The sequence below is a fragment of the Lytechinus variegatus genome, chromosome 11 (genome assembly GCF_018143015.1).
Source record: "Lytechinus variegatus isolate NC3 chromosome 11, Lvar_3.0, whole genome shotgun sequence".
Lineage (NCBI taxonomy): Eukaryota > Metazoa > Echinodermata > Echinoidea > Temnopleuroida > Toxopneustidae > Lytechinus > Lytechinus variegatus.
Genome location: NC_054750.1, coordinates 5987185 through 6048132, shown reverse-complemented (window position 1 = coordinate 6048132; position 60948 = coordinate 5987185). Strand labels below are relative to the sequence as shown.

The window sequence follows — 60948 nt, the reverse complement described above, 5'->3', positions numbered from 1 at the left end:
GTCATCTTGATATTTAAACATTTTTTTTATTCATCTTACATTTTTATTCATGATTGTAAAATAAAAGAAACATCTGGTGTGTGCCCCATAAAGCTGTTCGGAAGTTACGAGCAACTTTACGAACGACTGGTGATCCTTTCTTAGTAACTAAATCAATGCACATTGGAAATCCGGTGTGTACATGTAAATTCTCTGAAAACCATGATTATCTGTTCTTACATATTTCACAAAGCAACGAACAAGCACTTGATTTTCAAGTTGTTATGATAAAACTATAATTAGGCATTGAAGCCTATTTCTGGAGCACATCTTCAAGGAACCACTACACATTCATTTCACATACTGTAATTATTCTATTTCAGAACAAGACTGCCATTTTCATGCTTCTCTTTTGTAATTTACAAAATCTGAAGTGCAATCCTCCATTTAAACTTAATTTCAAGATTGTATCCTATCAAATTTTACATGTTTGTTTTCTTGATTGATACTTTGAATCTTGATTTGATATATTCTTCATTTTTTAATTGGCAGATTATCACTTTGGTCCACTTCATTTTAACTTCATAATAGAATATTATTACTCTTTCATTCTAAAAAAATTATCAAATTCTGCCTTTGTTACAAGATAGTATCCAATCTATATTCTAAGTCTTGATTGATACTTTGAATCTTGCTTTACTTGTTTCTCTTTTCCTATTTTTCGAAGACAGAACTTTAATCGTGCTCAAATTCAAGTTACTATACAATATAGTATCCAATCTGTATTTCATTTTGTTGATTGATACTTTAAATCTAGCTTTACTTCTTTCTTTTTCCTTTTTTCCAAGACAATCTAAAACTTGCTCAAATTTAAGTTAATACAAGTTAGTATCCAATCCATATTTCAATTTCTGGATTGATACTTTAAATCTTGTTTTTATATATTCCGCCTTTTTCTTTTCAGACAGTATTTGAATCTTGCTCCATTTACTTTACAAGATAGTATCCAATTACAAGATAGTATCCAATCTATATTTCAATTTCTTGATTGATACTTTGAATCTTGCTTCTATACTTCTGTCTTTTTTCTCCTTTTTTTTTCAAGACAGTTTTTTAATTTTGCACCATTTAATTAAATTACAAGATAGTATCCAATCTATATTTTAATTTCTTGACTGATACTTTAAATCTTGCTTTACTTCTTTCTTTTTCCTTTTTTCAAAGACAATTTAAAACTTGTTCAAATTAAAGTTAATACAAGATAGTATCCAATCTATATTTCAATTTCTTGATTGATACTTTGAATCTTGCTTTTATACTTCTGCCTTTTCTTCTTTTTTTTAAAAGACAGTATTTGAATCTTGCTCCATTTACTTTAATTACAAGATAGTATCCAATCTATGTTTCAATTTCTTGATTGATACTTTGAATCTTGCTTTTATACTTCTGCCTTTTCTTCTTTTTTTAAAGACAGTATTTGAATCTTGCTCCATTTATTTTAATTACAAGATAGTATCCAATCTATGTTTCAATTTCTTGATTGATACTTTGAATCTTGCTTTTATACTTCTGTCTTTTTTCTTCTTTTTTTTCAAGACAGTATTGAATTTTGCTCCATTTACTTTAATTACAAGATAGTATCCAATCTATGTTTCAATTTCTTGATTGATACTTTGAATCTTGCTTTTATACTTCTGCCTTTTCTTCTTTTTTTTCAAGACAGTATTTGACTTTTGCTCCATTTACTTTAATTACAAGATATGATCCAATCTATATTTCAATTTCTTGATTGATACTTTAAATCTTGTTCTGATTTCATTTTCCCCCTTCAAGATCATTGCAGTATCCAATAAATTCTTGTTTTTTTTACTGATATGCCTTCTTTTAATCTTGCTTCAGCATCTTCAACTCATTTTAATGGGGAAAAATCAATTTTATTTATCATCTACATGTACTTTCTTCACAAATTCTTGAAATCTTGAATTATTTTTTGTTGAAAAATTATTTTGTTTAAATACATCTTGCATAGCAATTTTTCATGGAAATTCTTTGTTCAAGAGAGTTATAGCACCTTAGTTTTGAAGATTCTTTACCATAGTATCATCTTTTTAAAATAGTCATTATTATAAAGAGAGATAGCACCAGAGGTTTTCATGTATTAGAATGCTGCTCTAATGTTCTGGACAAGCAGTTCAAGAATACTCATTTTATTAGAAGAGTATTGCAGTTGACATTACAAATAATGCTTTAAAACAGACTTATGTACAGTATCCAAACCATTTCCAAACCCCTATTTGTTGTAGTATTATCATCATTATCAATTCTCCATGTTGCACGAAAGTCAATAATCATTAATTTTCGTTCTCAGACAGTTGAATATTTACTGGCCGGTTTGATGCCTTTCTTCTGTAATGGAGTTTGTCTTGGGCTACTTCTTGCACTGCTAGAACCTGTGCTGTTGGCTTTACCTTGTGCACCATACGTCTTCTTGGTGGGAGACGTCCTGCGCTGGGCAGCCGGACTCTCCCCACCATTGGCAGGCGAGCCACAGTTGCGGTGAGCGGAGTGTGCGGACGACGACCGCTGGGCTGCAAGGATTGCAGCGACACGCTTCGGCGATCCACTTGGTGGGGTAGGAATGCGACTCGAGTGGCCCGTGTTAGGTCCCTTCGGGAGTTGGAGTGCTTTGAACGATGGGGTGCGGGACGATGGGCTCAGCGATCGACTTCGGAAGAGCTGCGCGGGTGGAAGGTCTTCGGTAGTAGGTGAGGTGGTCTGCGATCGGCTCGTCGTAGCGGCACTCGACCCATTCGCGCCCCCGCTTGCCGGACTTGAGGAGCTGGCGACCGTGTTGAGGTTTAACATGGAGCGCCCTCTCTTGGTCATGGTGGAGGAGGTTTCTTGATGACTGGTGGTAGTTTGTGCTGGTAGACTTGAAATACTGGAGGAAGATGTGCTTCTTGAAGGACCTTGTGATAAGCTGATGGAATGACTGCGAGGGTGATTCATAGCACTTGATGACATGTGGCGCTGAGGGCTGCACGGGGAATACAACAAAATTGAGATCGTAAACCTCCAACTGCAAAGTGAGATGCAATTACATGCATCGTTCAAAATAATCTGAAGTCATATCCATCTTAGTACTTGAATACAGTTGTAAATTTCAAATTCATATTCTCTTGGTTTGTTGTCAACAGATGAATTTTACATTGATTCTTTTTGCTCCATCCATGTTTGGATTTGCAAACATAATAACCTTGTTAAAGAGAAATGCCAGTAATTGTAGGAAACACTGATTTCATGAGAAAGTCTGTAAAACCAGGCTTAATTGTCAGTATATCATCAAGGATCTAGATCTGGTACAGTTACATAAACTGAACTTTGTGAAATCTTGACATCTACGCTGAAAAACGTTCACACTAAAGATCCCCAACAAAGATAGGCACACATGGGACAGTGTATTATTAATGCTGGAATAAAGACCCGACGGAAGTGACCGAATCCGCGCTTATTTTGCTTATTTCTCAGCAATTACACAATTTCTCGCAGAATCCTTTGGCACATATTTTTTATTCATACAAACAGACACTTGGGTGGTCACTATATTAGATTCTGTAAAAAGTCATTTTGAGATCATTACCAAAACTGGAATTTATCTTTAAACGTCTGTGACACACCTTTTAACAGGAATCGTTTTCATAGCATCTTTTCTAGATACCCCATAGTTTTGTCTATGATAAATATGTGAGAATTGGTGATGAAACATTGCTTGCTAGTTTGCTGCAGGAAAAGTGCAGCACTGATTCTTAACAAGATGCTTTAATAACGGAGCATCCTCTGACCCACATAAACTGGTTCTTTGAAATAATTTCAAAAACGTATTTCAGAATATTCATTATACCATCTCCCAAACTGCTAATATCATCATATAATAAAAAGAAAAATATTAGATACACACCTTGAAGGTCCAGGCGATTTCTTTTTCTGTAAAAGACAAATGAGAGAGAAGAAAAAAGTTGTTAAATGCATTTTTCATTCAAAGAACTGCATCATTTCATCTAATAATGTATAAAGATTGTTTACTACTACCACCTCTAGGTAAAATCCAAACAGGAGTACTTTTGAATATTTTGGAGGAATAACTTCTAAGTACAAGTATGATAACTGTAAAATGCCAAATAAAAGTGGATTATTATAAAAAAAAAATCATCATCACCATCATCATTCTACTAAAGTGAATCTATTAAGAAATTTGTTAATATTATACAGTTTTATTCAAGTGCATACAGTTTACTAATAGTCTCTCATGCTGTTTATCATTCAATATTGTTTTTATTCATATTTATTTTAAACACTTTTAGGATGATAAAATTCTTACCGATGAGCTGGATTGCTTGCCGAAATTCATATGAGCATAAAGTAAGACACCAATATCTTTATGCCCAGCCTCCATAGCGATAGAAAAGGCATTGCTTCCATCCTGAAAAAGAGGGAAAAATCAACTTTAACCTCACAAATCATTTGTAAATCGCAAAATAATCATCCTTCTCTATGCATAAAACTCATTCTTCCTATACTGCAATAATTATTATTTTCATTGTCATGTCTTTATTAGAACTTCTACTTCAATTGTTCAGTAGCTCAAACTTAAAGGGATTGCATTATCTTGAAATATGTCATCAAGACGAGATAATAAGTGAGCTTTATACAGTTATACAACATCCAAACGCAAGAAACAATTATCGTATGGTAACAGCTCATACTTTCATGCTAAGCCATAAATATGTCTGTAGATATCATGAAATAGCACTTGAATGGTCCCAGGCATACGTTATGGGAGCATTGTGGCCCAGTGGATTAGTCTTCTGACTCTGAAACAGAGGGTCGTGGGTTCAAATCCCAGCCATGGCATAATTTCCTTCAGCAGGAAATTTATCCACATTGTGCTGCACTCAACCCAGGTGAGGTGAATGGGTACCTGGTAGGATTAATTCCTCGAATGCATGAGCGCTGAAAGGCAGCTCAAGCTAAAGCCGGGATAATAACATCGCGCGTCGGAATAGAATATTTCTAGATAGATGGCACTATATAAATGCCTATTATCATTATCATTATTATATAAAACCATGTTGTACGTACATTATCTTCTAGGTGTGTGTCACATTGTGGATGTGCGAGTAGAACTTTAACAATATCAAGATGACCATGTTCACTGGCACACATCAAAGCTGTAGAACCATCCTGACAAAATCAAACATCAATGAAAATAGAATTTAATAACTTCTGAGGGTTTTCACAGTTAGATAAATATCAATCAGTACATCATATATTCTTTTGTGGACCACTATAACTCTTTATTTTGACAATTATGTTTTTGTTGTTCTCATAAGAATGATGATGAGGAGAGGGTTGAGAGAACATAGAATTTGACAAGTATTAAGCAAGAGATCCCTATTATACATGCACATATGTATTAATTTTGTATAAATTAAGCTCTAATATAGATGCCATAAAATGCTCATGAACAGTCCTCTTTTAATTTAAAGCCTGTTATCATTTAAGTATCTGAAGTCCTGCAGACTGATTACGCAGTTATAAATTTGACATTAATTTCAATTCATTGTAATTCCATTAAAAAAATAACTTTAAAATTCCTATATGTGGGACATTCCTGAAATTATTATTATTTTTTGGGGGGGGTCTGTTTTCTACTCAATATGAAAGATCATTCATTCAAGAAAACATTGATTAATATAAAAATTTATTTTCCAATTATTCATCTTCATACATTTCTTACCTCATCTTGTGTATTGACATCACTACCGGAGGTCAATAGAAGCTTGACCATGTCCAGTCTACCTTTACTGACCGCTAACATCAGAGCAGTTTGCCCAGCCTAATGAAGGATGAAGGAAGAGAAAGATGATAAGTTTCAACTGGAGAATATAAGCATTGCAACCCTAAAGTTGGATTGCATATAATACTGACTAAATTCACCAAATGTGGTAATGTACATTAACTTGAATGGAAGGAAAAAACACCCACTACTAGTAATCAGAGTTTTACTCAAGTGGGATGACATTTTCTTTGGTTAGAATATGCAACTCAAAGATATATTTTAAAGGCACAAAGGAATATTTAATTATCAAAGCAATTTATTGCTGCTATAAAGTTTTTGTTTTTGTTTTGAAGGAAAATGTGATAACATCATTTGACCTTCGAAATAGTGTGGATAATGATTAATCATGACAAACTGATTTAAAATATATACTACCAAAATATATTTTTTCATAGATTAGTAGTCATTTCTCCAATTTACTGTAATTTATGTATTGTTTATATCATTCATTTTGCTATTTGCATGTATTTGTGCAAACACTGTAATATCATGATCTAGCCCATCCCACTCAATTAAAAACCTTTCTACTTTCCACTTTGAAAACTCTACAGTGTTATCATCATCATCATCATCATCATCATCATCTCCATTCATCATCATTGTCATCATCAACATCATCATCATCATCACCACCACCACCATCATTATCATTTCCCATTTTTCATCATTTTCAAAATGGTTGCCCATACCTGGCTAGCCCGCTGATTGACATCGCCTTCTCTGAAGAGCCTGGAGACCACATTGGCATGTTTCTCATTCTGGATAGGAACCAAGGAAGCCAGCATGATGGTGGTATACCCCGCCCTGTTGGGCTTGTCTGTCTGACACACCTCAGTGTCGAGGAGGAGGAGGACGATGTCGAAGTTGCCGTGGGAGACCGAGTAATGGAGAGCCGTGTTACCCTGCATGATGAGAGAAGACAAGAAAAAATGAACTTTTTATAGTTTCCAAATGATTCTGATGACTCCTAAATTTCTAATAAACATAATGTATCAGCTATTTCAGTTTAAATTCCGATAGAATTTGTACAAGCAATACCTGGTTCCAGAGGACAGCAAGCAAAATGACCTTTTTTTTTTTGTATTGTGCAGCTAAATACTTCATAGTGGCAATGTTTTGGGACAAATTTGGGGACTTAACATCTATTAGAATTGTAGGCCTATTTCATGGAATGTTCCTACAACATTTTCGGAAAAATGTCTGAATAAAATCACACAAAAATTAAATTTGAAGAATTTTAGACTTGAGGCAATTTTGTGAAGTATTGTGGACCAAAAATAAAGCAGACACAAAAATATAAAACATCAAACGATAGCAATCATTTAAATATACTGTGGGATGAAATGGTCAAGTGCACTTATCCTTCAAGCTCCATCAAAAACAATGAAAAAATCTTCTCATTTCTCTCAATCAATATTATACTTTTCATATACATAATGGGCTGCCTACTGCAGGTTAAATCCATCTCATTATTACAGTGGTCCTAAAAAGTTAGTGAACCCCACTAGAAAACTCACTTCTTCATGCAGAGTGTTGTATGAAGACACTACAATGTCCGGCAAGCCCAGAGAAACATACTTTAATGAATGTATACCTGACTTCACAATTCAGTATCTCAAAGATGGCCCAACTTGAATACTTTTAAGTATGTTTATTATCTGGTGGGTTTCAATAACTTTTTAGCACCACTGTATATCTCTTTACTTTTTTTTCTCTTTTTTGTCGTTTTTTATTTTAGTTCTCATCTCCTTTTTATTTTATTTTTTTTTCACTTTCCCATTTCTTTTTGTTTTTACTTGTTTTCTCTTTTTTTCTCTCTCTTCCTTGCTCTCTTCTTCTCTCATTTTCTTTCTGTCCCTGTCTCTCATTATCTCTCCCAATATCTAAATTTTATAATATAGTTGTTGACAGAGAATCCCAATCTTTATGTACGTCATGCCCTTGAAGTTTGTTTTACTACGAGTGAGTCAGCCAGATATCGAATTTCCTGAAGCAAACTCCATCGTCCCTGAAATCAGGGCTTGGTCCAAGTCCTATAGTTGGTCATCATAACCAGGCCCAATGAATGTTCATCATCACTTTAGTGTGAAAGAGTTGCCAATTTGTGAAAATTTCCTGAGTAAGTATAAGTATCACTGCATTGAACAAGCCCCGCCCTATGGTGTAATCATCACCCCATTCATTTATCGCACTTAATTTTAATTTTGAAAAATATACAGAGATTTGTTTTTAGCTGTACCTTAGAAGACATGCTTATCTTATCCTCTTCATGAATGTACAAAGCTCTGGGTAGAAATCATTATTCTGCTTTTTATATCAATTTTCAACAGTTTTTCTTCCATTGCATATCTTTCCTCTCTTTCAAACATCCTTCCATCCCATGTCTTCTTTCCTTCCACTCTCACTCCTCTGTTCTTTATCAAAAGAGTGTACTTTCTAACAAGGCTAACAACCTTAGAAGATTAGCTAACCTGATCAATGCTGTATAAACATTGCTTATCCCAAGAAGAATATGTTGTGTTACCAAAAAGTGAATTCTCATAATCACTTCAATCTATAGTTTACCTTCACTCAAGGCGAGTGTTTGCTATCCTAAAAAAAATATTGTGTTCTTTTGTCTTAATTTCCACAAATATCTTAACTAAACTGATTCGACACTTTTCAAGGCATTGAATGTTTTTGATTTCCAAGTCATACTTAGTTTATCGAACATTCCTACTTTTCGCTTCCTACTCACAAGTTTAAACTAAGGCATTCTGTGATTCAACTCACTCCTGAATATAAACATGTAAATTTGTATTTTTCTGTAAATACACATATGTCTGAATGTGCATGGTTTAGAATGTTTGTATTATTTATGTCAATAAAGGGGAGGTTGTAAATAAACATTCAATCACAATTTCCTTCTTTTCTAATCAAATATTTGCTAGGAAAAGAAAAGAAGAATAGAGTTGCTTCCAAACATGAGCAGCCAAACGGGAAGACCATGAACATATTTACTTTTCACCATCGAATCACCTAATTTCTATAATCTCTCTTCATATTTCATTATTCCTCGACATCACTGATTCTGACGAACTCTACTTCTTTTAGAGCTCCCTGACTCACAACTGTTCACACAAATCCAGATTCTATATTTAAACCTGATTTTCATTCTTTTCTGGTTCTTTTTGAGATTTTTTTCTAAAGGTGAATCCTAGCTCAACCCTGTCATTGAGTCACTCTCTAACCTTGGTTGAGGATCAAGTATCAATGATGGAGTGACGTAAAAAGGAGCTGGGATTTCAAGATACTTAGCTATGACTTCACCTGCACTTTGCAGGTCATAAATTGATGCATGATTGTATATCATCATCAGCTCCTGGTTCGAAAAAATCTAGGAAATATATGAAGGTGACAGACGATTTCAGCCTCATGGCAGCCCAAATTGTCACTAAACGTCCACCAAAATGCATGCTTTGGGGATACAATTCTTTCTAGATTACCCGCAAGATCAGTCACAAACAATATTTAAGATTCAATATTTTAACTATGGCAGAATAGTCATATGTTTTACTGCATAATTGCTAATTGCCCCTCTAAAGTAGCCCTTAAAATGAAAGAAATAGCCCACAAACATTTGCAATAGCCTAAATGTTGAAAAAAGATGGCCCCTAAAAAATAACGATTATTTCCTACCTGGTTCAACATCTTAGATATCCCCTGAAGAAAACATTTTTAAAATTTTCAACTTGTGGGGATATTTTCAACGTAACTCAAAGACATTTCCAATTCTCTAAAGCTTCGAGCAAACAACGGGGGTCTTTTATTTAGGTGCACTTAATAGACCAAATGTTTGCTATTAAAGAGTTGATCAGTTCTGTTTGTTTGTTGGAATTGGGGTAGGCTTTGTTAGTGTTCAAGATTAGAATATGAATTCATTCAATACATTATTGCATTTTCAACTTAATTGGAAGATTCTGAATCAACACTTATCTGAATCAACACTTATCTGTATCACACTGTGTTACAAATTCATAAATTTTTCAACAAAGGTTCTTCAACAAAGCTATTTCTCACTTAAAACAACTGTACAGGGTGCCCTAATAGTTGGTGTACAAATTTTCAATTTCAGTATTACAAACACATATCTACTATACATCTAACCATCAAAGTTTGGCTTTATTTTGTCTAGTACTTAATTGGTTTTGATGCCAGAGGCTTATACCCAGGTTTCCTAGCCAATGTGCTTTGTGTAAGGCAGTGTGGTCCAAACAGAAACTGACTGAATTTGCATAATGTGAACATACCTTATTCTGATTATATATAGTTTAATGGCGAACAAGGGGTCATTCATACCAGATCACTATGTTTGGGATTTTTTTTTCCTGATATGGCAAAAATCCCAAATCTGCTTACTATTCAAACCAAGGCACAGGGGTTCAATAACTCATGCATATTACACTGAACATCTGTATGAACTCTCCGTTTCCTTGTGACAACCCAAGCACATTTCTGATTCAAACATTACGGGGGCCTCAGCCATGACTATGAAACAAGCATGCACGGCAACAGCCTGACTAAAGATATATGATAGATCCGAGCATGACCACGGTTTGAGCTAACTGGGCAATGACTTGTAGATATTTTTAAAGACTTTGTTTGGTTTGGTAGTCATGGAGTTTCTAGTGACTAATGGCCATTGGAGATTATGACCGAAGTTCATGCCTCGTTGAGAGTTTAGAAACAGGGCAGCTTCATCTCTCACAGAAAACTGATGTTACACATACGATATCCGAGGTATATACCTTCTAGAACATTCTCTGATTGTATCTGAAATCACTGCATACTTCCACAAAACTTTTTATAATACAGCTCCAATGGTTCGAATAATTAAAAATGGGGACATAGAAACCTTATATGTGGAACCTACCGGAAATGATTTTTCTATATTTTTTCTTATGAAAATATGTAATGCTCTCTAATATTCATGATTAGGGCAGTTTTTTAAATGAGGAATGGAATGGAGACAAAGAGGGAGGCTAACAAAATAGTACCGGTAGACTATTCTATGGGACTGCCCAGAAGCAAAGTTCCAATTTTCAAACTTACATTGCTGTCAGCAATGTTGACAATTCTCTCCAGGACCGCCTTCCCAGCATCCTTTGCGATGACCTCTAGGAAACCCTTGACCTGCTGTGGGTCAGATGACTTCTGGCTTGTGATGCGGAACCAGTCCTTGGCGACCGTCGCCATGCAAGATGTCTATGCGCATATATGAAACAAACAGAATGTTCAAATAAGTGAATTTGTGTTTTCAATAGAAACATTACAGGGAAGACAAATATCAAATCTCAAATCATGAGGTATTATTAATTTATTCAAATTTCATCTTTAAGACCAAACTGTACAGATATTGTGTATGAAGACTGTTTACCTCAATAAAAAACATCTGAATCCTGATTCACATAGAGAAAGCTCACAATTTAGTGTAAATAATTTTCCTGGATGCTTCAAGTTTAACAACAATAACACACACTTATGCATAATTTTAAATATTAGCTTTTAGTACTTTAACTTGATGAATAAAATCTAATCCATCTTCTACTAGAGAAATTAATAAAATGACTTTGAGTCTCACCAGCTCCTTGGTGTGACCGTCTCCTGGTTTCAGCATCAGTTTCCCCAACGAGATGCAAGCAAGCCTCGTCTCCTCTCCAACCATCGTCTCCGTCGCCCCGTTCTTCTTCACTCCATCGCTCTCCTTCTGTCCCTCCACCTCCTTCTTTCCCTTCCTCTTCCCACTGCTCCTGCTGCTCCTGGTCGAGGAGCTCTTTGGAGGGGATCCAGGCAAGGAGCCGAGGTCCTCACTGGAGGTGGTGGAGCTGGTGGTGTTGGAGCTGTCGGAATCTGTCTCGGAGGAGTCGCTGCTGGAGCTACTGGAGCTCATTGCTGAGCTGTTTAAAACCCTGGAAATAAATGGATCAAATAAAAATTACAACTTAATCTGTCAAGAAACATGAATTTTTAAGGATTATTGTACGTATACCTCCTGTATCATGCAACCACTGTTGTAGCACAAAGGTAAAACCTCTTTCCCAAATGCAGTTCATACATTTCAATCTGTGGTAGCATCATACAAAAGTTCTTTTTAATAACATTAATTACCCAGGTGCACTGTAATAATGTGTAAGGAGGACTAGGCAAATTCTGTAAAGCTCAATTATTGATACGACGAAACTCAGCTATCATCCATATTAGGAGCAAGTTGTTCCCTTGTGAAAGTGGTGGCACAGGAAAACTGAAACACTTCAAACTTATTATGTAATGAAGTATAGAATGTTTCTGCTTCAAAGCATCATGAAAATGTTTTTAAATACATGGCCTATTGACCACATCTCCCATGCTTCTATTGATCATGACTGTGTAAAGACAAAACCATCTAAACATGGTATTAACTTTTTTTTCAAAAACAGGAAACCCCAACCCTAAAAAAAAAAACCTACTTCAATTCTGGGTGCTCTGTCTCACTCAGATGTCCCTCCGTTCCAGAGTCTTGACTCCCCCTCTTCATAATGGTAGCTGCCAGAGTAGTCTTGGGAGCAATAGCACCTGGACTCTCATCTAATAAAAAGAAACAAGTTTAAATGAATTTGGTGTGATATCAATGACCATATAGACCTAGGCATTGTGCATAATAGAATAATTGAACAGAGAATAAGAAAGAAGTTTAGTAATTTTTACTTTGATTTCTAATTTCCTTTTTTCACTGCCATATCAGTGGCAAGCATCATAACGATAAATGTAAATAATACTGATAATACTACTAATAATAAAATCAATTAATTTTTATCGAAACTATTTCTTTGCATGTTCGAAGGAACTTGTAATTAATTGCAACAATATCAATTATGAGACTTACAATCAATAATAAATTGTTTGCTGGTGTGTTTTGAGTAAAATAAAGTGTGAAATGATTGCAAATTTTATCATAGTTTTTTCCATTTTTTAATGGCTACTATGACTCTCATTTCTAGAGAATGATACGACAATTATGAGAAAGTGCAGCTTTTTTTGGTTGCTACAAATACAAGGGGCTACCATGGAAGTAGCAGCTTATCTTATTAACATGTTTTGCTCATTCATGATCCCAGAGTTGTAACTCATAGACAAACCTCCTCAAACCACAATCACCACAGGAAAATTATATTCAATCAAAAAAAATTTAGAGACCTGCACAAGGCTGTTTTTTATAGCAGACCTGGGCCCTGTTGCATAAAAGTAATTTTTTTTCAACAAGTAGCAATTATAATGCATGCTCAACAGCCAATTCCAATCCAGAATTTCAGGGAAGTTACCATTATAGATTGCAAAGTTACAATTAGTAGTTTTATGTAATTGACCCGATGTGTACATGTAAGTCCCCCCCCCCCCCAAAAAAAAAAAATATAAAAATACAACAACAAAAATGAAAAAAAAAACGAAAAGAAAAACAAGGATGGAAAGAACACATACAGAGGATACACTTGCTAAATATTTAACTTTTCTATACTATACTTTCCTATACATCAAACAATGGAGAACTTATTTTGCATTCCTAATTGCCATCAGCAAGATCAAGTGTTGTGGCAATACCACTGACGCTCTTAATTATGAGCAAGTGATCTCCGGGTCACATTTGTTTGATGCACATGTTCAGGTGTTCCTAGCATGAATAATTATTTCCTAAACATGCTTCCTGACTCACCCCGCACATGTGCTGCTTTTTCCCCCTCTTTTTTTCTCCTTTTCATTGGAAAGACCGTAACATGATCACGTTTCGTTCTCGGTAATCCAACCCTAATCTACACCAGAGGAGTCACCCTCTTTTTTCGGAGGGGGTCGTGGATTAGCCAGAGAGGGGGTAGATTAGGGATGGGGATTAGCGCTCAATGAAGTATTAAAGAAGAGACACAAAAGAATTTTGAGCTGTGTGTCTATCACATCAGGGGCCACCAGGCGGAGCATATATCCTTCGAGACCAAGGATAGATATATGATTGCATGTGATTGATTTTTTTTTTAATATGAGGGTGAAAAAATGTATGTACAAATCATATCTGAATATATGAATTAATTTCTGTGGTGTAGGGTACAATCATTTTTCCTGTATGTTTTCCCATTGATATAAGTGCACTATCAACAATTCAGTTTGTGCAGCTTAAAAAGCTTAGTTTGTTACGTAAACATTTTTTCAGACGTACATAAAAATGAAATGAACGTACACGTAGGTGTTGAAATTTATGATATTGTAGTATATAGTTCTCATTATAAATGTGTGTTCTTTAAGGTACCGGTACTTTGGAGATATGATAGAACAAGACATTAAAATTCTCATTTCTAAAGGGATTATAGGTTTACATCTATGATTATGTGCAATAATAATCTTTTGGAAATATATATGTATATAATGATAGTGTAGTGACTTCACTATATCTTTCAGGCGTATTTAGGGGAGGACACAATCTTTCCTTTTTTCCCAGCTATAATTATTAGATCGGCTTTGCCAATTTCAGTTCTATAGTATTTTGTATGTGAAAACATACTGAATCAATACCTTCCTCCCAAGAAATTAAAGCCTTATTCTTGATATCTCTATTCCTACAGATTTTTATCTTGAAATCAAGAATGGATGCATTTAGTAGATTGCATGTTTCTAAAATCCTAAACATATAGAACTGTGTATATCAAATTTCTAAAAGCCCACACCTTAAGAAGATTAAGGCTAGACTTTTATGAAAGTTTAAATCTCAATAAACGGACATTCTTATAAATTGTACATGATATATGGATGGGTAACAATCTATAATACTAAGAAAAATGTGACTCTGCTTTTATGTAACCTTGCTTTATTATAGCTTAATCAACATTGAAGCATGAGAACTTGTGATTGAATATTCATCACACTGTGATTGCATATTCACACTGTGATTGAATATTCATCACACTGTGATTGAATATTCATCACAATGTGATTGAATATTCATCACACTGTGATTGCATGTTCACACTGTGATTGAATATTCATCACATTACAAAGTGCAAGATGAAAAAAAAAATTGTGAATCAAAACGATGCAAGTTGAATATAATATAAACAGAAAAACATAAAAAAAAAACAGATTACTTCAATCACAATGGAATCCGAAACTGAGAATATATCCAATGAGTAAAAGACAGCATTGCTATGTATGCAGCTGCAGTATCAGCAAAGTTGAGCCCTCTTTTTTTTAATATGCACATGACATCATCGCCGATATCTAAGCTGCCCAAAAGCTCTTGTTTCCATAAGCCTACGCTTTTGGCACCAAGAATTTCACACGGAAAGGGAGGTCTAGACTCAAGCAATGATTTGAACTTGATCCCTTGTATGATATTGTATGAAGGCACAGCTAAAGCTCTAGCACTATAACAGGTCCATATAAAATGTAATATAAAATAATATCTCTTATCGGCAGGTTGGTATTATGTACCTCATTTAAACTGAGAACAAAATTAATTACTGAATCTGACCACTGGGAGATAATCTTCCAAAATTTAAGAGTATGTTATAAGAATTCTAAGCTAATCATAGCCATACTATTTATAGTTGAAATGAACAAAATTTTGTGCATACACTAGAGTATGGACAAAAATACCATAATCATGGAAGCTGACCAAAAACAGGTATCAATCATTGTCAAGGTTGTTGTCATAGAAATAAATCAACATCTAACTTTACTATAACTTTACCCAAGTATATCTATTTTAGAAAATCCCAACCACCACACCAAAGCTGCAGAATTGGTTCTCTTTAATTCAGACCCATATTTATTTATAGGTATTGACAGAGTGAACAGTTTGGTCTACTATGGTGACCTAGAAATAAACATGGAAATGCAATTTATAGTCACAACGTCAACAAGTTATCCCATTTACACATACTTCAACTTCTTCAAAACAGTTTAACAAAACTTTCTGATTATCTCAATACTTGACTTCCCGTTCCCTCAAGAAATAGAACTTCATGGCCATGTGTTACAAGGAAACTAGACTGAGCACTTCTGTTCAGCGAGCCTGCAGTCTAGCTTACGGCTTGATCTAAAATAGCACCTCTCACCAACTGGGGTTGGGCCTAATCTCACAAACCCGTAGGTGTCGGCCGACAGGCTAGATTATCTCTGCCAAATTTGCACTTTGCAAAATGGCTCTTGACTCTGATTCATGATTGAATATTTACGATCGCAGAAATCGTTGCCATGGTAATTATTATGTCATGTTTCTTGAAGATAAGGAATGCAAGAGCTAGTAATGATCGACTATAATTATGATTGGCATGAGTTTCTCTTATACCATGTTGTATATCTTAATGCATTCTTAAAGATATTTATGTGCCTGAACAAATTCTGAACCTTGGGTTACCTTAATATCTGTACCATAATGTATGTGGTTGAATTTAATTGATTCGACCTGCATGATTGTTCATAACAAGGGCACGCATGTTCCATGACATTTTCCTGTTTCCCATGAACAATGCTACATAAATATTTGAGAACCACAGAATGTTAAACATGCATGGATGTCAGATTTAAAAATCAATAATTGCAAATAAATTAAAGATATCCAGTAAATATTTTTTTCTTGAGGACGACTAATTAATAAAGACATCCGATGATGATTATTGCTGTTCTGAAGAAACTTTGTACTTCTCCACTACCATTTAAAAACATCTGTGTTATTTTTTCCTAAATATGAAGTTTCTTGCATGATATCTGTACCTAACATTTATATTTCTTGCATTTATTTGTTTGTATTGATTATTAAGAACATACATCTTGGGTGTATATGTTTTATCACCTTTTATCTTTACCAAGAGGTGATTCATAAAAGCAAAAATAGATAGTTATAAAACCTTGATCTTCCTGGGGTAACTGCATAATGTGAACTTAATAGGCAAACAGGACACTCTAGCAATCTATCATTCAATTTAGCAGACTATGTTAAAATCATTGTGATCTGCATGATGCTAATGTTCAAAATATATTAAAATCAATGTCTGGTTTATTAAAGAAAGGAAAAATAAAAATGAAATCTAGGTATTTCAAAATCCAGTTAATTCTAAAAATGTATTCCACATATGGAGAGTATATGTTGCATGACTAAGCTGTATGTGCCAAGCCTGTATCCATGATTATGTGGTTTATATATATATCTCATGGTACGTAAAACCATATGGATTCAATTCAGGTCCTAAGCTTGGTGCGTATATGTGTCATTCCATACCAAATCTTGTGATAGTGTGTAATATGTATATTCAACACTTTTTTTAATTCTAAACAAAGGAAAACATACCTATGAGCATTGTAAGCAATGGTATATTATCTATGCCAAGGGGTAGATTTAAACCTGTCTGTAAAGACATCTAGCAAGCCATTTTCAAGAGCAGGTTCCTAAAATACATGGGAAACTGAACTTTACTTATTTATTCATCTGCTTGTTTATTGGAATATATTTATTCAGGAAAACATAAGAATCAACATTAAACAAAGTCTTACATCAAGGCCCCTGAAGAAAATTCGAAAACTTACAAATTATAATTGAAAATAAGAATATGAGTAAGCTTTGGATAATGGTATGATATTTATCCCTGTAAATTAATTCTTACCGGCTAGTATAGCGTGGGGATTACTGAATCCATTTCCCAGCATGCTTTGCTCATCCATGGTAACATGAATCTCATAGTCAAGTGATCCAGTGGAGACAGTGCCGTCGGGTTGGGAGGATCCATTCTCACGATGGGGTGCCATGTTTCTTGGAAGATCTTCAGATTCTGTACGACATCAAGATGGAAGAAATATTTGACACAACTTCATGAAAACAAAATCAGAAGAGGGAAATAAAAAATTGTTCAAAATTTTCACTACTTTGCCTGCTCTTAGAAAAAAAACGTATCAAAGTGCATTCACAAAGTATGATAGAATAAATAAACTGAGTGTATTCGTTGATGAACAAAGTTGGAAACATACCTCTGAAGTTTCTAAAAGCAGTATTCAGTTGTGAACAACTTCACACAACAAAAAATTATCTCAAGCAAAACAATATTGGATGGTAGAGTTGAAATGAGCCACAGTGGTAATTAGAAACAGATTAAATACCAAGCTAACATTATGCTCAAACATGTTATGTCTAATAACAAAACTAAACGAGGACAATCCAATCTTTTTGACAAAAACACAGTAATCTTCTTACCAACAGAAACCAGAGGCATAACAAAACGAACAATGTGGCGATAAAACTCCGACAGGACACTGGCTATCAGAACAAACACCATTCAATACTAAAACCACTCCTACAGAAACAAAAATCCAAACTGCCTTTTCCTCTCCTCCCAATTCGTTGTCCAATAATGGATTCCTGTTTGCCTCTCTTCACAACAAAGAACTAAATGCCTCTCTCTCTTTCTGTATCAGCCGATCATTCAACTTGAGCAAGCCCGCTAAGTGGACCCATCCCAAACTTATGACGAAGGTGGTGAAGGATATAGGCAAGAATTTTAATTAACACACTTGTGATTAATGCTCAGAAGGTAAAGAGCTGCGAGCGGCTTTCCATGCCTGGAAGCTGCCTCGAGCCTGGTCCAAATTGTCCACTTCCTCTATTGCTCTATACTGCCTATTGGAAGGGACGTGAATAGGATTGATGAAACAAAGACAACTTTAAGCCGCATTCTTAAACAGTAGCGGCTTCTATTTTAAGAGTGTGGTGTAAATATATGGTAGGACCTGCCAAGATTGTAAGCCATGCTCTTAACTTGTAATCTTAAGGATGGGTCCCTTCTTGATTAAACAAAGACATCGTTTTGTTATTATGACGAAAAATAAAGAAATTAAACAATCCTATTCTTGGACAGTTACAAGCATTATTAAAAGAAGAAATATTTGAAAAAAGGGGACAATTAGAACATACTTTTCACAAGTACATAACTTAATTTTCATAATTACATATATAACACTCCAACAACAATTTTTTTGAAGTATGAATTGTCCATCTCCATTAAGGTCTACTTGAAAGTGTATAATTTTGAAGGAAAACAGGGATGACATATACATTAGCCCTTAATTTGTCTCTACTACTTAAAACTCCAATATATATTCCACTCACCTTGCATTTGTGTAGGTTTAGAAAACACCGGTGTAAAAGCATGGTGAAGTTGTTGGAAGTCAGCTGGTTTTATCTCCTCATCCATCATCTCCGCAAAGGTTGTCGTTGGAGGAGCATCATCAACATCCTCAACACTAGATTCCACAGTCGCAACATCCGACGATGTTTCCGTCAAGAATACAGAGTCATTCTCATCGCTGTAGAGCCTCGCAAACGTGGTAAGCCCGAACTTGGTTGGGCTTGAGCACAGAGGAGCCACTATTGCAGAGTCTGGAGAAACCTCATCAACTTGGATGGAACGCGAATGTGTGTATCGGTTGACATCGGAACTACCGATACCAACAGAAACAGTTTTCAGGTTGTCACACCTGTCACAGATTCTATCCATGACAGTGCAGAGTCCAATACCAATGTTCCTTTGGTCAAGGACGGGTCCGTCTCCGATGGCAGCATCACGGGTGGGTATCCTTATCCCCAAGCCGATTGTCCTTTGCTGTTTTTTATCACAAAGATTACACATTGCATCATTCACATCACGGTCTCCCACTGCCACATTGACAGAACCAAGCAGTGATTTAGGATCACAAACGATGTCGGATCCAACGCCGATTGTCTTTGAGAGCACGCTGTGATTTGTCCCTATTGTACGTGTTCTTGTGGTACTCTCAGATACTCTCCCTCCCCCGATTCCTATTGTTCTTGTCTGGATATTATCACACTTCACGCAATAGCTATCAGCCACCGAGCACAATCCTACACCGACTGTCCGTGACCTCGACTCCAACATTTGGCTAGTATTAGTACCGATGGTGTGTGTATCTACTTTCCGGCAGCAGATAATGTCATTTAAGTCAATATCGTCCCCAACGCAACTATCCACATATTCAGCTTGCCTCTCTGTATTGCATGAGCTTGTCACAAGTTTAACATTTTCAGTGTTCGTATCACTATCCTTAGCCTCTGTGATTTCAGTACTGGTAAAGGAATCTTGGCATGGGCTTCTTTCAGGGAGAGCTTCCACACCTTTCTCAGCAGTACTGAACCCAGAGTCTATACCCACAACCGATTTAAAATACCGGACATTGTCAAAAGACAGTCCAGGACACGTCCCCCTCTCTTCGGTCAAGATGTTGACCGTATTGACTCCGCTTTCCTCACATTTGACCGACGTATTGGCTCCAAACTCCACCATCTCGATCACTTCCGTTTCAGTAGATTGCATATTGCTTGGTTGTATCCTTGCAGTAACTGACGCATCAGTCTTCGATGTTGAGCTGCCTTGCAGGTCGGTACCGATGTTCGCATCCGAACGCTTGGCTGAAACAGGTGGTTTGGTGTTAGTTCCCATAATCCTGGTTTGGATATTGTCCGTCACCGTGCCACGTTCACAAACATTCTTGGCAGTGGCTAGATGGTGCGAAGGGGGTGCTGTGTAGGTTTGTGTATTTAGAGTGGCGGGAGAAATAAGTCTTTCATTGCAGTCCTGCTGCAATGTGTTAGCTGTGGAGGGTGATTGAGGTAACAAGGTTGTGAAGCTGGTTAATGTTGAAGTTGGGTGTTCACTGGTTGAGTCAGCGTTAGAACCAGGTGAGGAGGAGGAGACATTATTAACCCTGATTGGTGTAATCAGACCCTCCCTGATTACCCCCTTCCCCCCTGCCTCTCCATCAGCTGATGAACCATTTCCCTCGCTCCCAGCCTTCTTAGGATCGGCACTGCCCCCTAAGCCATTCACGCTCCGTTTATTATCCCAGGCTGACAGGCTGCGAACAGTGCGTAAATGAACGCTTGACAATTTCACCGGCTGCATCTTGCTTTTCCTCTCAATGACCTTTGCAGTGTTTGGTTTCTCCACTTCTGAAATTAAATCCACGTTGATCCCAATGGATTTTGTCTCAGGAGATTTCAATGCGGTGATCATGTTAGCATCCACACCCACTGATCTAGTTTCTGCCTTGGCCCTTGGAACAGGTGTTACATAGGCTTTCTTTGGTGGGACAGGGGGTGGGTTGGGTTTCCCTTTTGGAATTGACGGCTTGGGGGATGTGGGAGGTCCCTGCGTTCTGTGCTGTGGTGATTTCAAAGGGGACATGAGTCTATGTTGAGGGGAAGATGGTGTAGGGCTTAGAGGACCAGGGCTACTGGTGCGACGTGTCACCCCAGGGGATGCTGGTCCAGGGCTACTAGCCCTTCCACCATGGAAGCCAAACCTTGGAGAGGGTGATCTACCTGGGCTACCAGGACTGAAGGGGCGAGTGGGTTTAGGTGACCTTACACTTGTAGGAACCATGTCAATATTGGGAAGCTCATAATATGGGGTGGACGAATCTCCATTGATTGTTATCACCCCATCGACCTCAACGACGCCATCACAGACACCAACATGTCGAAGGTGCCTCTCCTTGCTCTTTGATTTCAGCTGCAACATAAGTAACCGTTTTTCTTCCTTTAAGACAGAGATCTTGACCTGGAGGACTGGGATAGCCTTGACCTGTTCTTCAAGCTGCTTTAGGCGTAACAGAGCTGTAGCCATCTGCTGTCTAACAGCTGACAATGCATTTGTGCTGATAGATGACGGCGTGGATCGCCCTGATGCAGTGGACAGTTCCCCTATACTGGAAGCGCTACTCAACGGCCGCTTCATGTAGTCAATATCTGTGTAAGAACCTCCATTGGGAATGGGGGAGAAAGCACTTGAACTTCCCGTAGAGGAGAGAGAACTGGTGGAGCCACTCTGATGGGACATGGAAATCAGGTTGGAGATAGAAAGAGGACCATTGACGTTGCTATTGTAGATGTCCATCTTGTTATTGAGAGCATCCTGAAGAACCTGATAGCTTGGAAGACTACTCCTGCGCTCCATCTCAGGAGGATACCCCTGAGGGAGCGATGTGACACTCTCCGTCTCAAGATCACTCAAGCTTTGGTCATAACCCTCGGGTGGCAAACTCTGGGTATCCAGAAAACTTGCTTCCACTGCTGGCAGGTTCAAATCCTCAAACTTGGACTCTTTCCGCAACAGCTTTGCAAACTGCTGGTAAATCTTCCAAAATGCTGCATTTTCCTTTTCAAGGATCTTATCTGGTTCTAACTTCTCCTTCGATTTCTTGGGCCTCTTGGGGGGCAGGGAGCTACTCCGCGGTGGAATGAGCGGTGGTGGGGGGCGAATGCTTTTCACTGCATTGCGTGACCGGGATCGCTTTGTCTTCTTGATCTTCTTCAAGTTGGCACCAGAAGAGATGTCTTCGCAGAAGTTGACAAAGTCAAGATCAATGTGGTAGCCGTACGGACAGCATTCACACCGCTGGACTTGAGACAGATCAACATCCGAGGTTCCATTCACCTCAAGACTGTTGCTATTGCTGGAGTTGGTGTTGGCATAGCCATAACGGACTGGTATACGAGAGCGATGGTGACCTGTATATGAATGACAAAAGAAAAAAACAAACAGAAATTATAAAGTTGATAAGTATTGATAATAAAATGAATACAGATCAAACATGTGCATAGGACATTTACAACTTTCTCAAATTATGTTTATTCTCTCTATTCATTTTCCCATTTGAAAAAGTCATTGAATAAAACTATAAGATTTTAGAATATTATTTATATAAAGTTTCCAATAAAGAGTGGATTTTTAACCTGGTACTGAAATGAAAACTTAAAATATAAACAGTTTTAATTCTTGATAAAACAGGATTTATCATTCAAAATCATAATCTCTATCAGTATAACACATCAGTCATTTGTAATAAAATTAAAAAGGGATGCAAATCCATTTCATGATGGGGCCTGAAAAGAAGTAAGGACACATTAATAAAGCTCTGGATAACATACAACATAAAACCTGTAATGGGATTATGTAAGGGCATGAAATCATGCAAAAAACCTGAAGACTGGCTTCTCTGAAATAACTAAATATGAAAGCTACATTTTGAAGAACAGACATGCTTACAACCACATAGAAAAGAAATGATCCAAATGAAGGAAAATAAAAAGATAGAGCATGTGCATTTTAAAAAACACAATTTTTGTGTTGACATTTTACAGTGAATATGTGTACACAAGATAGCTCAAGTCAAAAATTCAAACTCACCAGAGTAATAGTATTCCTATGTGACATTGATAAGTAAACTCTAAAACACACTGACAAATATCATTATTCTCCAAGCCTGTCAGCACTCCTCGACAGTTAAGTAATGAACTGGTGAATGGCACCCATGGGGAATGATCATTTGCACAAACCTCTCCGCCCAAAATTAACCAATCCTTACAAGAGCAGGAGAGCCCTACAGACCCTTACAGTCACCGACCACAAGATGAAATGTCCACACTTCTTGAAACTAAAGGAGTCAGAGAAACTCCCAAACGCTTAAAACTTCCTCAGCCAAAATCTCTGATTGCTTAATCTATGATCAGCCGAGGCTTTCCAAAAATTGTGATGCGTTTCTGAGTGAGGAATACTCACTGATCCACCGTACAGATGAGGATGATCGCAGGCGAAATCACTCCGGAAAATGCCAGGAGCTACGGGACTAATTTGGTTTGAATATGATTCTATGGCTACATTTCCTGCAAACGCAATTTGGATAACACCACAAGTTGTGTGTTTGAATGAATTAGATTAGTGGGTTCACGGTTAAGCTAATTTTATCCCGTCGGTGACCAAGTGGATTTAATTATCTCCTTTTTCTTACTTTCCCTTTATCTCTTGATGGAATGGTACAGGAAAGATTTGTGCATGAGTAACATGGCCAGGCCGACGTCATCTTGGACAAGCAAAGGATTAGCATAATTTTTCAAACATGTGACCTTATTTTGGCACGAACATTTTGTGACAAGGTCCGGGGCAGAATGAATTAATGGTGGGCGTGACTTTTTGTTTTCTTCTAATGAAAGGTCACCAGCCGACCCCTGCAATTGATAGATGAATCATAATTCTGAGCCCCCTTATATGATAAGGATAAACAATTGTGAGGTCTCTGCTAACAAATAATCAGACATGTTGATACAGATTTATGATGTCAAACAATGAACATCATTATGCCTTATTTGCATTTTTGCATCTTTCATCCAATTAGTGCATCATTTCAATAAGGGGTAAAGTGGTGGTGGACTAAAAATTAAAATAAGAAAAATAATGAAAAGGAATCACATCCTTGCCATACTCTTGATCCTTAAATTCTTCGACCACCACCTTTTATTACCCTATATGGTTTCCCAATTCTCCCTTGACACCCCCCCCCATACCCATCTTATCATCCCTATCATACCTCTATAAAGAACCAACATTACTTAAGCAATTAACGACTAGAATTAGTCATTTTTAAAGACTTCATATAGAGGCCTACTAGTTCCAGTAGGCAATTATAGTGGCCATCACATGACAAAAGAAAGTACCTCTAAATTTTTTTCAAATCAACCTTTTCTAGATTTGGGTTAATTTTTGTATACTCTCCATGATGCTAAAGGAATTGTGAGTCACATAGACCTCAATTTCTGAAATATAGCTGTTTCAAAAGCAAGAAATTTGATGTACTCCCCAATAAAGCATGACACATTTTCCTCATTTACTCATCCCACCAAGTTACTTCCTTTTGTCATTTGATGGCAGATAATACGGAAGTATATAATCTCTCCTCACCTGGAGCCTGGGCATAGTAGTTCTCAATGGTGTACCCCTCCCTCGGTCCACCGTCGGCCATCCCCCGCATCATTGCCTGCGCCATGGTAACCGTCTCCGGGTGGAGCTAGATCTAAATGGAGTGATACCGGCTTGTCTCTCTCTATACACTGGTGATGGGCCAGTCAGCGTCTACTCTCGGCATACTCATCTGATAATGATACAAGAATAAGATCAAGAAAGAAATAATGATTAATATCATGTAGAATTGCAAAGAAAAGAAGCTGTATCTGTAGAATAAAACAACAGAAAACATCACATTTTGAGAGATATTGTTCCCTTCTCAACTGCATGTAAATTGCACCAGGGTAAAATCATGAGCTGTCCAAGAATGAAAATTCTGACAAAAGGGAAAGAACCTTAATTATTAGAGCAGAAACATAGACATAGAGATAGTGATATATTGATCACTATCACTCTGATGGATCGTGTGTTGACAGTCAGAAAGATGCAATTATTTGCTCTTGAACAGTTTCTTATACACTGGAACTGGAGACAAATCGTTCTTTCAACATGTCCCAGCCAAACACTTTCTCAACAACTGAAAAGTTCACTCCTGTTCTTCCAGTTGCCTTGTTTAAATTCAGTACCAATTGATCAATATGTCTACAAAAAAACAATGATTTTTCTAACTGATGATTTCAGTTATCTTAATCCTTAATGATAAACCCTGGCTTGCTGTAAGAAGCAACGTGGGGAGTAGACAGATCCTTAAAATGTCAAATCGTTTCCCTGAAGCACAGATGGCTCCTCACAGGAAGGCAAAGCACCTGTGTTTATCGACATTGGACCGGCCATCAAAATATTAATGGGAATGCCTGTCCCAAGAACGAAATGCTTGCGGCAAAGACATAAACATATTTCTTAAAGACATGATGATGATAACACAACACGAAATATCAATATACCCAGCAACAGCCCCCCTCAAAAAAAGAAGAAAATACAGTGTCATCTCAATCAACTACATCGACCTTCTCACTCCTTTTTTTACTTGTAAATTTTTTTTCTTTTAATCTTATGTTCCATCCTCTCTCTTTCTTCACTCCGTCTTTTTCTTCAAACCATCTTTTTATTGCTCTATTCATATAAAGCAAATGATAATCACATAACACGGATCAAAATTCTGTCATGGTTGTCAAATAAAAAGCAATGCAATCATGTTCCTGCTGTTGTTTTATTTTTGAAAAAAAAACTTCAAATAATGGAATGAAGATTATAGTTCTGAATTCAAGTAAGGTTAGCCGTACTTGTAAGGACATCAAAATGAAAATAATACCGCTAAAACTTTAAAGCAGTTTGTCAATAGGTAGCCTACATCTACAACTTCCTGTCCAAATCACTAGTATCATATAACTTCAGATAAACATTGTATCATATCAAAGAACAATTATTTTCATTCACTTATCCAGGTCTATGCAGAAATGATCTTCTCACAAAGGAAATCGCAATTAAGTTTTTTGGAGTCTTTCGTGTCAGAAAAGAAATTGGCTCAAATTTGAAGGGTCACACATGTATGTTGGCTGCCAGAGATTTTCTCCAGTTAATCTCCCAATCTCAAGTTCCAGCATCTTAGATCTCTGTTCAAAGATTAGAAGATGGATAGATGATCATCTGCTTTGCAGCTGAACTTGTTCAGTTGAGTTTTGTAAGTTCTTTTGTAGGTTTTGTTACTTGCAAGTTTTATATATATATACATTTCTGTGGGGTCCTACTTCACTTTCTCATTCCCTCATCTTCTTCACTTTCTCCTCCTTTCTCTCACTCTCTTATGATTATAATGATGATTTATTATTTTTATTATTCATTATTATTATAATTACTATCATCATTATCATCATCACTATCATAATTATTATTAATTTTATGGTTTTTATCATCATCATCAGTATTATCATTCCTCTCTCCCCCTCCCCTACGTGTCCTTTGTTTACCCTTTTACTTTCTTCTTTCGTAACTCTCATTATTTTTTCAATCATATAAGCCACATCCCTCAGTATGGTATTATTGCAATTCATCTTTCAAGAGTTTGTCTACTATCATTAATCCATCTGTATGTCTAACTTTTGACCCATGACTAACACATCAATATCAAAATTACAGGATTGAATTATCGGTGGAATTTGCTGGATTTTCGTACAGTTCATCTCTCCTAACATAATACCTCAAGATGTAATCACGTATTGTCCAGAGGAAGTGTGGACATTTGCCATTCATTGGTCACTTTAACTGACCAAGTATTTTGAGAGATTACAGATAAATGCAGAGCAGTAGCCAGTATTTCCTTTCAAAATAATGGACAAGATAACATCCTCTTTATAGTGATATTCATTTACTTGGAATGCTTCCTTTCAATATCAGCATTATAATGATATAGTCAAAGGCATATGGTTCGTACTTAAAATGTTTATTCACTTAAATTTTTGAAAAATACATAACTATAGAAAGACTTTTTTTAAAATTTCAATGCTACAGGGTGCAAGGGATATTGTAAATCAATTAATTTCCACATATTGCAGATATATGTATAGTGTAACAATAATTTAAAAGCATAATCAATGCAAATCCACTTCCTAATCACAAATTTAAGAGGTTGTTCTCATTACGCTTTCTAAAACTAGTTTACTGGAAACCGATTCAGGAAACCAGTTTGGAAGATTGCTTTGCTCGCGTTTTCACTTAATCACACAAAAGTGGTTTTCAAAATTACTTCACGTAAAGCGATCTTGTTGCTATGGAAACGCTCTCAGTGGGGTGACACATTTCGTGCGAATTTCGAAACGGCAGCGTAGGCATTCTACAGTTATCGTATGGAGTAGCGGGCTCTAAATAAGCGAAGATCTCTTCCCGAAGAACGGTTGTGTAGTCACACTAAAACCAGTTTAACAAGGCAAAGCGATCTTCAAAACTACATCGCGAGGTGGTTTTCTGAACTAGCTGGTTTGGAAGATTGCTTTGACTGTTCTCACTACACGTTAAACTAGTTTCCACTAAACTAGTTTCTAGTAAACTAGCTTTTAGGAAGGTAGTGAGAATGGTGTCTAAAAAACTTACCCACAATAATAAGTTCCAGAGCATAAAGTATGAATCCAACCAGCATTCCAAAATAAAATTCTTCAAAAATGCTTCAGAAAGGATATTATATTCCCATCACTTGAACAGACAACTCCAGTTCATACATTGATTTCCTCATGGAGCTTTTGTAGTAGGTCCACGATTTCCTATACGAACTCACTTTCTTGAATACCAAATAAAAACCCAAGCTCATTAATAGACAAGTATTGTGCTAGTTGCTACTAATAAGATTTCTAAAGTCCAAACTAAGGATTGCTGGACAACTCGTTTTTTAAACTAAATGTATAGCAATTTAATGGCACTAGAGTTATAAAGCTTTGTGGAATCATCTCCATTTCTTCAATTTCCTCTGGTTTTGAATGAGTCAGACCAGAGCATCCCTGGACTCTTACCTTAGATAAGGTCACTGATTATGGTCAAGCACATGGTCAGAAGAATGGTCAATTCCAAGGTAGTAAAAATCTCAAGTGATAAAGATTGCAAAATCGAAAAAGTTATCCTGAGGTTCTTGACTTAATAGTTGCATCCATTTTTCTTTTCATAATGATATCTGATTGAAAAATATAAATGCTAAAATATCACTTCAAAAGTTGTAATTCAGCCAAGCAGGTCCATAACCTGTTCCTTCTTTTCTTGCAAAATGGATAATAGAGAGAGCTCTTTATTCCAACAATGGTAGCATAAATAAGGCATAATAAACTAAAGAGGAATATGGAACTAAAACTCAAAGCTTAATTTTGCAATTTTAGTATGAATCAACGTAACTAATTTATACAAATGTGCAATTTATCAAAGGCCTATGTATCAATGAAAAGGATATGAAATAAAATTTTGGATATGTATTAATCAAACTTAGCATACCTTTGCAAGGTATAGTAATGATTCACAAGATGTAACAAATAAAAAAAATAATTCAGCACGGAAGATAAAACTTCAAATATAGTCATATATATCATGCAGCAAGCTAAGGCTGAATTCCCATCACCTCGCAAATTCAGCTTCATAATCTGATAATTGAGACTAATGACAGACAAAATTGAATTATTCGGCAGAAAAGGCTTTCCTCAACCCCCTAACGGAAGGGCACATGTGGGGACCAAGTCCGGCAGTCTAGCCAGCATATAAGCTTCAATTGTCTACTTTTGATTTTGTGCTATGCTGAGAATTTGCGTCGCCATTCCATATCTTTTTATGTTACCATCTGTAGTACCATCAGATATCAAGTAGTTTATGAGAGACTCATTTCCGAAGTTGGAACTGTTTATCTGCTTCTGTCAGTTGAAATGTTTTGTTGACTGGCGGCAACAGGGTCTCCCCAACCTTGAGGTTCTGACCAGAGTTCAGTTTCCATTTGATAAAAAAACAAAGTAATTATAGCTGATATGGTAAATGAAAGTGTCTGTTTACTGATAAAAAAATAAAAATGATAAGTTATGAGAGAAGAAATTCCCAATTCCACCTCCCCACTTAACTTTGCCATTATGAATTTATGAAATAGACCAACATTGTGGAAACAGTGCTGAATTAGAGTACTGTCTTATTGGAATATTTGAATGCATCAGTTACATAGCATTATCAGATAGAAATTTAAAACACTTATCTTCCAGAGTTTCTACCATTTGTCTCCCAAAAAGAGTATCTCTTAAAGAGAAATACCAGTAGTTGCAGTAAACACTGATTTCATGAGAAAATCTGTACAAGGCTTAATTGTCAGTATATCATCAAGGATCTAGATCTGGTACAGTCACATAAGGCGGTTTCAGACCGCCTCGAAGTTCGCCAGTTCCAGGTATTCTCTGATCGGGAAATTTACCCCGATCAGAAAATACCAGGTATTTTGGTAATGTGAAAGCAAACTACGCGTAATTTCCCCGAAAGAAAATACCCGCTAAATAGTAGGTACTTGGCGAAATTACAAGAACTTTTGTGGGGATTTTTCCAAGGTCGCAGGTATTTTGGCGATGTGAAAGCAAATTACGGGAACTTTTATCCCAGCGTGTCGTTGGGCGCGGCGGCGTGGGTGGCTGCTGGGCTAGTGATTTTGAATCTCCCGCCTTGCCTGCTTATCAGACCACACTGCGCATGCTCGTAACTTCGGGAACTTATCCCGAAGGATGTGTTTCGGGGCGGTGTGAATGCAGGAATAATTAACAGGTATTTTTTAGCCTTAAAAAGTTCTCGTAATTTAACGGGGATTCTTGTGATCGAGGCGGTTTGAAACCACCTAGTAACTGAACTTTGTGAAATCTTGAAATCTACGCTGAAAAATATTCACACTGAAGATCACCAACACAGATAAGCGCACGTGGGACAGTGTATTATTATTGCTTTGAATGTTGTGCCCGAAGCTCGACCCGAATCCTGTGCTTATTTGCTAATTTCTCAGCAATTACATCAATTCTTCCAGAATACTTTGGCACATATTCTTTATTTATACAAACAGACACTTTGGTGGTCATTTCATTGGAATCTGTAAGAACTCATTTTGACATCGTTACCAAAACTAGCATTTACCTTTAATGTCAAAATTTCTTTTTATTTATCTGTTTACACAATTACACAAATAGGAATGATTATTATTACTAATGATTTGACTCCTCGGATCCTATCATCCCCCACCCCCCCCCCTCCTATCCATAGGCGGCGGAAGCGGGGGGGACAGGGGGGACGTGTCCCCCCCTAAATTTGAGGAGGGGGGGACGATCCCCCCCTAAATTTGTTGTTGATGACCTTTTTTTTTTTTTTTTTTTTTTTTGCTTGTCAATTTATTTTCCTACGTCCCCCCCTAAAATTTTTGGGTTGAAAACCTTTTTTTTTTCTTGTCAAAATTTTTTTGGTTGTCCCCTCCTAAAATTTTTGGCTTCCGCCGCCAATGCTCCTATCTAATTCTATCTATCTTCATTATTTCTCCAGATGTGTCTCTCCCTCTCTCTCCATTACCCCCTTTGCTCCTTTTCTCTATTTCTGTCTTTATCCATCTATCTATCTGTCTGTCTGTCCTTCTCGGGCTTCTGAATATATCACTGTCTGAGGGTAAGACATTATAATCTCCTTTCTTGTTAATTATATCCAATTCATAAAAACATCGCCAGTGAAAGTAGGGGCACAGCACATAAGCTTTTTCTTTCAAAAAATAAATAGAAATCAGATCAAGGCTAGTTACCAATTCATGACTGGATTAAAGCTTTTCTTTTCAAATTGACAGCTTTAAACATGCAAGGGAAAAACCACTGAGGTACAAATTAACTACTCCTTATTCAAATCCAAATAAAAAAGACAAAACAATACCAACCCAGCACTTAGTCATGAACAAACAGGCTTCTGATTTGCCTGATGAGATAATCCTAATCCATTAATCTTAATATTGATCCAAAGACAATTATATAGTCTTTTATTTTCTTTAACCTAACACTGGATATCATGTACTCAGTGATATATTGACATAACAGGATTGGCTTCAAAATTTGCACTTGTAAAATAGTTAGTTAGTTGGCCAAGCTGAGAATTACCAGTTCTCTGTTCCAATTGACATCAATTTTCTAGAAACAGAATTGTTGATGACCCAGAAAAAGGAAAGTATATTTTCAAATATTTGTAAGCAAGAACAAACATTAGCATATTTAAAACAAGAACACCAACAAATTGCAAGATGTTCATTTACATTATGTTGTAGCCTGCAGAGTTTGCTATTATGTGAAGTTTATAGAGAATGTGGGTTGAATAATGATTCAGGTATACAATAAGAGTTAAGACTGAAAGTTCTGAAAAACCAATTAGGCAGCAAGAAGAAAGGTTGAAATTCTATTCAAGGAGAATGTTTAGTATCCTAGAGTAAGCAAGAATCAAGAGAGATCTGATCAATCAAACAATTCCCTATATATGGGAACATTTCCCCTTGATCAAAGGAAATTATGTGATTGTCTGAGAGTACAATTACCACGACCAGAGGAACAATGGGGAGGGGCTGGTGGGGAGGATATTGCCACCCTGAGGGGGGCTGCTTCGACTTAATATCTTCATTGGATGGGAAGGGGGGTCTATTGTCCCTCGGACAATGCAGTCGGATTATGTTTCATCAGAAGACCATTATAATTAGCACTTAAGAGTAGATGATAAATGATGCAAAACAGCTTAGATCATTCCACATGGGTCCATACACACCAGGACTGGGCAGATGTTTAAAAAAGAAGGCGTTGAAGCAAGAAAGAGGTGGAGTTGGGATACACAGAAAGGATTGGATCTGTGCAGGATCGAAAGCAAGGATACAGAGCAAGAAAGTGAGACAATCCCAAAAGAATCCTATGAAATTCAAACGAAAGAATAGAAAGAGGTTTGTATCTAAGAAGTGGGAATAAACATCGACCTTGCAACACGAAGGAGAAAACATATAACTGTCGTTCTCCAAATAATAAACAGTTTACTGAAGCCTGGGGATATTTTCATCATTGTAACTAAAGGCATTACGAAGTACATGAAAAATAACGAGAGAGAGGGAGAGGGAGTGGGGGTAGGGCCAGAGAAGAGGAAGAAATACAGATAAAGAGAAGTGATATTATCTGTGAGAGAGATTTACATCTACTGAAATATAAATTACTATTCCTATTATTCATGGTTTGTCTATTTCAAATCATATATTAATAATAACAATACAAAATTTAAGAAATACTGCAGTCAAGGATGTGTTGACAATTTAGATGCATACATAATATAAATAGAAAAAAAAATAGCATTCATAAACATGTAGGTACAAAACATGTCAGCATAATAGTGGACTGGTCAAATTCTTTATTTCTTCTCTTTGCAGTGTTTGAATCACCTGTACGTCCAATGGTGCAGTAGGTCATTGCATGTTATCAATGTTTAAAAACCTATTCCTGTTTGGTCATATTTCAAACTGAATCGATATAAGTTGTTATCCTGAAAATGTGAAAGTAGCTAAACATCCTGTGATACTTGTCCATACATGTATTTTATCCTTTTATTTTCTAGACTACTAAGGAACACAAAGAACAAGTTTCAGGAAATAATCATTCTCTTGAACCACCGCAACCGATGACCCTGTAAAATGGCATAATTGGATTAAAAGAATAACTTAATTGACAATGGAACTGCACTACCAAAAGGTTGAAACTACATTCTCCTGAAATTGAATAAGCACTGGACCAAAAACAGAAACAAAAAGCTGCCATATCACTTCCCATTCCAAATAATTCATTCCTGCAAGCATTTGCTAATTTCCAAACAATGACTGCAACTCCCAACAAGTACGATTCTGCTTGAGATTCTACATAGATTAAATACAATATCATTGTCCAATATTTATGAGAGTAGATGCAACAGTTATTCCCCCAGGGTCAAATATAGTCCAAACTCATTTGGCAAATGGGGAAGCAATTAAACCAATTATGCCGTTTTACAGGGTCATTGGTCGCGGTGGTTCAAACGAATAATTATTTCCTGAAACTTGTTCTCTGTGTTCCTTCCTACTCTAGAAAATAAAAGGATAAAATAAGGACAAGGATTGCAGGATGTTTTCTACTTTCACATTTTCAGGATAACGACTTGTATTGAATCATTTTAAAATGTGACCAAACAGGAAAAAGATTTTGAAACATGAAATGACCCACTGACCCATTCAACGTATCAAGTGATTTAAACACAGCAAAGTGAATAAAGAATTTAATGTTGTCAATTTCCTTTAAATCACTTCCTTCAAAGAATCCATACAAGTAAGTAGGTGAAAGGATGTGTCCAGGAATTCAGGATTACCAACATATCTCCTTGCTGATATATCTTGGTAGAAAAACAAGATCTACAGCTATATGGTATTGACCTCTCATCTAACAATTTAGAAAAAAATGTACCATCCCCCGCCCCAAAAAAGAGAAAAATTGATAAAACGATCCCTTACAAGGTGAAAATAACTTTGTTTGTCGAAACCCTTCTAACTAAAACCCCAAAGCTTTTAATTGAAATTTGAAAGAAAAAGAAAGTACAAATAAAAAAAAACACAATTTTCCTACGCTTTTTCAAAAGAATAAAGCAGGTAGAACATCATCAATATTCCGATTAGAAGACATTTGTGTCTGACCAGCCCTAAATTTTACAGACAAACCAGGAGCTTTTATATCATCTCTAATCATATTTCTTAAAATATGAACTGACCTGCATTTATTTTCTCCGCAACAAACAAATATTTGTGGGGAGAGGCCTTACTGCTGATAAATAGATTTTACTTTGAATTTGGAACGCAAAGGCCTATACATCAAAGATCTAGGTTATACTTCTCCCTTCTAAGCAAAATGATACTTCCATAATCTTTCATCACATCAAACCAAGGAAAGACAGAATCTTAGAGCTTACTGGAGGGAAGGATTTTCTTCTACTGTTTCTTTCCTGGTAACTGGTCACCGATTATGAACCAAGATATTTGATATGAATCCCTGATTTGTATCTATTCTTTTGATACTCCTCAATTCTGGAAAATATAGTTGGTTCCAAATAGAGTAGTGTTAGTATTAAGGCTAAAATCATGATTTTTAATTAATTTAAATCATAACTGTGTTACTTGCATTTTTTAAAAATTATTTATTAGTATTTACAGGCAATTATTTTCTGTATTTTTTAAATTTGCTTTTAGATTGCCCAGGGAAACACAGCTTAACTTTGAATCATTTGATGCAAATACCTTAGCATTGTAAAATAATCATATTAAAAGAGAATGAAAAGAAAATTATTCAGAAACAAAAAACTTTCATATGAAAATCAACTGAAAAAAAAATTAGACAATTTTACAAAAAATGTTCTATTTCAAAAATATATGTTTCAGGGTTAATTTGTTTATGAATTTAACATTGCACCTCAACGTGACTCTGACTTTCATGCTCAAATCTGATCATTGTTTGTATATATTTTAGAAAGTGCCGAACAATGCACAGCAATCCAATAGCAAAGTCTATCTGGGTGATTCACAGAATGTTTGCAAATAAATGTTTAAAGTTTCTCAGAATACGCTGTAGTTAAAGCAATGAACAATTACTGTACTATACTAAACAATCTTTAACCAGACAATGATGCAAAACTCATTTGATCAAGTTTGCAGAATGTCTGTTTATTGGAGAGGCAGAGAGCATATTGTCAACAAACTTCCGAGCAAGTATACATGGATTGAATCATTTGTGTGGTTGTATGGTTATTAGAATGGATTTTTCATCAATTATGTTGTCTATATATGGGTCACCCTTCAAGTATATATGCATTGAGTGCTTGTATGCTATCTAAATTTGTAATCATTTATGTTGTCTATACATCTAATGGGTCACCAGTTCATGTATGCGCAACAATGAATAACTACAGATAAGATAGGCCAAGCTACATCTTATCTCAAAGTGAATATGACTTTGTGGACTTAATTCTTATATACATATACATATAGGCCTTCATGTTTGTCAGAATGTAAACAGAACAAATTTCATACCAGAGCACATGGGCATGAATTGACACAGACAAGCTGTTTTGAACTATATAATTACATAAAAATTTATACAGAAAATATGTCCCCCCCCCCCCCCCCCCCCAAAAAAAAAATGAGGGGCTATTCACAGTTTTGTCCTTGTCTACAAAGATGCTTTTGTGACACAAGTATTTTGTTCCATAAATTCTAATTAAAGAATGTCAATATATTATCTTAAACCAGTTTTTCCTGCAAACATGAAAATGCATGTTCCAATGATAAATACAAATGAATGTTGAGAATATTTTAATAAAGAAGTTGAGAAAATATTTGCACTTGCAGATTAATGACATGAATGATCGCCAACAATCTGAGCAATGATCATAAAACCTGTGAGTCATGGACAACTTACAATGGCCTGAAATTTACATGCAGAAAGGAGGGACCAAAACACGACAGACCCTTTCTTAATGAAATTATGGTTGGTCCATCTAAACTGAGCCATAATAACCAGACAGCTTAATCGGCTGTTGTGTCCAAATTACATAAAGAAAGACTGCTGATCTGATGTTTGTTGAATAATCATAGACTTTGCTGATCTACAACCAGAGGAAGGCATCAGACCATATTACAAAGAGTTGAGATTGATACAAACTCAAACTGAGATCAATCTCAATTGCGTATTAAAAAGATAGGACTTTTAGATCAATTGCAATTGAGTAAGATTTTAATCTACCATAATAAGATATGGCCCCCAATCTAATCCATATCCTAGCTATTTAATAGGCCTATACGCTAGCGTAAAAAAATAAGCACCAAATAAAAAAAAGCAAGACCCCTAACTGATTGCAAAACCCACTGAACTTTTGTCCTTCTTTCAGGAAGCCCTCCCTCACCTCACCCCACCCCCCCCCAAACCAAATTTGTCTGTAACCTTCACTATCCAGTGATATGAACCAGAGCATGAACAGTCATATGATTTCTTTCAAACGGTCAAACCATCTTATTCTCCCACTTCAATTGTTACCATGCGTAACAAGAAGCTATTTTTATGTAACACTCTATGAATAAAGACATCAGATATTTCTAAAGCCTGACAGAGTCTGGGCTAAAACTGTTACGCAACTCTCTCTCCCCTAGTGCGAATCCGCGCCCCTCGATCTATCTGGCTTGATCTTTTGGCAAAAATAGGGGTTTTCATGCTGAAAGGGTGCATGGGTTTTAAAAAACTTCCCAACCAAAGAAAGAGTCACGCACAATGTCTTTTCAAAAGTTGCGTGACAGGGGTTTTATTTGCTTGTTTTCATCAGTATGAATGAAGCGTTCTACTGATATCAAGAGAAGAGTGGGGAAAAAATCATTTGAATAGAAATTTAGCTTGTCCTTCTGCCTCGCCTTCCGCTTGCAAACAAGGGGAACTTTTTGTAAACTTTTGCTCTACTTTGTAGTTGTAAATCAACCAAACATTCACCTATTTTGATTGACATTTAATTTGATTCCATTTCCTTCATTATAATGGAAATCGGAATATAATTTATCATCTTCATCAAAAAGATCAGAGTAATTTTCATCTAGGGGGCAAAATTGCTATGAAAGTGCATAATTTGCAATTTTGGAATGATAGTTGGATTGTTTTGTTTTGTTTGTTTCATTTTTTTATGATATGAGAGGGACCCTTAGAAATGGTCATCAGACTGTTCAGTTTTAGATTCATGTCCATATTTGAGGATCCAAGGTACATTTCTACCTTTTTACCTATTATATATATTCATTCCTCTACTTCCAGCTTTATTTCAACACGGTAACCTCTTCAGTTGACAAACTGCTCTCAATGAGGGCCCTGCAATACAGGACCATACACCGTATACAATTTATGAGGAATATTGTGCTTATGTAAAACTTTAAAAAAAAATCAAACCAAGATAAAAATGCACTGATGAAGCACATAACTACACTTGCATGATTGTGCTGCAGACCTTATTATACAGAGTCACATGAACTCAGTCCCCTTTATACCCAAAGTGCAAGCACACAGTAACCTTTAAATTTGTAGTCCAGAGTACAAACTTTGAAAAACGTCAAGTCACATTGGTGTTTGTAAATAGTCCTCGTTAAAAGTTCTATAAAAGTTCTATTCTCAAACCCCGATGCAGAGTCCAAGTCTTACAGGCAGCATAAGGCAGTCCCATCGATAAGGCAAATATTGATGCCTTGTTACGATCACAAAATAAATCAAATAAAAAAAAACCTTCCCATGTTTGCATTCTGCATGTTGAATTCCAACAATATCATAATTTAAACACTTCAAACTTCCACCCCTGGCCAAAGAAGTAGTACAAAACTTCAAAGGGCAGATGGAAAAGGAGTAATTTCGATCTGATAAGCCGCAAATGATTGTCCAAGTTTTTGAGTGACATATAAATCACTGCAGATTTCATGAGGTTAAAGTCCAATAAGTATTAAATAAAAAAAAATTAATCTCAGCCGTGGGATATATTTCAATGTGCAACAATACTAAACTGAATGTATGACATATTGAGAATGTTCGACATGATCCAAAAACTGATTCATAAACATTCATTCTTATCCATCAAAAGGAAAATAAAGTGTAAGAATACAAAAAGTGGGCAGTTATCATTCCCCTTTTGTGTAATTAATCCAATATATATTTTTTTATCCATCTCTAAAAGAATATTTTGGAATCAAAACAGAATTACACTTTCCTGACTCCAGACTAACCTTACATCTTTCTATTTTGTTTCTGTTTCAAAACATTTCACACTTCAAGGAAAAACTACATGCATCTATTTAGATCAAGAAATCCGTAAACCAAAAAGCAATAATAACATAGTATTGTATAGCATATGATGCGCTTCCAAAGAACTTGGGTATTATAATCCCGACTTAAGCAGAAGTAATGACAGAAATTCACTATTCAAACAGACTTTGTCCTCATTCAGAAGCATTTTTTTTTCAAATACAACTTTCTTGAGCGAAAATGGGGCAGTATATACTATTAACAGCACCTGTGATATTACTTTTCTTACAACTGCATTCTGCACTTAATAGTACAAGTAAAACATTTCAAGGTGTCTAAATCACATTGCATCGGCAAGTAAAATATCTAATGTCCGAAAAAGGAACAATTCAAAAAAGGAAAATTAATGAAAATGAATTCACTCAGTGATTTTGAAAAATATCAGTTACAATTGTGCTCAGGTTAAAATACCTGGCTTTTCAACTATGAATCAGCAAAAATGATCAACTTGGACAAATTATCTGCCACAACCAAAAGGTAAAAGCCTGAGGCTAAGCTTTGACATTAATTGAAAGCAAAATCAAGTCTAGACCTTACTCAATCAGCAGTACCTTTTTTCCGCCAGACAACCTGATGATGATGAGCGGGAAGATAAATCGAAAATGATGAAGCAGTTACAGGAGTTCCAGTGGCTCATGAAAGAGTTGGGTAAAATATTCCTTCAATATAAGATATCCTGAGAGTGAACATGAAGACCTTGAGATAAGCATTCCTAGTATTACACCATGCTCTGAAAGAGGGACCCTCATCCCCCTATCCTCAGCCCGCTGGAGCAGTGGAGCGATGCCGATGGTAGTGGTGGTGGTGTGGAATCAACTAGCACTGGCGTCCAATGTGTGGCGAAGCCATCCCTCTCGGACAAAGGACGGAGTACAAAGTGATTCCACAAAGCCGATCCAATGTAAATTGAGTCCATTCAACGCAAGATTGGAGAGGGTAGGTGGAGTGTGCACGGAGCCACACAAACTAAAACCTTAATAGTCTCAATCTTCAGACCCAGATTCCCACTCAGAGGAAGGACAAGGTAAAACAAAGGTGTACTAGTTACACAAGGTACACTTCAGCTCAAGGGGATACACTTAACACATCCTGAAGAAGTTTCCACAGAAAGGTGTTGAAAGTTTGAAGGAAATAACAAGACTTGACTACTAATATCAGAGGCATTTGGGTTTTTCCTCACAAAAGGAAGAGATAAACCCGATACGTGCCAGCCTGAGCCTAATCTATTTCATATCTGTTTGTGCCAGATTTAATGAAGCATATTAATAAAATTATTTTTTGATGCCTTTGATTATGAATAACATAGTGAAAATAACAATCATTTCATACTATCCTACTTGCTCTTAAAATTTTTCATCACTTCATTTATTTCTTCAAATTTTTAATGTAATTGTAAACTACATTTCTGAACATTTTGTTTATCATATTCATATTGTGATTTGTAGCAAATCTTTCCATAACAAGGAATTACGTGGATCCCAACTAGTACTGAGAAAATGGGTCTTCTTCCTAAATTCAAAGACTGATTGCTGGTTTCTATTATAACGTGTAGGTTTTAGCCAGCCTATTATTTTCAATGAATAGGAGGCTCGCCACCAGTGTGCGTGTAAATTGTAAATCAGGCTTGGATAGGCACCATTGCACTGCAAAGTCTGTTTTACCTATCTAAACTATAGAGTGGTAAGTTTTATGTGTCTACTTTTTTAATCTTCCACTCCAGTCCCTATTGTGTTCAGTGTAGAAAATACAACAAACATTGGAGTCAGGTGGGTGTATGTCAGTGATAAACAAGAAAGATGGGGATAGAAAAAGAGAAAGAAGAGGGAGAGGAAAGATGGAGAAGGAGGGACAAATGCTACTAGGAATAATTTTTAAAAATATACTAAAAACCCAACGCAAATTCACACAATTATTAAAAATTGACACACAAACTGACTGACAAACTAACCCCAAACATACAAATCAAAATTATATTTAAAAAAAATAACAACCAAATTCACATCAGAAACAAATTGAAGTTCTTCTCCGATGACTCAAAATAACTGAAATATCTATGCCAAACTCCTCATTATTATTTTTTGTTGGACTGATGGTCATTGTGACCAGACTACTTAGAAATGATTTTCACTATATCATGACCAAGTAAATATCACAAGAACCTGCAAAATAAGATTAAAAAGTGCAGTCGACAAAATGACCGGACTATTGAAACAGATTTCCATGCTACATTTAGTTTTGGAGTTATCTGTTCTGTGATCTGACAATTGTCCAAACATAATAATTTTCTCATCGCTTGTACACTAGTTAATTGTTTACATGGGGTTATAGCTTGTTGAGTTAAATGGACCTGCATGCAGTGCAAATGAGTGGCCAAAAACATGTTCAGTGATCCACTATAATGAAGGTTATTTTCTCAACAAAGCAGAAAACCTGTATCAGTAATATAAAAGAAATACTAATGATCCATTCACTGACGTCATGATGATGTTTATTAAATAATTTATCAAGGAATCATTTTCAACAACTTCCATTTGGTTCAACAGACATATGTACCACAATCACTTCTAAAGAGTGTTTTTTCCTGATTTAATATTAATCTATTGGCCGACTCTGAGTCGATATGTAATGTAATGTTTAAAAGATTTTTTTCATTCATTCAGAATATTTATCTCATATTAGCTTGCCTATGGTGTGTTGACATCATTTTTAACGATCAAACAATCGCACGCTGCAACAAAAGAATGAACAAATATTGGAAGAAAGCATTTTGATCAAATATAATTCACTATGGCAACCACAAAATATGCAATATTTCCTCAAATCAATATCAAACAATGAAATTTACAGATGTATTCTCTCTACCCACTAGGTCCATACTCCACCATAAGGTTTCTATTTCCTCTTTTCACAAAATGAAAAGCAATTAAAATGTCATGAAAATCAAACATACACGTATGTTTAAACATTGTATAAACAAAGACTTCCCATATTCTAGTCTTTCAGTTCATATGAAAATTATATAACTGGACAATGATTACTTTCTGTACTGTGCACATACTGAATGATAATGAGGCATTTCTGTATATGACCCCCCCCCCCCCCCCCCGTGTATACGTCTTATATAATGACATATATGTGTACATATATGTTTTATACTGCATGAGTATTGTCAGCACATAAATTTCTTCTCCACCAGTCTAACCATAGAGCTATTACTATATCTCCATGGTCTAACCACGTTTAAACTGTCACCTCCAGGTGCTCTTCTAATATTTGTTGCCTTCTATTACAAATAAATTTTCCAAAAAGAATTTATTTTTTATACTGATATGAATATTCTACTAGTATCAGGAATCTATTGACACATTTGAGGATTAGGCACAGGGATTTAACTTTCAATAAAAGGGATTGGTAAACTGGTCCCCTGCATGCATTACCTCCCACATACACACAATATCAATATTTTGAAAATAGCTCCGACCCCTCCCCCTCTCTCTTTCTCTCTCTAAACATTCTCTCATTCCTTTTACATCTGCCATCTTGCCTATCAATATCTCTTCCACACTCTCCACTCTTTGTAAAGAGTTTTAGGTACCAACGTTTGGATACAAAGGGGCAAATAAGTTGTGTATAACTTTATGCCTACTTCCAAGGTAAATTCCAAGGTAAATTCCACTCTTTGTAAATCTATATTTACATTATTTTGAATATACATTCCTACATTTACATTTTTTCTCTTTTCTGTTTCATTTCACTTTATAAAGTACATATCAATGTTTCCCTACCTTCAATGTCTTTGTGGTGGGCATATAAATTCTGGCGGTATATGAAAGCCTTCAAAATTACAACTTCTCCTTATACAGCACTCTTTGAGAAAAAAGACAAGACACCGACATCAAATTTAATTCTTTGTTGTCATGCATCTCATCTAGTTTACCTGTTGACAAAGTGCAAAGTCTGACAAATTGGATATTGTTGTTACACAAAATAGATCACAAAATTACAATGCCCCTCTCTTAGCTGAATGACAAAAGCTATACAATACCTTGTAAACAGGGTCGAATGGGATCTAACGAATACCTAGAAGTTCTATGCAAGAGATATCTCTTTGTTGAAGTCTACTGAAAATGCATGCTTTAGTGAAATCAATTTGTCTTCAAGAAGTTAAGAGGGGTCAGAAGTCAATGTCTTTCATCCCAACAACATAAAAGGAACCTCAATGTACATGTAGATAGTACGATATGTGTCAATCGATCATTGATCAATGCACAAAAGGGGGCTAGGCACCGGGCAGAAGTTTAGAACAGACTGAATATTCTCGAGGCAATGTGGATGATCCTATAAGATCAAAGGCACTACTGACAAGTTAATAGGTCACTCACTTCATGCACACAAGTATGTAAAAGAGGCTGGACACAACATAAATGCATTCACACATCATCAGGAATCTTGGCAATGTCAAGGTCCCTTTAACATCAACAGCACCTCAATAGGTGGTTTCAAACCGCCTCGATCACAAGAATCCCCGTTAAATTACGAGAACTTTTTAAGGCTAAAAAATACCCGTTAATTATTCCTGCATTCACACCGCCCCGAAACACATCCTTCGGGATAAGTTCCCGAAGTTACAAGCATGCGCAGTGTGGTCTGATAAGCAGGCAAGGCAGGAGATTCAAAATCACTAGCCCAGCAGCCACCCACGCCGCCGCGCCCAACGACACGCTGGGATAAAAGTTCCCGTAATTTGCTTTCACATTACCAAAATACCTGCGACCTTGGAAAAATCCCCACGAAAGTTCTCGTAATTTCGCCAAGTACCTATTATTTAGCGGGTATTTTCTTTCGGGGAGATTACGCGTAGTTTGCTTTCACATTACCAAAATACCTGGTATTTTCCGATCGGGGTAAATTTCCCGATCAGAGAATACCTGGAACTGGCGAACTTCGAGGCGGTCTGAAACCACCTATTGTGGGCACTGGGCAGTAGCAATGTGCCAATAGATCACTTATAATGCATGCATATGCAAGTATGTAAAGATGAACAAATTGAACATAGACTGGCAGTGTGGATGATCCTTTTAAGATCAAAGACACCTCTATGTGGAGTTTAGTGCTGTGACATGCCACGCAGTACAAAGGTAATTAATCATAATTTTACCATATGTTTGATCAATGTGAATAAAAAATTGGGTCAACAAAGCCTAACAAGTGACTTCCTTCCGATAAAGCCATTCAGGTTCACCTATTCCCAACTTTTACCGGTTTTTAGATTGTTCCTGACACAAAGGGTGCTGCCCTCCACTAGGGGAAGTGACCTGCACCCCAATTTAATCCAATGGGGGTCAGGTAATACCCCTAATTACAGGTGGATTTGATATCAGAGACTACAGCATTATTATTTTTGTATGAAACTGCCCCCTTCCCTGGTATGAATATATGGATACAAAATTACACTTTTATGCTCACCATAGCATATCCAAATATATTGTACAGACTATATCCTACAGTAACCTTAATTGGATGAAATAATTTTCTCAAGTTCTGAAAAATAATCCTGATACTAATGAATAGATAAAAAGCATAGAAAGAAATTAGGCAAATATTGATATCAACCAGAAAAAAATAGTTTTGTGACTTGAAAACCTTCAAGATAATCATCAAATGGTTGATAAAATATAACCTTCTCAAAAATAGGCAATCTGGTACAAGGCAATTAAGAGGCAATTTTGACATTTTCAGAAAACAAGAAGTAAAGAAATTAATTAATAACAAAGAATCAAGGAAGAAAAATAAATGTTATTAGTCAGCATGATTAATTGGTTTTCCCCAAACCCAAATAATTAACTTCAGCCACATTCACATTACCACACAAGGGCATCTGTATCACATATCAAAAATATGTGGGCTGATAAAATAATACCCATAATCCCAACACCATGGATCATAAAGTGGAAAACAGCATCCTTACTTGCTCCTACAAGTGTAGAGAAAAAAAGGATGTGCTCTAATCCATATTCAAGTGTTTCATCCCAGAGTCGTTGAGACAATTGGTTTTTAAGGTCACGCTTCTCTCTAGATGTGGTATTGATCATTGTCTCAAAGCTTATCAGCTTACAATAACATTACTAGTGTTTGCAATGAAATCAATTGTTCTGAGCACTGGATCATTAAGCTCGTTGATCCAGACTTAATTTTGTCAAGGAAAAAACTGAAGTTTGGGTTGAATTGAACTCTTTTAACAATGATCTAAAGTTCAAATTAGGCTACTTCAATGTTCTATAAAGATTACGAAAACAAAGTTATTCCTCTATTTTCTTAATTTTGAAATATTTCAAAAGGACATCACAAAATATATTACATAATATTAAAAGTAAACTAAAGTTTTATCAAGTAAAGATTAAAGACATAAAATTTCATCTGCCTGCTGTCAGAAAAAAAATCAAAATTTTGAGAAAGGTCAAAAGTAATGTTTGTACTCAAAAATATAAGGCTGCCTACAGCTTTAGTAAAGGTACAATAGAAATCATAATGTTTAAATATCAATCAACTGTTCCAATATTACAAAAAGTGTAGTGACCTTTACAATTGTTATTCCTTGACTGTTTCTCTGTGAAAATCTGAATTTTCTCCATCAATCATATTCATCAATCTCTCTCATTAATGGTTTAACCATAATTACAAATTTAGTGATTGCATCAATTATCACACAGAGTGTCTTATTCCAATATTGTCTCCTATAAGATCTCACCCCATTCCATGGTAAATTATAAAAAGAAACATGCATTTTATAAGTGTAGCAGGCCTACACTTTATACAGTATGAAGAAGTACAATGACCATTGAGGAAGCAATGATGTGTTATCAGTATGGCTTGGCAGTCAGTTGGCCAAGCAATGGTCATTAAGAGTCATCATATCAATTATAAGATTAGCAAACAGTCAGATCGAGGCACTGCAAGGTTCAATCAGTTCATGAGTGGTGGTAATTGCAGGAGACAGGGATATTGCAGTACTGGAGACAGTGATCTTGAGAGTGAAAATCTGGAAGAATTTTATTGGTTCATCATAGTTCTGGAATATGTGATTGATCTTATGATAGTGGGGACTTATTGAATAAAAAAATGCCTCAAATTGTCTACTTCTAATGATTGGAATCAATTATTTCTCATATTCGGAATCTGACCAAACAGAAGTTGTGGTGACACAACCTCTCATTATTGAATTCTACAATAAACCAAATGTGTTTTTTTTAAACAGGGACCACCAGGTCCGGGTAGACAATAAAATAACAGATAACTCCATAAGCATACACCATCATGGATCCACAATTTCACAGCCACTATAATAGGAATTGATCAATTATAGGATTACCTAATCCTCTGGACAGTTATATCAGTAGAGAGATTTAACCTGAGACAGAAGAACTGATATGGGCAAATTGGATTGCTGTATAACACTCAGAAAAAAATCAGGAGATAACATATGGGTTTGGATGAACCATGGATCCATGGAATGGATGAACACAAGAGAGTGAGGTGAAAGGGGGGGGGAGCTGAACTTGGGACAGAAAAAGATACATGATGAAAAACTTAAGATTGTAGAATTGAAGATAAGAAGAGAAGAGGTTGGAAATGATGAACAAAGAGAATATTAAAAGAGCAGGAAGGAGGAAAATACAAAAAAGAAACCGAGAACCATAGTTAGACAGAGTGGGAAATGCAGGTGCCAAATAGCAGGAAAACTGGTAAATACTGCCTCAATAATTATTGAGGGAAATGGAAAAATCTTTGAAATGCTGGGAATACTACGAAATTTACTTCTTGAATATTTTCAGGTATTGCCCATGTGTTTCTCATTGATATTCTAGCATTTTTAACTCCCTGTACAACTTACGGTAAGTACTTGCCAGCAATTGCAAGTTTTTCCTAGTATTTCCCACCTGTGAGGGAAATATGGCAAGAAATACCTAATTTTCTCTTGAAATTTATGCAAAGTCAGAGTACAAAGAACATAAAATACACCACTTCAGAAGCCTCCAATATTTCTAATATAAATGACAAATTTGATAGAACGCCATGAAACTCGGGATCAAACATATCTTTTCAGCCTTCGGGTCTTTTCCTGGATACAAATTGTTCCCACATAATGGTAAAACACAATTACAGATGTAAAAATCTAGGAACTATCAACAATTTTTATCTTGAAATGACTCATACGACCAGAAATCTGTTTATATTCTTTTTTTCCACCCCTCTCTTCCGTTCAAATCTTATGGAACACAGACAAGAGACTGGTGAACATGGTGAAAGTCTAGACAGTCTAATATCTGTATACTGACAACAAAGGGCTTAAACCATCAGCTATATTGTCTGAGAGAGATAAGAAACTTGCAGCCAACCAAATAAGAATTTTAGTCATCTTAAACCAAAAAGAAAATTAAAGATTTTATTTAAGAGGAAAAAGGAGATTTGGTGTTTGGGTAGAAAGTTTATTGTTTCATTGTATCCAAAGATCATTTCATGGTCTCCAGAACAAATTTCATATTTACCTAGGGGTTATTAACAAAAACAACTTGCATGGGACCACCAAAAGTGGTAACAAGGCAAGCTTTATAGGCCTACTTTCTTTCAGAAATATGAAAAATACATCACATCCCTCGACCCAACCTTCACAAAAAAGCTTGTTGCTGTTTTTCAAATGTTTATTTGTCTCTTGCATATATTTTAACGGAGAACTCAATATTGATTTGAAGCAAAGTCTTGGCCTACATATAATTGAATCATCTTTCTCTGGAAGCCATTTGAAGCTAATCCACACCTTGCTTCATTCCACCAAACATCACTCACAATTCCCTGCTCCAAGTAATTTCCCTCATAAGTCCAACAATAAGAACTTACCCATCTAATCCAAATTCCTGTTGTAAAGGCAATAGCTATTTTGAAAATGACAAGGTCCAACAAAACTTAGGCAACAATCTTCAAGCACAGATTCCAAAATATGTCTTCAAAGTTTCAGATGATATAGGCACATAGAGACCATGCTTGTCCTTTGAGCAACTGCCCAGTCATGAAGCATGGATTCCAAAATATGTCTTCAAAGTTTCAGACGAAACAGGCATAAGGAACCTACTCTTGCCATTCAAGGAACTCTCCAAGCGAAGCAGTCATCACCACACCAGTTCTTGCCCTCAGAATGGGTCCAGGAAGCCTTTCAGCAGGTTCAATTCACCTGAAGGTACTGACAGCAATACAAATCGTTCTTCTGTGGTCAAACATAACTGGACAGGTTGAATGGATATCCAGTGTTGACACACTTGACCAGGGATAATGGTCATGAAAATCCCACCCACACAATAAGGTAGGTCTAGTTCACACTTGAATGATGATCTGATGTCAAATATCAAGATAAAACCCGATATGTCTTTTATGCTGAAAAAAAGTAATCTAATCGAAAACAACCCATAATAAGCATCACAGAGTTATAAAACTTTTAAGGTTTTATTTTGAGGCTTACATTAGCAGCTTATAAATTTCTCCATATTTTAATGTTAAACGAATTCCCTGAATTTCAATTAATATTACACAATTTCACAATTACTCTGCAATAAATTTTCTTCCTACTTCATTTTTTGAAATAGATATCAATGATTAATAATTCTTAGGCCTATAGAGTAATCAATTATCTGATTTATCTTTCCAATGTGATCTGGTCCTTGCCATGACAATGGTTCAGAAGTGGACCCTTTTTCATTGGTTGACACAAAGAATTAAAGTGGAAAGCTCTCTTGTAAATCTACAAGATTCTGATGTATACACATCCGGAGGCACTGCCTGGCATGGCCTGGCCAGAAATAATTATCCTCTAATATTCCAGACCCACAATCACTGATCTTCAATTACACTCATTTTTGTATTGCTTTTCCAATAAAACTGAAAATAAAAAATGTAGACTGTATTCTGCAGAAACCATTGAAATATCATAAATTTGATGAAACATCTTATTATTTTTTCCCTCCTAAGGCAGCAGTAGCACAAAATCGTGATAGAGAATGAAACTACATTATAAAGAATCATTTAGTAATTTAGAAATTTAGCCAATTTAGAAGAAGGTGCTTATATTTTTTTTATATAGGCCCATATAACACTAACTACCTCCATATTTATTTAACAGAAAGTCAAATGAAAAAAAAAATATTTTGAATTTGAATATTTTTTTACGAATTAAAGGGAGGTTTTTATAAGAGAATTGAGCACATGTCTCGAGAATTCTCATGCTGTATTTCACAAAATAAAACATGAGGAAATCTTTTATCATGGCACAAATTTAAGAGGGTAAAAGATAAATTATCATCTTCAAGATCTATTTGCACTTTTAAGATTCAACAAACAATTTATCAGAGTCAATGACATACAAGATTATGATGATTAATCTGAGTCAATATTATACACAGATTGAATATTCATGTCACTGCCAAGTTAAAGATTAGCCACTGTTTATCGCATCATAAACCTGCAAACTATATTACAATGAATTTATAATCGAAGAGCTTAACAATGAATTTGGTTTTTGCTGATCAAATAATGCAAGAAATAAAAGCCTTAAGCAACCTTTCACAAACAAAAAGTCCAAAATCCTACTTAAATCCCTAAAATCGACATCCGATGGGTTTCCATTGTGATTATTATGATTCAAATCATTTTAAGGTCAAGAAGATTTGTTTTGGAAGTGTGGAGGGTATTTCCGATGAGAGGACTAGGGGAGCAAAAAAGTGCGGCTTGGCTTGGCATCACTTCTACGATCCTTCGGGGCAAAGCGGCCAATTCAGGAAGTCATAGTTATTAGTGGAACTGATGAACTTGCCAGGATTGAAATGAAAATTAAGGTATATACAAATTTATCAGGACAACATAGTATTGACCTAGACCTTGTATTGATATAGGCCATTACATTGCCTATCATTTTGGATTCTAGGAGCTTCGCCTCAAGAGCAAGTAATAAATTAGGGAAAAACATGATTTAATGCAGGTACAACAGTTTTATAACTTAAATGGCTATCCATTATACAGAACCAATGAACTTGCCACTACCTGACTGAAAATCAATGTATGAACAAATTTATGAGGGCAATATAAAATATTGCAAACTCTTCAACTTATATTAGCATTGACCATTAAATTTCATATCATTTTAGATTCTAAAAATCTCACTTCGAGAGCAAACAATAAAATGCATTCAATATCTGATTTTTTAAACAATTTTTCAATACAAGAGACCAGCTTCTAACCGCCCTTTCACACGGTAAAATAATCGTAATTTGATTGATGATTCCAGTGAACAATAACGCTAATGACGATTATTTAGCACGTGTGAAACCAAACTAGAACATGATCAGAATCACAAGGCTAATCACAATCACGATTACAATAGCAATCATCATTACAATGATGATTCAATATTCATGTGTGAAAAGGCCAAAATTACTAGGATATTCTGTTTTGTGGTGATTTTTCATTGTGTGTGTGTGAAAATACTGACAAAGTAATCTTATCACCTTTTAATCATTAATTCATTACAGATGTTACTTGGTATTACACACATAAAAATACATCATGGAAAAAGCATGTTGGTCGCTTTACTTTAACCTTTTACAATAACCAGTAATAATATTAATTATATCAATTTTCTCATTAATGATTTAGAAACTAAAAAATAAGACTTGCCATCATAAAATGTACTAAAACTAATTACCATCATAAACCTCCCTGAATTTAATTAAGGAAAAGAATGGAGTCTACATAATAGATTAAACATTTAAATGCTGCTTTCAATCAACACTTCAGTCAAAAACCATAGAAATCTAATTCAAAGCAAAATGTGAAAATGACCATATGGTTGAGGCAATAGAATGTCATAATCCTTAATCAAGTTATAAAACTACCCAACTCATCAAACATTTAATATGCTTTGTATGTGATCTAGAAATAGATCCCCCCATAAAGATCATGTCACAGGTGTATTTGATGATAACCCATCTCACACTCTGTAGGAATGTAGTACCAATGTGACGAAAATGGCAAGTAAACAATAGGTGCCAATTAAAGAGAGCTTGTGTTTTAATTAGAGCAGCAGAGACTAAGTTTATGAAATAATTATGTAGCATATTGTATCCAATGAAGATTCTGATTGATATTTACTAAATGAATTGATACACTGATTGATTTTCATAAGTTACTTTTCATCGTCTGCTGATTCATGAATAAAAGAAAAAATGATTGGAGAACAGAGAGGGAGAGAGGAGAGGGGCGGGGAGGGGAACAGAGGAGAGGGTAAGGTAGAGAATGGGAGAGAGGGTAAGGTAGAGAATGGGAGAGAAGGGAAAGGGGGACACAATAGAAACGATATAAGAGGGCAGAGAGAAGGGGGAGGAAATGGAGATACATGTATGAGAGAGAGGGCAAGGGGAGAGATAGGGGGAAAGAGGAGGGTGGGGTGACAGATGAGGAGGGGGAGAAGGGGAGAGGGTGTATTAAAGCAAGGAATGGAAAGACAGACCTAAAGTACAAAGAATATGTACGATACTGACCCGACACTTCTTTCAAGAATGCAAGAAACCCACTCAAAACCACAAGTTCAAAGCAAATACACACCCACATACCCAAGGCACAAACCTAGCACTCGGTGACCACAATCCTTAAACCAATTACAAGATTCGGAAAGGATATATACCAAAACAAACCTAGTTTGGTGTGAAATAGGATTTAATAGATGAAATCTAAACAGTCCTACAAATCCTGTTTGACTGTCATCTGTGTGTGGGTACAAGTTTGTTAAAGGCATTAGTCCTTAAAGTTTAGTCTATAGAAGGTTTAAGACACTAGCATATAAAACACATGTTATACTGAAACTATTAATATAGAAATAGTATCATGAACAGAATGCTTGAAACAAGACAGCAGCCATAATATAGTTGACATTCTATTTCTATAATGCGCTGTATGTGGAACAATGAAAAAAAATCATATGAAAAAGGGATATGATTCAAAAGTAAGTTTCTTTTTCAAATGAATCCAATAATATCTTTCAGAGGAGATGTTTTCAATTTCAAATGTACAGTAGTTATTAATATATTGATAACACAATTTTATTTTTGCAAATTTCTATATCATGGATCTGTTTGTCTGAATTTTTATGAACATGGGATTCGTTTTGTTTTGTAGCAACAAAAGGCGTACCCAAAGTAAAGCAATGTACTTGCATTTTAAATGAACACAGTCACAGACCTAGCATTTTACAAGGTGATGAAAGCATGAAATATACATTCACATTCTATTGCAATATTAATTGCATAATGAATATAAAGATTTGAGCAACATTGAATTACAGCCTGCATTATTTGTGCAATTGTTGTAGAAGCATTCATCAATCATCCTAGGAATTCCTCTAGAAAAATATAATTTTTTTTAAAGGAATAATGAAAGGTAGATGCCTAGTTCAACAAATAAAATGTCAATTGAAAGGTGTGTGGGTTTCAAGAACACTTGCACTAAAAGTATATTTGCTTTAGCTCTCGACTTGAGATTAAGCACCCATCATAAATAAACACACTGAAAATGCTCAGCAAATAGAAAAATCACAATAATGACCACTCCCAAAAGCAGAAATAAAATATCTGATGGTACACATTGAACTCTCTCTATATCACCCCTCCCCTCTCTCTCTTTCTTGGTTTTCTTCTCCATCTTAAAACTGATTTGACTAAAATATAAAATAATCCTGAATTCTGATTCATATTTTGTGAAAGGACAAACTTGCGGAATTGCTCTAGGAATCTTTGACTACTGGTGAGTAACATTCACTTAAGCTGCATTTAAGGAGGACATTTAACAGTCAATGGATTTCATTTTCAGTTCTTACATCTGATCAAAATTATCATGTACATAATGTCAAAGATTCAGAGGAGGGGTATCAATAATGATTTTTTAAAATATATCATTGCAAGCAATAAAATATTTATATTGTATTATGGGTAAGGCTGAAATTAAGGATTTAAAAAACTTTAAAAAAAAAATGGAATTTCCCTAACCATGCAGGATCCCAGTAAAGGCAATGTAATTTTATTGAACTGTTATTTAATCAATATGAATGAATCAATATTAAGATCAATATTACAATAATCATCATGCACCTAGTATGAAGACATTTGTAACTCGTCCTCCAGGTTTAGCATGATTTAATAGATGAATAATATAAGGGATTTCCTGATTGATAACAGTACTGTAATAATGTGATGCATACCAGTGCAGATCTAGACGCATCGGTAGTTATTGTGTTCAGAAAACCTTTACTCTTCACTGCGCACTGCCATACACAGCAAGACTAAAATATATGATGGAAAATTGGATATGCACTTAATTAGCAATCATTTCAGGATGAGAATCATTTATTGATTCATCGTTTGTAGGAAGTGCATTTCATGATAAATCTGAGGATTTCAGTTCAAAGCTGTAATCTTAAACTTCCAGAAGAGGTGTTGAAACAACAAATAGGCTTTTTACACAGGATTTTCTTAACCCCGGACTATCGCTAACCCCGTACTATCCTTAACCCCGTACTATTTATTTTCCTTTTCACACATGCCAAATTGTTTTTGCTAACCCCGGATAAGGAATGCTTGCTTTTTACACACAAAACTCGCTAACCCCGGACTATTGGTAGCTCATGAATATTCACGAGCGCACTGAGGGGTCATTCGGGTCATATCCAAAATCGCTGACTTCTGGCGCGCGCTTTTTTTTTCATCGCCGTGATCGCTGTTCATGAATATTCATTATACTTACCTCTGATTGGACAACAGGGCCGGCTCTGTTGCGGGGCATGAATGGGAGCGCTTAGCCCACTTTCGTTTTACACATGCGATCTTAACCCCGTACTATTGCTCTTAGCACCGCAATTGGTGGGATAACCCTGCTTTTTTGCAGGGCCAAATAATCCCGTACTATAGGTGGGGTTAGCCCACTTTGCAAAAACGCTGTGTAAAACGAAAGTGGGCTAAGCTTAACCCCGTACTATAGGTGGGGCTAAATTGCCATTTAGCCCCACCAATAGTACGGGGTTAAGGAAATTTTAGCCTGTCTAAAAAGGGTAAAAGATGTTGCTACTTGATGCATAACAGAGGGAACAAAGCTTTACCATCAGGACAATGACAAATAGATGACTCCTACAAGACAATAAGGGCATCCTCTCCCGTGATGATCTCATCAAGATCAAAATCAAGAAAAGAGTCATTTGCGCCATGGCAACAGCGGCCTCCAAGCAACAGAAGACCAATCATTTCCTTTCTCACTCCCACAACTGTACATGCGTGGAGAGACGAATCTAGGAATCAAATTATTTGGAATCACAATTCATTTATTGCAAAAACTGCTGGAAATGTTCTCCCTGTGCTGCTCAGTGATGACGGGATTGGCTTTTAATTGGTCGGCAACTGCTCCCCACAGGCCTGCCTTGGCTGATGGATGGAATTCTGGGATTGCTCGTTACCAACGCTGGCGGAACCATCTTTGCGTCAGGTCTTCCCTTGGAGGTGGCTATATTTAAGGTATTGACGCCATCTGAGTTGTGACTTTGAGCTGCGCAACTGCTCAGCTGGTCTGGTCGCGAAGTAGCAGAGCAGATGGGACAAAGATAGTTTAGATTTGTGGCATTCATTGCATTAATTTCCCCTCTTTATTATCCATACATCAAACACCTCGAACAGTAGATAGGACGTTTCTAATTATGGCGACACTATGAAATAATTCTAATAATTCATAATTCTAACACAGCATTTCTGTATATTGTCAAATATATGAGAATGAAATATTTAAGTTTTTCTTTCTATTCCTTTATCTATCTTCTGAGCATTGTCAAGTAATGGGTAAATCAATTACAAACTGAATGTCTGGTTAACAACTGATAACAACTGACAAGTCTCCAACAAGACCAACATATAGCTCACAATAATACCAAGAACATACACACAAATACTTGGTGCTGAAAAGTCAGTGAACCTGAGAAGTAAGTGGAACCCCACCAAAAAATGAACATAATTTTCTACTGGACAAGTTCTACCATGTTCTACATATTTAATTATCAACATAGTTTGTTTCTCTGGGCTCAACAAACATTTTTATTGCTGTTGTCTACATTCAACTCTCAACATGAATGAGTGCATTATCTGGTGGGGTTCACTCAATTTTGAACACCACTGTATATTTAGGTATAAGTGATAATTTTATTGGACTTCCAGAGTAAAAATTGAGCCGTTTTACTGAAGACTGCATATATTAGTATTCATTATCAAATTCTTTGCTACTCATGATTTTGATATCATTACACTGTGTAAGAATATGCATAAAGAACACAATTTTCAATTACAAATCATTTTGTAATTCAGAATGAGTTGATAACACTATTATTCTACCAAATGTTCCTGCTGATTGAAATACGGATTGAAACGTTTGGATTGATGACAAATTAGGTGGTTTCAGACCGCCTCGAAGTTCGCCAGTTCCAGGTATTCTCTGATCGGGAAATTTACCCCGATCAGAAAATACCAGGTATTTTGGTAATGTGAAAGCAAACTACGCGTAATCTCCCCGAAAGAAAATACCCGCTAAATAGTAGGTACTTGGCGAAATTACGAGAACTTTCGCGGGGATTTTTCCAAGGTCGCAGGTATTTTGGCGATGTGAAAGCAAATTACGGGAACTTTTAGCCCAGCGTGTCGTTGGTTGTCGTTGGGCGCGGGAGCTGTGGGTGGCTGCTGGGCTAGTGATTTTGAATCTCGCGCCTTGCCTGCTTATCAGACCATACTGCGCATGCTCGTAACTTCAGGAACTTATCCCGAAGGGTATGTTTCAGGGCGGTGTGAATGCAGGAATAATTAACGGGTATTTTTCAGCCTAAAAAAGTTCTCGTAATTTAACGGGGATTCTTGTGATCGAGGCGGTTTGAAACCGCCTATTGTCACTGGATTAAATTGGTGTCAGCTGGAGAAGAACTGTGGATAAACCAGGCATAGCAAGGGGGTCAGCATTAATCTCTTGGATTAAAAGTCTGGACAGGTGAATTGATTTTAGTTGCAGGCCTGTTTGGTTGGTTCATCTACATAGGGCCAATGAGGAATCTTATGATGACCTGTACAATAATTTTACACTCCATATTTAAGGACAGTGATCTTAAAAAGACCATTTCCATATCTGAAACTCAATTTTGTTTCAAATTTGATCTTCAATGAAAATTCTGTTTTTGCCATAGAAAATAACCAAGCAAAAACAAGAATTCTGTTTTGCAAAGTTAAATACTCAATTCAATGAATTTTCACACACAAAAAAGTAACAAACCCAAATAGATTTTCTCTCTGAAAAGACTTATTTCAACAAGAATGGAATAGTTTCACTTTCAATGAATTTCCAACAATCGTGCAACAAATCCTTCTATCCTGGGCTACAGATCATTATGAACATCGGCCTTTCCTTCATACAAGAAATTGCTACTGCCAATACAAGATGACCTTTCATTTATGGTAAGACAATAGAGATGACCTAGCACTTTGCTTTAACATCAAAGATATAACCACAGTAACACCAGATTGCTGTCTGAACTATTCTGTGGTTTAAATGGCACAGATCCAACTTTAGTCTCTAACTTTTCAAAATTTCAACTAGATGCTCTCACTCTCAAATCCACTGCAATCATGAGTTTCAGCCACAATATTGCATAATATTGTATATGTAAAAGTCAGTATTAACTAAATTCTGAGAGAGAAATTATTCAACAACAATAATTTCGACAGACTTTGACCTTTTCAAATATCATAAAAGTTTATCACTCTGAGTAGATAATGAGTTCCATATTGTTACTGTAAGTTTTTTTAAAAACCTTTACCCTGAAATAACTTTCCAATACGTACGAGCAGAAATGCTCTCAATGCAACTGAATGACATAATTAATAAATCAACAATCAATAAATGTATTCCTAATGTTCACATCAAGAACAGGTGTTTTTCGTTATTCAACAAATGCACTGCCAAAAATTAAGAAGTTCGCTCTCTCTCTATCAAACACTACACATAAGCTACTACATAATATATCAAGTGTAAAAAAATATCCTTTTAAAAGAACTTGATGATCTTTAGAATGTGATTTGAACTGAAAATGCCCTATTAAATCTTTTCACCTTGTATACTTAACAAAAAACAACTATTCAAATCAAAGCAAGATTGCTTTATCAATCTATTTGTCATTTAAAATGAAAAAACAAACTTTCCATCAACTGAGGCCCTTCAGGAATATTGTATAAGGTATCACAGATAAATGCCAAGTGAGAATCTTCCAATTTTAACAGGTCAAAGACCTGTTTATATGAATGTCCAGTTCAAGCAAGTCTTAAAATTATAGCACACCTATCATCATGTCACACACATCATGATATTTAATGAAAAGATTATGAGAACAGGGTCCTGTTGTCATGTTGACCAAGAAGGAGATACAATCGATCATAATTGTATGTCTATTGATAACCGTGTATAAAAAGTTACCATAATTAGTTATCATCAATTACATCGCTTGATTTTACCTGGTCCTAATCTATCCCTTCCTCCCCTCACTCTCTTTCTTTTTCTCTCTTTTAGCACAATTGAGTACATCTGTAGGTCTGATGCAAATCATTTATTAAAAAAAAGTTACCATCATTAGTTGTCAATTGTATCACTGGATGTTACAGGGCCTTATCTCTCTCTCCCTCTCTTTCGATTACATCATAGAAAATGTAAATGTTACTAGGACAATCCTGAAATCCCTTTATAGTCAAATATTGACAGAGATCGATATGAGTGGACTTTTATGAGCCTTTATCGCTGTAATCTATGGCAAAGTGACACTATCAGAGGGGTGGACTTCATGATTATTGCTATGAAAACCCCAAACAGAGGTTGATTAAATAGTGTCGAGACAATCGTGAAATGGAGCTTATGACAACTGGCTAAAACTGGACGTTGATAAAGACTGTCCGGCTTTTGATGATTGGTAAATGTGTTCTTCTCCAATGGGTAGGCTACAGTATCTGGGTCATATATTCAAAGGTATGGGAGGGTGTCACAAATAATCAAGTGTGACTAATACCCCTTTCACAGTGCGCTTTTCACCGGCGAACTTCACCGGCGAAGTTCGCCAGCGAAGGGGAAAGTGTCCAGTATGAAAGGTACACAGGAGAACTTCACCGGTGAAGTTCGCCGGCGAACTTCTCCACCTCTAGAGGTGGAGAACTTCGCCGGTGAAACTTTTCACCGGCGAACTTCGCCGGTGAAACAGCCAGTATGAAAGCAAACCGGAGAACTTCTCCTCTTTAATGACGTCAGAGGTCAATTTTTTTCTCTCCCGAAGTCCCCTGCACCGAGATTCCGCGCGCAACTACTTGCAAGCTCAGCTGAATGCTGTGGCCAAATAGATACCCTCGAATCGCCCATTGAACTTTCGCCGGTGAAAAAATGTCAGTGCGAAAGGGTACATTTTTTTTTCGCCGGTGAAGTGAGGAATGCGAGGCGGAGAAGTTCGCCGGTGAAGTTCGCCGGTGAAAAATGAAGAGGGCAGCGTGAAAGGGGTATTAGAGTACTACTTAAATTCACAGTTTCATGCGATATAAAAGGCATCAGTGCATTGGTCAAATCAAGCTTAGTGGACGTGCGCTTCTGTGAATTTATCAATAACTTTGCATGTTACATACTATGTGCACAACAGCATTTGAGTCACACTGACAGTAACTTATGTAAAACAACCCCCTGGTTTCTTAACAGTCAAACCTGTGTTAGTGACCACCTGTCTATAGAAGACATATTTTCTGTTTCCCCGAGGTGGTCACTATAGACAGGTAGATATTCTAATAACAAGTGGTATGAAAGAACTTGGGCCTAATTAATGAACACAACCTAATACAGTATTCCACCTGACAGCATTCACAAGTTTTATTTTTTTCTTTTCCTTGAAAATTATTTAACTTCTCCGAGGTATAAGACAATGCAATATCTGCAAGTAGATCATAAAATAAATTTCACACATTGAATAAAATCCTTTTCTTTTATTCTCAATCATTCATAATGAAAATTCCCCCATGGAAAATCACATACAAACACAACCTGTTTACCCAACATTAGATAATTTCTTTTTCTTTCTCAAAGAGGGTTCCTAGAATTACCTTCTCTGCCCGCCATAACCGTCTCCATTAATCCTTTATTAGCCAGTATCCACTTGAAGATCCATTCATAAACATCATGAAATCACACCACTGTCCATTCCAATCTAGCCATCCTCAGCCATTGTCTCTTGCAATAGTTCAGGCCGAGCTGCGACTAACAAGATCCACTGTCCAATCGAAGAGACTCTCTAACGGATTAAGGTTACTTAACGACCTACGCGATCGAGAGCCTGAGATCAAACTGACTCAGTGCCAAGAATCGGGTAACAGTTACCCCTTTCGAGCCAGCGGGAGTTCTGTGAATTGGGTGAGAGTGAGCTTGGGAGAGAGAGAGAAGGGGCAAGCTTACGTCATGTCACGCAACGCTAGAGTTGCGTGGAGAGAGAGCTACGCAAGGGCATCGTGCTCTCAGCTTTCAGCTCAGGAAGTTGGCCTTCATTGCAAATTTTCCAAGACATGTCTCTCACAACTTGCTTTCTCTCTCTCCCTCTTTTTCCCTCCAACGGTGTTCCATAAATGCTTTTCTGCACCAAAAATTACTTTGACGGTTATGTAGCATTGAAGATTATATTAAAAACTCTCACATATTGAAAACTCCATGTAATTTATTAAATAGAGCTCCAAAGTTCTGTTGTCTCTCTTCTTAAATTAAAAGTCAATATTTTATTCAAACCCCCCCCCCCTCATTTTCATTTTTCATGCTTCTATTCCTTTCTCTCTCTCTTTATCTTTCAGTGGCATAGTGAAGTTATCCCCCAAAAGAAGAAAAAGATGGGCTAAGTCCAAAAAAGTATGCTCCAGTAAGCATAAAATTCACTTAATCCAAAATTTATTATGAATTATGACACTGAAAAGAAAGAAGTAGGGTTGCTTCTTTATTTCTTGTTATTGGGGGGGGTCTTCAGCCAACCCCCCCCCCCCCCCCTTCACCCCACCAGTACATCATTATTTCACCCTATCCCACTGACCCTTCCTCGCTATTTTATAAGCTCACATCACATGACACGGCAGGTGTACCTATTACAATTCAGTTATGACTGTTTCACTTCATGCCAATTTATCAACCAATACATGACTATTAATCACCCGGTTGGCTTTTCCACTCACCCTTTCTAGAACCTCACTTGTCTATTTTATTCAACAATTTATACTTTACGAGCCATAATTTGTCTTTCATAAAGGAATGTGATTTTGGCAGTTTGCCCCCCTTTACACATAGAATATAGCTGCACCCACTTGTGTGTGCTTGCATTGTACACAAAATGTGTTCATTAATGAAGTGTTAAATAAAACAGTTGGTAATTATCTAATTAGTACAAATTTCATTGAAATAGGAGGGCTTGATTAAAGTAGTGACCTGCAAATCGTCATCAATTCTGTCGCTTGCATTAATTAACACATTGCATTACAAATGCTCAAATTAGAAATTAACAAAGTGATCATCATCAAACACCTGTGAGATCTGCATTACAAACTAGTTCAATTAAAATTTTTCTCTCACTTTGTTCTGTAAGATTGAATTAATAAATCAAAATGAAATGAAGCTTTGTACTCTAAGAGAAAACCTAACAGAATGTACAATCTTTGATTGTGATATTTTATTAGTTTTTTTCAGATGTAGGCCTAAAGCTATGTCCAAAGCAGTTGATTCCAGTTATAAACGGACTAGAAGGGAGGAGGGGCCTTTCTTGTTAGTTATTGTAATTAACATAAGTATGATGTTATTAAAAAGCAGAAATAATAATATAAATTGGTACTTATATAGCACATAATTAAAATTGCTTGCTCTTATACGCATAATAAAAATTGCTCTCCAATATTTTACAATACAACAAAAATAAGTATGTTTTCAAATGTCTTTTAAACAATTCAACTGAAGTCCACGATCGAAGGTGAATCGCTAAACTATTCCATAATTCGGGACCGCAAAAATCAAATCAGAAACCAAACCCTCTGCATCTATAATGGTTATATAATCTCCTTATGAGCATCTTGAAAAGAAGGCCTTCACAGTATTGAGACAAAAGATTCATGCACACTATCTTCATAAGATGTTGACTTATAACAGAATAAACATAATTTAGTATGCTCTTTGGAAATAAATGCAGAATATTCTGGTAAATTAATATGATATTACGATAATGCTCAGAAAAAAATGAATGATTTCTGGGAAAGTTTCAAGAGAGTGTCACCTGAAATGTAAAGTTTATCATTACCTATCAATGATATTCACAAAGATTTAAATTTACTAGGTGCATAGGGTGGGAGTTGGAATGTAGTCGGTTCCATATTATATGAATGGCATAAGTACTTGGCAACTTACAAACATAACCAATGTGCTATATATTTGAAATATTCATATACAAGAAGCTGAAAAAAACTATTTTGCTTACCAAATGCAAGAAAGCAATTGAGTCTTCTGTCAAACCCTTTCTTCTGAAAGACAATGAATATTCCTCATCCACTTGGTAACAGCAGAAACTATATACCTTCACCCAGAACAAAGAACTACAGTTTGAAAACAAATTTTCTTCATCACCTAATGAAGAAATTCCAAGTGGTGCTACACGTTTTATATGCCACATCATATCCTGTTTTATCAAGTATCTACTCGTTTAATAACAATGAGGGAAAAAAGGAGAAGAAATTTTTTTCAT

At 36.1% G+C, this 60948-nt stretch overlaps 1 protein-coding gene across 3 annotated transcripts; it reads right to left on the bottom strand.

Annotated features, from left to right (window-relative positions):
• Window positions 1-1324: 1324 nt before the first annotated feature.
• Window positions 1325-47226, bottom strand: LOC121423662 (serine-rich adhesin for platelets-like). 3 transcript variants are annotated; one of them, XM_041619080.1, is made up of 13 exons: window positions 46956-47226; window positions 24679-24868; window positions 19035-22451; window positions 17539-17703; window positions 12364-12481; window positions 11499-11826; window positions 10970-11122; window positions 6568-6780; window positions 5777-5875; window positions 5119-5220; window positions 4358-4459; window positions 3938-3963; window positions 1325-3016 (listed from the first exon to the last, which is right to left on the bottom strand). In XM_041619080.1, exons 2-13 carry the CDS (start codon window positions 24761-24763, stop codon window positions 2344-2346), a joined length of 5481 nt encoding a protein of 1826 aa, XP_041475014.1. In that variant the 5' UTR covers window positions 24764-24868; window positions 46956-47226; the 3' UTR covers window positions 1325-2343. The 3 variants fall into 3 exon arrangements, with proteins under 3 accessions (XP_041475014.1, XP_041475016.1, XP_041475013.1); XM_041619082.1 differs by lacking the exon at window positions 46956-47226 and adding an exon at window positions 41846-41916; XM_041619079.1 differs by lacking the exon at window positions 46956-47226 and adding an exon at window positions 38612-38983.
• Between the last annotated feature and the right edge of the window lie 13722 nt (window positions 47227-60948).

What these genes read in the sequence shown, in the direction of transcription:
- LOC121423662 (XM_041619080.1), bottom strand. Translation starts at nt 24,763, where the DNA reads ATGGCGCAGGCAATGATGCGGGGGATGGCCGACGGTGGACCGAGGGAG. An exon ending in CTACTATGCCCAGGCTCCAG is followed by an intron (nt 22,452 to 24,678) that starts GTGAGGAGAGAT and finishes ATTCATATACAG; the next exon opens with GTCACCATCGCTCTCGTATA. An exon ending in ACACACACCTAGAAGATAAT is followed by an intron (nt 4,460 to 5,118) that starts GTACGTACAACA and finishes CCTCTTTTTCAG; the next exon opens with GATGGAAGCAATGCCTTTTC.